At 35.7% G+C, this 72,089-nt stretch overlaps 3 protein-coding genes across 6 annotated transcripts; 1 reads left to right on the top strand and 2 right to left on the bottom strand.

Annotated features, from left to right (window-relative positions):
• Window positions 1-20,831: 20,831 nt before the first annotated feature.
• Window positions 20,832-24,800, top strand: LOC117911859 (annexin D2-like). 4 transcript variants are annotated; one of them, XM_034826282.1, is made up of 3 exons: window positions 20,832-20,995; window positions 21,152-21,218; window positions 24,565-24,800. In XM_034826282.1, the coding sequence occupies exons 1-3, from the start codon at window positions 20,891-20,893 to the stop codon at window positions 24,639-24,641; spliced, it is 249 nt and encodes an 82-aa protein (XP_034682173.1). In that variant the 5' UTR covers window positions 20,832-20,890; the 3' UTR covers window positions 24,642-24,800. The 4 variants fall into 4 exon arrangements, 2 of the variants coding, with proteins under 2 accessions (XP_034682173.1, XP_034682174.1); XM_034826283.1 differs by having other exon boundaries at window positions 21,159-21,218; XR_004650938.1 differs by lacking the exon at window positions 21,152-21,218.
• Window positions 24,801-32,991: 8,191 nt separating this feature from the next.
• LOC117911056 lies at window positions 32,992-41,497 on the bottom strand. Its single transcript, XM_034825219.1, has 15 exons — window positions 41,119-41,497; window positions 40,952-41,022; window positions 36,512-36,575; window positions 35,666-36,241; window positions 35,425-35,565; window positions 35,217-35,318; window positions 34,806-35,076; window positions 34,490-34,703; window positions 34,318-34,402; window positions 34,126-34,203; window positions 33,909-34,016; window positions 33,685-33,816; window positions 33,498-33,601; window positions 33,315-33,390; window positions 32,992-33,206 (listed from the first exon to the last, which is right to left on the bottom strand). The coding sequence occupies exons 3-15, from the start codon at window positions 36,524-36,526 to the stop codon at window positions 33,117-33,119; spliced, it is 1,992 nt and encodes a 663-aa protein (XP_034681110.1). The 5' UTR covers window positions 36,527-36,575; window positions 40,952-41,022; window positions 41,119-41,497; the 3' UTR covers window positions 32,992-33,116.
• On the bottom strand, window positions 37,573-39,593 carry LOC117910949. The gene is made up of 2 exons (XM_034825125.1): window positions 39,300-39,593; window positions 37,573-39,205 (listed from the first exon to the last, which is right to left on the bottom strand). The coding sequence occupies exons 1-2, from the start codon at window positions 39,533-39,535 to the stop codon at window positions 37,573-37,575; spliced, it is 1,869 nt and encodes a 622-aa protein (XP_034681016.1). The 5' UTR covers window positions 39,536-39,593.
• Window positions 41,498-72,089: the final 30,592 nt, after the last annotated feature.

Below are 72,089 nucleotides of genomic sequence, written 5' to 3' on the forward strand. Positions count from 1 at the left end.
CAAATGAATGATGATAAATTGTTTCTTTGTATTAAATGAATCATGGAACTCGACGTCGTATTTTTTTTCAATGCCTTAGTTCATCAGGTAACTTTTCATACTCTAAGTAGTCAATTAATGGTTGTTGTCAATCTTCACTGTCAATAGTGAATACCGATGTAGTGTTTACCTCTTCTTATTGTAATATTGGCAATGGTGGTAGTACCCACTTATGGAAAAGAGGGACATGTATAGTCTTGTCCTTAAGTAATGTCATACTTGCAGCTAGATTAGTTAGAGCATCTACCATTTGGTTTTCTTTTTGTAAAATATGAACTAAAGAGATTCGCTTGAACTTTTCCATTAGTTGAGTAGAATATTGGAAGTAAGGAACCAAGTCATCACTTTTAACCTCATACAAGGCTAAAAGTTGATTGATTACCAACTTAGAATCCCCACATATCTCCAAGCTTGTGATTTTCATTTTGATTGCCATTTGTAGCCTGATAATTAAGGCTTGGTATTCAAGCACGTTGTTGGAGCATTTTTCACTAAGAACAAATGAATATGGTAGTATCTATCTTTGTGGTGAGATAAATACAACACCTAAAATTGTTCCATCATAGCGTGTTGACCCATCAAGATCATCATCCATGAAAGAAAAACGTCAACATAAAAGATCTCTTTATCAGGGAAGTCGTCTGAACTTTCCCATGCCTAGTATAGGATGATCTACTAAAAATTTTGCAAGTGCTTGTCCTTTGATTGCCTTTTGAGGGATGTAGATTATTTCATACTCAGTGAGTAGCAACCCTCATCTTGCTAATCATCCTGAAAGAACTGGCTTTGATAGCACATACTTAATGCTATTAGAGTGTGCTATTAAGTGTACCGTGTATGCCTGCATGTAATGTCTTAGCTTTTTTGTCGAGAAGATTAAAGCAAGACAAGTTTTCTCTATTGGGGAGTAATTTAGTTCTGGTCCCATTAGAGTTCATTTAAGTAATACAATGCCCTTTATTTGTTGTCCTCATTTTCTTGTGCAAGTAATGCTCCAAGAGAGCATTCTTGTGCGACGATGTAGAGTATCAATGACTTTCCTACCACAGGAGCACCTAAGATTAGTGGATTAGCTAAATACTTTTTTATACTCTCAAAGGCATTATGACAAGCTTTGTCCCCAAAAAGTGGGACATATTTCTTCATAAGTCGGTTGAAGGATTGACATCGTCCTGCAAGGTTTGAAACAAACCGCCGAATGAAAGCAAGACATCCTTGAAGACTTCTAAGTTCTTGAAGATTACTCGGCTCGGGCATATCTCAAATGGCTGCGATCTTAGATTGATCCACTTCAATGCCACAGTGTCGAACAATAAACCCTGGAAACTTACCAAAAGTAACACCAAATGCACATTTGAGCGGGTTCATTTTGAGTTGGTACCTTCTTAACCTGTCAAACACCATACAAAGATCTTGCAGGTGGTCTTCTCTCTTCCTAAAGTTGACCACCATGTCATCAACATAGCACTCGACATTCTTATGGAGCATGTCATAAAAGATTACGAGAACTCGCTATATATTTAGCACCCGAATTATAAAATAATATTAAATAATATTAGGACCCTACGAATAAACGAGTGATTGAGATTGGAGAGGGGCATCTGCCAAAACGTGGACTATGCATGAGATGGGCTGGTGGAGGACTTAGGTTGGAAAGAAAAGAGGGTGATTTTGGGTAAGGAAAGCTACTCATGGAAATGGAGGTCTCTCACTCACCCATTTGCCTTTTCATCTCCATAGTAGCCATGGATGCCAATCAATAAATGATCAGAAGCGAAAGTAATCATGGAGAAACAGCCACATGCTGCTGGAAATGGCAAGTCTTTCCTGTACTTGAAGCTCAAAGCCATAGAAATGTACTATTGACTAAAAAATGGATCCTGCAATGGGATTGGTTATTTGGTATATGTAATTAATTTTCTGTAAACAGTGGTATATTAAGGCCGTAAATAAAGTTGGTTTGAGGGAAGTGGAGAAGGCTAGAAGGAGTACTTATAATAATAAGAAGAAAATGGAGAAAATCATATGATATATTGCTACCTTCATTTTGGAGGACATGGTGTCAAGCTTCTAGATAGGGGCTTGTAGTATTATGGTTTAAAATTACAGGTCATTGATTTAGAGGGTCTTGAGGTATATTAGTCTCGTTGTCCTGACTTAGTATTGGACGAAGATAGTTAAAAAGTAAAAAAATTATAAAAATATTATGAAAATTTTAGAAAAATAAATATAATTAAATAAGATTAAAAAATTATAAAATAAAATTTTGTGATATTTAACATTATTTAAATAGTTATAAAGTCTTTGTAGAAAGCAATCATGATAATGTTAAGAATTAAATATTATTTTATGTCAAATACAATGATATTTTTACTAACAGACATATAATTCAATCATCAATTTCATTTTTAATTTTGATTAAATGATTACAACACTTTATATTTAAATATAAAAATATATTTGTAAAAAAAATTACAATAAATTATTAATTAAATGATTTTAATATGTTAATAGAATATATGATAAATTAAATGGCTTGAATATATTGTTAATAATAAATTAATACACCAAATATGCTACCATTATCATATAAAATAATACATTACTTACACTTATATAATTTATATCACACCATCAATACATAAAATAATAAATTATTATCATATAAAATAATAGATTATAAAATCTGGTAACATATTACCTTCAAATTTAAGTTAATTTTGTATGCACAAATTTTGTAAAAGTTCTACGATGTAAGCAAAACAATGACAAAAATAATATGAATAAAATATTTATCAAAATTAAAAATATTGGGGTTCAATTTCAAATATATTATTCTTTACAAAATAATATTTTTCCTTTGATTCTTCCGCTTTTACCACAACTTGAAGAACAACGATGACATTTTCTTAATCGAGGGTCACAAGTGGCTTATTCTCGAATAAACTCATTGAATGACGATTGAATGGCGAAGAACGTGTGTCGTAGTTCTTTTGTTGTTTACTGAACTTAAAGGGAGATTTGATGAAGCTTTTTATTTTGTTGTGAAACTTCTTTTCCCGTGTGAAGTCACCTCTAGATTTTCTCCTTATGATTTTTTTTTTTTGATTTTTTTTTTATTTCTTAATCTTTGAATTCCCCTCCCCCCACCCCCTTTTCTTGAAAGAAGTCACCTCATGAAAACAGGGAATTTGAATTTCGAATTCTCGAATTTCAATCACTTAATTCAAGGGATTTAGTTCCTTGATTTTAGCAACTTTTGTTCTTTGGAAGGTTTTATCAATAAGATCATAATAATAATAATATATTATTATTATTATTATAATTATTATCTTTTTGTAGTTGGAGATTAGTTTCTTTTTTCTTTTTAGAAAAATTATTATCCATTTTTTTATTTACTTATCCATTTATTTATCAATTTTGAAGACCAAATTAGTGGTAATTTAATCCACTATTTTTTTTTTATGTCCACAAATGCCCCAACTTCAAGACGCATCACATACATGTATTGTCATGTGCATGGAGTGGGTTTTGAAGATTTTTTTTTTTTTTTCAAAAAAATATTTTAATAGGAAGTTTCCTATTTTTTTTTTTTAAAATATTTCTTTCCTACTTTTTTTTTTTTTTCAAACTCTACTTCGTTTCCCTTTTGCTTTACACTTTGAATCATCTTTCAATTCGTTTTCCTTTTTGTTTTATACTTTGAATTTTTTTCCAATTTGTCTTCCTTCTATATCTTTTTTATATAAAGAGGACAATAATTGAGAAACACGACTTGAACTTTTTTAGAGAATTCTTTCAATCTTAGAAGGTCCTTCAATCTAATTTGAGTAACCCGCCTTAAATTCTTTTAGAAAATTCTTTCAATATATATATATATATATATATATATATATATATATATATATTGGGATCTCCAACCCAATTTTAAGGAACCCACTTGAATTCACCATGAGAAATCTTCATCTCTTCAAACTTGTAAGTGTTTTTTTTTTTTTTTTTTTTTTGTTATATATATACACCATGAGACTTAGGTATCACGCTGTGGAGTGACCATGCCATGGAGATAAAGTAGCATGGAGTCAGAGTGCAGCGATCACGTGGAGTTGCAATCGCATGGAGCGCATGGAGCTGCAATTATATGCATATACGCACTTTCCAGTTCCCATATATGTATATATATAATTACCCACTTTCAGTTTTCACCACAAGAGTTTCCACCCACAGGACATATGTCTATTATATATATTTATATGTTGACATATGTACCTATTTTCCATGGATGTTGACACCTAATCTCTTTATTCAATTTTTTTCATTTTTATTTTTTGTCAAGGAAGAAAAAAACTCACATTTTTCAAACATGTGTTGCCTTCATCATTTACAAAGACAAATTTGATTTTAAGTAATTTAATTAATTTTTTTAAATTACCTTAATACTTGAGGGGGAATTTTTAATAAACTTAAATATCTATAAAAAAAAATATTAATATTTAAAATTTGACCCTCATGTGATCAAGTTATAGTCCTGAAGCGAAGCAATATCGTATTTTTGGCACTTATGTGCTAAAGTCTTCACCCATGCAAATTGGCTTAACTTGAATGCATAGTGTTATTCAAGTTTTAACATTTAATTAAAACTAGAACAATACTTGGTCTCTATGCAAACAAGCTATGACCCTGATGTTACGTGGTGCTATACTTTTAGTACTTAATATGATTTAAGTGTTGAGGGCTTCACTCATACGAATTGACCTGACTTAAATGCATAGTGGTATCTAAAAACTTAGACCCCTATTTTATTCATCTCTCTGTCTACATTTTTTATTTTTATTTATTTATATATTTTTTGTAGGATGACGTTCTTCAAATGTTTCAAGGAGAAGACGGTAACCATTCTTGAGGATGATAATGAAGATTTTAAGGAAGGGACTACCTTGTCAGTGCATAAGTCACTTACTAACCTTCAATCTTTGTCAGTTTCAGTGACAAAGGATCTATTGCACATTTCTTCCTGGTCCTGAGTTGCATTTTGCAAGCTTATAAATATCAGCAATTCAAAACTCAATAAGGTGAAACTTGTTCTTGATTCTGCTACTGAATTCCTCTCACTTAACTACTACTGAATTTCACGATGAATTTGGATTGTTGGGTTCTCGTGTTCGTGATGGAGAAGCTAAATGAGGAAGCTCCTTCAAGGAACTTGGGGAATCCTTCTTTACTGAAGGATATTGGGAATGGGTAGAGGAGGTATTAGGTTGACATGAACCATTTCTTAAAGGATGCAAGCTTTATGAAGCTATTTTTCAATCCCTATTCAATTATGATCGTCATGCCTCTATGATTAGGGCCTTTTGTAAACATTGGTGTCCTACCACTAATACCTTGATAATGTCTTGTAAAGGCGTAAAACTGGACCACTTGGCATTACGACACAAAGAGCGTGTGCACTAGACTAATAAGGAATCTATTAGTGTTACCAAAGCTTTTTTATCTCATAAGTCCTCGCTTTAGCTATTTATCTTTGTGACAAGGTAACCATTGGGTGATCCAACTGTATTATCCTCATCAGTTTTCCAGGTAGTTTGGGTATCCTCAAGACCTTTCGGGGGGTTTTCTAGAGATTTTTCGCACTGGAACTTTAGAGGCAGTTTATTAATATTGGGACTCATGCACTAGTCTAGGTACCTACTCCAAAGTTACTATACTAGATTATCATAATCTTGAAGAGTTTTCAATCACAAAGGCTTATGCAAATTGATGGATCATAGTGCGCAATCCTTATAAGGAAATTCATACCACTGCTTGTATGAAACCCCCTTTTGATTCTTCTTGGAAAATACCCTCAAAATCTTTAGATAGTAGAATGCGCAAAGTTGACTCAAGTGTTTCTACTAAGGGGAGCGTTAGAGACAATGTTGAGAAGGATTTTGATGATTTACCTGATGATTCAAGAGCTTCTTCTAAGTGCTCAATGGGTGGTCATCAAACTAATACCTCCACACACTTGGAGCATGATGAAACTATTTTCAATGGTGGTAGTGGTCACTATCACAAAACTTTTAAGCAACATAACAATGCATAGGGTCTTTATATATCAGACGATGACTTTAAAGATACAAGTGAATGTCACTTCAAATGCCGAAATATTAGACCCAACCCTGTGTACTATGATGAGACTAACTTTCATTCTCTTGATGTAGATGTCTTCTTAGTTGATGACCCAACTTCTACTTAACCGATGGAACTTGATGGTGAAGAGGTAATTTTTTTTTTTTTGCATTGATACTAACAAAAATAAATATTTGTCTTAGGTGAAGGGTGACAAAAAAATTGTCAATGAAGGGAATGAGTCATTTTCTAAGGATCGATTCGAAAGTGTTGTTGCTACTAGAAAGTCAACACCCTTTACCCTGACTATACAACAACATGATCACTCTATCATCCCATTACATGTGCCTCATTCTCATTTGGGTGACAAAGGTATTACTAACATCTTAAGAGATGTTCTGATTGAATTTGAAGGTCAAGATACCACAATTGGAGATACAACATATGATGAATTGACACTTTTAGCAGTTGTAGGTTTAATTGCTGAACAACAATCTCCATGTCCTACTGTTGTGGCTCCTTCTACTTCCATTCACACATTCGACGTCGAAAAAATCATCCTTAATGCCTAACACCAAGCAACACTTATGATAGAAGAAAGCATTAAAGAGATGATTATTAAAACTTCCAATAAGTGTTTCCCATTATTGAGAAGAAAAATTGATGAGCTTTTCAATGCTATCATGAAGATTGGAGTAACCCTTCACCATTAAAGTCTCAGATTGGTAAGTACATTGAAAGTGTAGATCACCTTGATGTAGTGAAATGTACCCATTCTATGAAGATATCTTTGAAAGTACAAAGTGAATGTTTAACTATTGTTGCGTCTCAGATTGTGGATGCTTTAAACTTTGAGGGTGTACAGGCGAACCGTCGTCAATCATTAAAGGTTGACTTAGTTACTCTTGATGCTAAACAAGAAACACTTAAAAAGGAGTTGGAGCAACTAGGTATACAAAGAGAGCATCTTCATAACTCAATCTTGGAGATCGATGAGATTATAGCTAATAAAGAAAATGATGTTTTTCGCTTGAGGAAAAAACATGTCATTATCGCCCAAACCCCTATGCTTATTGATGTCGATGTCAAGACTTTAGAGACACTTCAAGAAGCCTTAATGACTCAACATGACGAGCATGCATGCTTGGTGTGGATGTGACTGTTGTACCTTCTTGTTTATTTATTAATAAAAATGAGACTTTTTTGTTTTTGTTTTTGTTTTTGTTTTTGTAGTGACTAAACTTGGGTAGATTTATCCAAGTTGCCTATGTACCCTTCAAAGAGAGAGGATCAGGTCAAACGCAGTTCCATTTTTTATTTTTATTTTTTTATGCTCTAATTTTTGCCAAGACTAAAAGAAAGATTTAATCTTGCGAGCATATGTCCTAACTTTTGCCTAAGTTGCCTTTTCAAGTTTTTAACTTAGCGGACTTTTTTTTTTGGTGTGTCATACGTAGTTTATGCTCATGTAGGCCAAGAACGTAGTGTGACTCAAGCATAACAACGCTTTAAGAATTTTCCATTGATATAACCAATTCTTAATCCGTCTTCAGCGATTATCTTATAAGCACCATTGGTGTAAACTTCTTACACCACATAAGGTTCATCCCATTTTGATGTAAATTGGCTCCTAGTCTTATGTGTGGTGATGATGGGTCTATGAATGGCAAGAACTAAATCATTGACTTGAAAGGATTGAAGGATGTATAACAATCCTTAATGAAGGGATTTGATGCTCAAGGGACAATACAACTTCTACACCATAAACGAGGGAATAAAAGATTGCTTGTGTAGGCGTTCGATATGCCCAAAGTGCTTTTCCTACTCTTTCATGCCATTCCCTCTTTGATTTATCAACAATTTTCTTCAATAAGTTGCAAAGGGCCTTATTAAATGCTTCTACAAGACCATTGGCCGATGTATTGTACATTAATGAATTGTGTTGTTTGAAATCGAACCTCTCACAGAGATTGCTCACCAATTTGTTATAGAAGGGTTTCCCATTGTCAATGATTATGTACCGTGGTACCTCATACTGATAGATAATATTACTTCGAATGAAGTTCACTATAGTTTCTTTTTTTACTTCTTTAAGTGGCACAACTTCCGCCAATTTAGAAAAATAATCCATTGCTACCAATATGTAAGCATGCCCAGCAGAGGATTTAGGAGTAATGGGTCCGACCACGTCAAGTCCCCATGCATCAAATGGCCATGACACAATTGTAGGATGAAGTGGCTTGGGGGGTTGGTGTATAAAATTTGAATGGAATTGGCATGATTAACACTTTTTTGCATATTCCATACAATCCTTAACCATAGTTGGCCAATAGTATCCCATCCTTTTGATTCGAAAATGAAGTTTTGGTCCTGATTGGTGAGTCCCATAGATCCCAGAATGAGCTTCTTCAATTGCTTGATTTGTCTCTTCTCTTCCTAGGCATTGAAGAGGTACTCCATCAAATGAGTGATGATAAAGTGTTTCTTTGTAGTAAATGAAGCGTGGAACTCGACGTCGTATTTTTGTTCGATGCCTTAGTTCATCAGGTAACTTTCCATGCTCTAAGTAGTTAATTAATGGTTGTTGTCAATCTTCACTGTCAATAGTGAATATCGATGTAGTTCTTGTTGTAATATTGGCAATGGTGGTAGTACCCACCTATGGCAAAGAGGGACGTGTACAGTCTTGTCCTTAAGCAATGTTAAACTTGCAGCTAGATTAGCTAGAGCATCTACCATTTGGTTTTCTTTTTGTGGAATATGAACTAAAGAGATTTGCTTGAACTTTTCCATTAGTTGCATAGAATATTGGAAGTAAGGAACCAAGTCATCACTTTTAACCTCATACAAGGCTAAAAGTTGACTGATTACCAACTTAGAATCCCCAGATATCTCCAAGCTTGTGATTTTCATTTTGATTGCCATTTGTGGACTGATTACTACCCAAAAAGTGCTATTTTACGCCTTTAATTCATTATGTTTTAAGCACTTTTGTGTAGTAGTTCTCCATTCTTATTCCAATTGGCATGTTAAGGACCTAGCAATGACTTCTAATCATATTTTTGGCTAGTTTTAGTGTTTTGACAGCTTTTTGGATCATTAAAGACAAGCCAAGCAAAAGAGAGAAGCAAAGAGAGAGTGAAGAAAACAGAGGACAGCAGCTGCAGTCTTCCTTCACACTTTTGGAGCACTTCCTGAAGTCTATTTTCTACATTCTATATACCATTTCAAAGCTCAGGAAGTAAAAAATCCAACGCTTAAAACTGTGTATGATTTGGAGCTGAAATGAGGAAGATATGGCCTTCGGAAGACAACTGCTCCAAGCATGTGCGAAATTCGCACAACACCTTCCTGTTGTGCGAAACTCGCACAACACCTTCTCCTTGTGCGAAATTCGCACAGCAGCCCATACAAGTGCGAATTCTCCTCTATTTTTGCCGACTCCATATGAGATCTTTTCTTATGTATTTTTGATGTAAATTCCTTTCTTATCCTTGTAACTAGCCAATCACAGGCTTTGCTTTTGTAAAGACTATAAGAGGGGTGGAAATCATCTCTCGACCATGTGTTATGTTTTACACTTAGTGAAATACAGGGCTCTCTTGTTTTCCTTTTCTCTTTACTATTTTCTTTTTCTTGGAAGCCAAACAACCTCTGAGGATGTTTTCCCAGAGGATGAGAGGCTAAACTTTTGGTTTCTTGGAGTGAAGGAAGCTAGGTGAAAAGTCCAGATGCAAGGTGGAAAACTCTCGTGCATTAAATACAGGTAGTTGGAGTTCATAAATGGCTTTTAAACCTAAATTTTTGCTTTAAATCCCTTAGAATCACTTTGAATGGCCAATACATGGTAAGCTTCGGGTCTTTGTGGATGCTTATTGCTAGATCCATATCAGTCCATTAGTTATCATGTGCGAGCCATTGGAAAGTGACTCAAGGTGAAGATCCACAGTGTCTAAAGCCATTAATGGAACTTGACTACCATTTCTATTGACTTTTTATGGATTAAATCTTCATTGTTAAACCTATACCGGTTCGGGAAACAACCATCCTTTATGTTGTTGTCCCCAATGCGAGAAGAAAAATCCGGAATTTCCACTTTGCATTCTGAACTTGATCCTAGCAACCCTTAGCTTCGGGAAACTTTCTTTCTTCCATTTTTAACTAGTTCTATATTAGTTTAGTTTCAAACACCACTTTCAAAACAAATTTTATTTTCTTTTAAACTTTAAGTTTTTGACAAAGGAACTCATCAGACTCAGTTTCTAATCTTGAGTATATCACTGGTAGAATGAAAACTCATCCTAGAGTTCGACCCTAGAACTGCTATACTATAGTAGCTTTGCTACGCTAGTATGAGGTCATAGGATTTATAAATGTTTTTTGATTAAAATACCCGACTGAGTACGAATCATGGACCGATAATTAAGGCTTGGTATTCAAGGACATTGTTGGAGCATCTCTCACTAAGAACAAATGAATATGGTAGTATCTGTCTTTGTGGTGAGACAAATACAACACCTACACCTGTTCCATCATAGCGTGCTGACCCATCGAAGAACATCATCCACGAAAGAAAAACGTCAACTTAAAAGATCTCTTTATCAGGGAGGTCGTCTAAACTTTCCCATGTTGTAGGCATAGGATGATCTGCCAAAATTTTTGCAAATGCTTCTCCTTTAATTGCCTTTTGAGGGATGTAGATTATTTCATACTCAGTGAGTAGCAACCCTCATCTTGCTCATCATCTTGAAAGAACTGGCTTTGATAGCACATACTTAATGCTATCAGCGTGTGCTATTAAGTGTACCGTGTATGCCTGCATGTAATGTCTTAGCTTTTTTGTCGAGAAGATTAAAGCAAGAAAAGTTTTCTTTATTGGGGAGTAATTTAGTTCTAGTCCCATTAGAGTTCAACTTAAGTAATACAATACCCTTTCTTTGTTCTCCTCATTTTCTTGTGCAAGTAATGCTCCAAGAGAATTCTTGTGTGGCGATGTAGAGTATCGATGACTTTCCTACCACAGGAGCACCTAAGATTGGTGGATTAGCCAAATACTTTTTTATACTCTCAAAGGCGTTATGACAAGCTTCGTCCCAAACAAATGAGACATATTTCTTCATAAGTCGGTTGAAGGATTGACATTGTCTTGCAAGGTTTGAAATAAACCGCCGAATGAAAGCAAAACATCCTTGAAGACTTCTAAGTTCTTGAAGATTACTCGGCTCCGACATATCTCAAATGGTTGCAATCTTAGATTGATCCACTTCAATGCCACGGTGTCGAACAATAAACCCTAGAAACTTACCAGAAGTAACACCAAAAGCACATTTGAGCGGGTTCATTTTGAGTTGGTACCTTCTTAACCTGTCAAACACCATACAAAAATCTCGCAGGTGATCTTCTCTCTTCCTAAACTTTACCCCCATGTCATCAACATAGCACTTGACATTCTTATGGAGGATGTCATCAAAGATTTTTAGCATGACATGTTGATATGTTGTACCTGCATTCTTTACTTTCTAGTGTTTTTAGGGCTACAGGGCAAAAATGTATGGCACTTAGCAGAATAGTCTTTGTTAGAGAGTTAATGGTATTATGTTGTTACTACTTTCTTCTTTTTCTAGTTTTCTTTACCTTGAATAAGTATAACAAGGAGCCTTTTTACAAACTTTTTCAGGCAAGATAAGCTACTAAAGCATTGCTAAGGCACTAAAAGTAAATACTAGAATAGAAATTGGTGTTGAATTTGGGCTAGTGATTAGCTTGTTGGGTATGTGGAAGTGTTTTGAGATAATAAGGTTGATAGAGAGAAACATACAATTAAATAAGAAGATAAAATTAGGGAGAATTAAAACTTTTATTGTATTCCACTATTCTCTTTTATTCAAATATTACATAATCTCCTATTTATAAATATTCAGACTAAACAAAATAAACACTCCTAAAAATAAAATATTAAAAACTTTTAGGATTTGATAACTCAAAAATAAAATATTCTTCTTAATTGTCTAGAAACTAAATCTAATTTAAGATATAGCCCTTAAAAGCATGAAATGATGTAATAAATTTAGAATTAATTATTTATTTAATGATATTTCAGTTTCATTTTTATCTATCATTATTCCATGCATTACACTTTATGAGCATTCTTGCCTACATTTTTTTGCATAATACATGACTTGGGTGCATTGGGAGTTACATAGAAAATCTAAGTCATGGGTTCCTTACAAATAGATGACTTATTCATAGTAGATTCATGGGTCTAGGCAACTCATTAAAGTAGTGCACCACCTCCTAATTAGAGGGATGATTGGTCTTGGCTATCGGGATGAGTTTCCCATGGTGAATGCACTAGTGTGTTTGGTTACAAATTAGATAAGACCTACAATGAGTCATGACTTAAGGCTATCAAGTAGTCATGACCTCACTAAGTTGCTTCATTATGTTGTCTCTCAACCTTGAGAGAGTATTGAACTTGTGTTAAAGTTACTAGTGGCTTTGAACTACGGGTAAGATCATAAACTGATCATTGTTGATGGAAGTTGATAGCAATACGTATTCTCAATAGAGACGCCATGATATCTCATAGGATTGAGACAGAGTGTCCCCTTGGATGATCCTAAGGAGTTGTGTTCATGGAAACTATGGTCATAATAGTTCTTTAAGTGGAACTTGACATAGACTCTTTGAGAGCTAAAACATGTCAGTTGAACACACAATAAGAGGATTTATAACTCAAAAATAGTAAAGGTAATCTTGAAAGGCTAATAGATTTCACCTTATTAAACTATGGACACCAGTTCATGGGGAGATTGAACGTAGTAGATAGCAGGTAACAGACTTGAGCACATAGTGTCTCGTTGTTATTTACATAGGATATTGAAGTTCAGTTGATTCTCTATAGTGGGATGTTGAATCAAATTCAAATTTGAATTTTGAGGGAGCCAATAATCTAATGGGTTCTAGTGGTCTCTGTTCTAAGCTCATATACCTTGTTGACTTGAGTTATGAGGGCCAGATTGACTTTAAGTTCACTTTTGTGCATAAGGACATTTTGGTAATTATGCAAGGTTGTACAAGGGTAAGTGAACAAGGTCTCTGGATTGGGCTAATTAATTATTTAGTAAGCTTTGTTAGGTTAATTAATCAATTAGGACCCAATTTGGGCTAGATTAAATGACACATGCCCATGTGGGCTTAAGTCACTTAAGCCTAGTTAGGAACCCCCATAAATACCCCTTAGAGGTTAAGATTTCTATCACTTTTTATTTTCCACCATCTAGAGAGAAAGAGAGGCATAACCTCCACCCTTCTTTCCTCCCTATCGAAAGTGTTCCATGAATAAAGTTGAGTCATCGGGCGGAAGATCGTGGGTTTACGAGACTTCCAACAACTTCAAGGTCATCTTTAACACTTGGAATTTAAGGTTTGGGAACATCTAAATCTAAAGGTTAGTATTTTAACCCTACATATCAATTTTTTGAAAAAATGGTATTGTTTCTGTTTCTTAGATCTAAGATGCCAACACTAATTTAATATTCAAAAAGTTCATAATTCAAGTTTACTTTCCAACTGTTAGGAAACTCAAATAGCTTTGTTCACATACCCAGGATCATTAGGATGCACGCAACTCGATCTTAAGCTCTCTAGATCTAAGTAAAACAAAAACAACATCATTTAAAACAAACAATAATATCATAGATCTAGAAAACACTCACATACTTGTGATCTAAATGTTCACAAATCGATTCTTGTCAATGTAGAAAACCCCAAATCTATATATGATCTTATAAACTCAATCATCTTTCACCCGATGGCTCCTTAAGTCTAGGTATTGAGATGATGGAGATCTCAAGGTTATAGGCTAGGGTTTTTTCTTTTTTTAACCAAAGGGAGAGGCAGTAAGATTGAAGCCCTAACCCCTAAGAGGGGTATTTATAGGTTTCCTACTAGGGTCAAGTAACTTGAGCTCACCATGTGCTTGGGTCACTTAATTTAGCCCAAAAAGGTTGCTAATTGAATAATTAACTCAACAAGACTTCAATTAATCAATTAACCCAGTTCAGAGATACCGCTCACTTACCCCTATTCAACCTTGCATAATTATCAAAATTCTCTTATGTACACAAGTGAATTAAAAACCCATCCACCCTAATAAATCACATCATCAAGGAATATGAGCATAAGCAAGGACCATTAGGACCATATGACAGTACTGGCTCCCTTAAAATCCAATTTTGAAGTTCGCTCAATATCCTATTGTAAAGAGTTAACTACAGTCTAGTTCCCTATGTATATTACAACAAGACACTAAGTGCTCAGGTTCATGACTTACTATCCACTGTATATAGTCTCCTTATGAATTGGTCTTTCATAGTCTAACAAGGTGAAAGCTACCAACTTTTCAAGACTACGTGTACTATCCTTGAGTTACATATCCTTCTATTATATGATCAAATAACATACTCTAGCTCACTAGGAACATATGTAAAATTTAACTAAAAGAATTATTATGGGCTTATAGATTTCATGATCACATGTTCCTTTAGACTACCCAAGGGGACACACTGTCTCAAAGTCCATGAGATATCATGGTGCCTCTATTAGGAATACCTATTGATATTGGTTTCCATTAATAATGATCCAATCCATAAAGAATATATGATTATTTTAGGATCTCACTATAGGTCAAAGTTATTAATAACTTTTGCATAAGCTTAATATTCTCTCAACAAATACAATATAACAACTTGGTGAAGTCATGACTACTCTATAGCCTTATCTCATGTCTTATTGTAGGTCCTATCTAATGTGTAACCATACATACTAGTTCGCTCACCATGGGAAGCTCATCCTTATGGTTAAGACCAGTCATCCATTCAATTAGAAGATGGTGTACTGTAGCCTTAAATGAATTGCCTAATTCCACGAACTGATTATGAACATATCATCTACTTGGAAGGAACTCATGACTTAGATCTTTTGTGTAACTCCTAATACACCAAAGTCATGTACAATAAAAAAGATTGTAGGTTCAAATGCTCATAAAGTATAATACATGGAATAAAGATAGATTAAAGTACTAGAATAAATTTCAAATATTTTACATGATGTCATGCTTTTAAGGGCTTTATCTTAACATTATCTCACTAGCCCTCAAAGCATTATGCTATTAATGCATACTAGATACTCATTTGAAACCTATGGTATCCCTGTGATCGTCAAAGACTTTTCTCATCAATGTCTTGGTTAAGGGATCTATTAGGTTGTCTATAGAAGTTATTTATCCTAATTGGCATGTCATCTCTCTGAACTATCTTAATTCTCTAGAACGCAAGCATATAATCCCTTGTTTTCATAAGATACTTGAGTATATGTTTGGCAACTATCTAATTCTATAGATTTGACTGATATTTACTCTTCATACCTACAATAAAGCAAATATATGATTTAGCAAGTCCTGCATCATGTACTTAACCAAATGCTTATTAGTGTAGGTGACATAACACAATTTTCCTATTCTTGCAATCCTTAAGGACCTTAATCCTAAGAATATATTATGCCCTTTCTAGATTTCATCTAAAGTTGAGTAAACAAACTGATCTTAACTTATGACAATATCCCTATATCATTCTCAATGAGTATAATATCATCCACCTATAAGATCTTAGAGCACCATCATGCTTCCCTATGCCTTCTTATACATACAAGACCCTTTGTTAAGAAAACATCTTGTTACATCATATAGATGCTAACATGAAGATAATCGTTCAAGAATGTTATCTTGATATCCTATTACCATATCTCATAAATGAGATACACTACAATGGATAAGAGCACTCTAATGGATTTGAGTATGCCTACTATTGAAAAGGTTTTCCATATTTGAAAAGAAGTTTCAAACTATTACCTTTAGCTACATCCTAGCCACATAAAACTTAACATTTCCATGTACTCCATTGTTTCTCTTGTAGGCCAATTCACACCTATGGGTTTTATCCATTTAGGTACTTCTATAGGTACCTAAACTACGTTAGAATCACAAGGACTCTAACTATCCCTTCATAGCTCCTTACCAAGTCATGAACACCAACACGCTCATTGCTTCATCATAACCTATAGGATATAAACCTCCTATTATAATGAGACACTCATGTACTATAAGTAATATAAATGATATGTCTCTATACCTCTGGATCCATAGTATATTGTGTATTGTGGGACTATCTTCTAGTTTTCTCTAGTCTATATCATTATTTACCTTATTACTTATCATATATTCTTCATCAAAATTCTAGTGTTTGTACTAACCATGACTTTTGATTACCTTGACTATAAAACAACAACCATGAAATCCTCTTAGATATCCTATAAACTAATGCCTCTTACTTTGTTTCCAACTAGTCTATCTTTACGTTCAACACAAATTCTAGACACTCTCTTTCGTCAATTTGCTAAAAACTAAGTTTACAATGTGTCTACATCTCTCTAGAAGTTAAAGTTACCAACTTAGCAATGTAGGTAAGGTATAGTTTTCAAGGATATCCCAAATGGATATGAGAAGTGATGAGAAACCAATCATCAATCTCACTATATCCATTAAAGTTTGATTTTTTTTTTTTTCATTACTTCATTATGTAATGGAGTCCTAGTTGCACACAACTGAGATATAATCCCATGCTCCTATGGAAAGAATCAAACCTACTAAACATACTACCTTGATCTAATCGAAGTGCATTGATATGCTTACCCAAAAATTATCCTATTCCACCTTAAATTCATTAAACATATTCAAGGCATAGTGTAGACCCCCATTTTGGGGACCTCATTTTCCTCACTTTTCTGCAGATCTTTTAGCCATGTGTCACTACCCCCAGCGAGCCACGTGTCGCACCCTCAGTGGTCACAGGTGAATCAGCCTTGCTTTTTGAAGTGCCAATGGAAGGATGACACGTGGAGGGGTATTCTAGAAGTTTCCTGCAGGCTGTTAGCAAGAGCGGATGAGAGAGAAACGGGGCAGGCTGCAGGCTGGTGGTGGTGCTTTTGGTGGCTTTTGCTGCAGATGTTGTTAGAGGGGCAAATCCGGGAGGAAAAAATGGATATGGGCAGAGAGGTTGCTTGAGGAAGGGGGACAGAGAGAGCTTTTAGAGGAGGAGTTTTTTTGTTTGGCTGAGGGGGGAGGTATTCGTTTTTTTGGGGAGGAGGCTACCAGAGAGAGTTTTGGGAAGGAGGAGCTTTTTGGTTTGGTTTGAGGGAGAGGGGGCTGCTAGAGAGTATATCCTGGAGCATTGTATTTTGGAGGGGGAGGAGAGTGAGACTTTTCTGGACTTTTTCTGGGAACGAGAAGGTTATATTGGCTAAGGAAAAGAGTAGGGGGGAAAACAGCAAGGTTTGATCATCTCTCATCACTATGTTCTTATTTCTCACTCCATCTTATCTTATTTTTTATGCTCACTTTGCGTTTTTTTGCTGATATCTAGACGTCTGCTTTGTTTATCTAAGGAGAAAATCTGCTTCTGATTTTTGTATGCTTGATCCTTGTTTTCTCTCATGTGAGTTGCATATTGTTGTATATGGTGTTTGAGTTTTAAGTTCATTTAAATCCTCCCACCAGTCACTTTTGCAAGTTTTTATTGATCTTCACGAAGCAGGTTTTTGGATTTAATGGCATTATTTCTCCTTCTATATTGTTGTGTTCCTTTTCTTCTTTTTGTTCTTTTTCTTTTTCTTCGCTTTTCTCTCTATTTTTGGCATCTTTTGGAGAGGTGATTCGTTGGTTCGAGGGGAAAGCAAGATAGCAAGTTGCTTGGGGGAGCATGTCTTTTCAAGGAGGGAAGATGGGTATTTTTCGTGATTGTTTCGGGGATATAGAAGTTGGAAGCGTTCCTGGCAGAGAGAGTTGAGTTTTTGAAGCCTGCTGAGGGAGGTTTTTCAGAGGGCTCTGTAAGCTCCCGAGTGGAGGAAGGAAAATGTAGAATTTTGAAAACCCAAAATAGGGTATTATACAGTGAAGCTTGGTTCTGGGTGTGTGAAGCTTGGTTCTGGGTGTGTGATTAGAAGTGGAGAAGTATAGGAAGAAGAAGAGGAGAGGCAAGGAATTGCCCTTTTCTACTCCGGTCTACGAGCTCTTTCATTTCATATTCAGTCTTCGAGTTGATTGTGAGATTCACATGAGTGCCAGCAGGCAGAGGACCCTCAGTGGAGGGGGTCAGATTGTGTTGGACTATTTGAAGCGAATGCAAGCGGAAGATCCTTCTTTCTATTATGCAGTTCAAGGTGATAATGATCATTCTGCTGGAAATATATTTTGGACTGATGCAACTTCCAGGATGAACTATAACTATTTTGGAGATGCAGTTACCTTTGACACAACATGCAGAACAAACCGATATAGGGTACCATTGACTGCATTCACAGGGCTGAATCATCATGGCCAGCCAGCTTTGTTTGGCTGTGCATTACTTTTCAATGAATCTGAATCCTCATTTGTTTGGTTCTTCCAATCTTGGCTTAATGCAATGTCTGGACGTGCCCCAGTCTCAATCACCACCGACCCAGACCGGTTCATACGGGTGGCTGTTTCTCAAGTGCTTCCTGAGACTCGTCATCACTTCTCTAAGTAGGGGATCTTTAGGGAAACACAAGAGAAATTGGCTCACATTTATCAATCGCATCCTACATTTGAACCGGAGTTTCAGAAACGCATTAATGAGACTGAGACAATCGATGAGTTTGAGTCATGTTGGGGATCGCTCCTGGGAAGATACTACCTTATGGATAATGAATGGCTTCAGTCAATGTACAATGCTCGCCAGCAGTGGGTACCAGTCTACATGCGAGATACCTTTTTTGGGGAGATGCACGCAAACAAAGGAAATGAGGGTATGAGCCCATTCTTTGATGGGTATGTGAATGCGGCAACCACCATTCAGATGTTGATCAAACAGTATGAGAAAGCTGTAGGCAAATTCCCTGGTACAAATGGCCAAGAAATCGGATGCAGTCAGGGCACCTATCATACCCATCTTGGTATCCATCAAACCCAGGCCATGTTTACCACATTTTCTCTCTCTTCGTACCACTAACTCTATGCCTACATCCCTCTCCATCTTTCCTCAATCTTTTCCTGCACCCACTTCTCTCTCCAATATTTTCATACTCACTGAACCACTCCTCATCTCCACATATCCATCACCCCACAATCTATCACGTGCAAACTCACCACCTTCACGTACCCATCCCTCACTTATGCACCCATTGGCTGCCATCCACAATCACCATATCCATCACCGGTCATGCTAATCACTTCATACCCATTTTATGCCCACCAAGCTGCATATCTCATTACCTCCTCTTATTCACCCAATCTGCCACTAAATGCACCCTTCCCATCACCCCTTCTTACCATATCTCTCACCTCAACCCATCGAAGTCATGAAACCCATCACTCACCTACCCGTTTCTCTTTCCATACCCATTTCACAAATGATATCCACCCCCTTCATACACATTGATTCTCATGCATGAAGTCTCGGCACCGCGATGGTGGGTCGGGATGAGCGATTCAGATTCGGTCAACTGGTTTTATAGCATCAGGGTATTGGAGATGTCATTTGGTGGAGATACTTAAGCTGCTATAAGACTTTGTAACAGTCTTGTTGTTATCCAAGCTGAAGAAACTGCGAGCAAAATATCGTTCATGCTTTTGATACCATGGAGCAAGTGCCCTCCATAGCCCAAGTATACTCAATTGGGTCATTGGCTTTTGTGGCGCCTGATTCTGATGAAGCTGTGGCTGAGTTGGACGCTTTGAATGAAGAGCATTTGATGAATCCCAGATAATTCAAGGTTGGACAGGGTCTCATTTAGTTGTCAGATATGCTTCTATGAAAGGTTTTACTCGATTTAATTTGCAGTTGGAGTGTGATGACGCATCATGGGTGCTTACATAAGGGTGCATTCAATGTACTGATGTAATTGATGTCGTCCTTGGGTACTTGGTAATCGAATCCTACCGAAAATGGTTTGCGGGGCGTCACTACACTGGTGAGAATGGGTTGGGATGGATGTTTTCGATCTGCCATGTATTGATTGATATGTGGGTACCCAAATCTGGTACAGCAACCATGTGAAGCAGGTACTGGCCCACCTGAAGACTCTTGTGTTCACTGTGTAAGGTGCTTGGTCTGGATTTCAAGCATACAATTGCTGAGATTCACCCCTCTATGGATGATTCCATAAGATTGAAAAACCTAAGCAATGATGTAATTGATAAGTGGGCTGCCACAATACTAAGTTGACGAGAAGTCAAGACACAGAGAATGCGTAAGTTTCCATGTTGGAGCTCTGGAGTTTAATGGATACACTGGCATCAACTGCTCTACTGCTGTTTGTGATGAAGAATGCAGCCTTCATGGAGGGGTCTGATCATGGAGTTTTCTTCTGGAAATGGAAAGAGACCGTTGGAGGGGTTGCATATAGTTGTTGATGCAGATAATGGAGCGGGGGGGATTTTTATTTGGGAGAATTGTGTTTTGGGCCCAGCTGGGCCCAAAAATTAAGAAATGGTCCATGGATGTATCAGAATTAACAGGAAGGCTATGAGATATTAACTGACCAATATGCCCTTCATTAGTTCCAAGTCAGCTGGATGTTGCCATGTCATTCTGACTGAAAAATCTCAAATAATAGCAAAAAGGGTCACCAGTCTCCTGCCCCTTTCTCTCCCTCCGTAAACACCATGGTCAACTATGAATGTCCCCCAATCGTGCAGCCGAGGATTGTGAGCAACTCAGAAAAGCCTTCGCATGTATGTTATCATCATCATTCCCAAATCGAAATGAAGGTGGGTGTGATTAAATTTTCTGAGATTTTGATTTCATGTTGGTTCCTTTGATGATGTGGTGGATGTTTGTTTACAAGGTATGAGGAAAGACGTCCGTTTTGATATGGTGTTAGGGTGTTCTTAAAAAATTTTGAACTTAATAACAGCGTGTTTTAGGGTGCAGGGTGGGGTATAAATGAGGCTTTGATCATATCCATCTTGCCTCATACGAATGAAGCACAAGGTAAGTAAATGAAAGAAACTTCCAGTTAATCCGTTGAAAAAGATCTCCTTAAAATTGGCATTTCAGCTGTTTGAAAATTCCTCACTTTATAATCTGGTTTTTGGGTTTATATTCTAGAGAATGAATGGGTATGGTGCAGAAGGTGAGCTGTGGGGACTAGTTAGTGCACTTATGATGAATAGGAAACTAAATTGAGTTTCATTTTCGCCCTTTTCACTGATTAAGGTGTACCTAGGTCGATTTCCTGCAAGTGTACAAGGCATTTACACTAAGTGTACAAGGCCAATGTACTAAATGTACAAGGGTGTACAAGGGCATGTATCTTAAGGGTTTTCAAGTGATTTTGAAGAATTTACTCATTTACTTTTTCCAATCGTCGGGGACATTCCTCACACATATTGCTTGAATGGTGCCTCATTGCACACGTTTTATGTGATGGCTACCATGTTAATTCATGCTATTAGCTCCCCTACTAATGATGCATATGAAGCGAAACAAGGCTTAACTTTTTCATCATTTTCCCTTATCCATGAGAGTGGAAGCATTGTTTTCCCACCCATATGCAGTTGGTTGGTCGTCCCTATTATGGATTTGCCCAACTGTACAAGGCATTTACACTAAGTGTACAAGGAATTTACACTAAGTGTACAAGGGTGTACAAGGCTACCTAACTTGAAGGATTTCAAACGATTTTCGAAAAATTCTTTGCTCATTTTTTTTTCAAAGGGGGACATGCCTCGTACTCCCTCCTCATTTCCCTTCCTACACATTCATTGGAATGTGCTAGCACACGTATGATGAATGGGAACCTAAATTGGGTTTCATTTTCCCCCTTTTCACTGACCCATGACATCGGCGAGTGGCTATCCCGCCCATTTACACTCATTCAGCTATAGCTATGTCGGATTTCTCCAACTGTACAAGGCATTTACACTAAATGTACAAGGCATTTACACTAAGTGTACAAGGTGTACAAGGTTACCTAACTTGAAGGATTTCAAACGATTTTCGCAAAATTCTTTGCTCATTTTTTTTTTCAAAGGGGGACATGCCTCGTACTCCCTCCTCATTTCCCTTCCTACACATTCATTGGAATGTGCTAGCACACGTATGATGAATGGGAACCTAAATTGGGTTTCATTTTCCCCCTTTTCACTGACCCATGACATCGGCGAGTGGCTATCCCGCCCATTTACACTCATTCAGCTATAGCTATGTCGGATTTCTCCAACTGTACAAGGCATTTACACTAAGTGTACAAGGTGTACAAGGCTACCTAACTTGAAGGATTTCAAACGATTTTCGCAAAATTCTTTGCTCATTTCTTTTTTTTTCTTCAAAGGGAGAATTGTGTTTTGGGGCCAGCTGGGCCCAAAAATTAACAAATGGTCCATATATGTTACAGAATTAATAGAAAGGCTATGAGATATTGAGTGACCTATATGTTATAGGAACTCCCCCAAAGAAGCAGAAGAGGATATATTCTCACCTTTTACATCTTTACATCCTTTGGTAATGGCAAGCTCCAAGAATGGTTTTGAAACTTTGCACACGGTTTGTCTTCTTATCTGTAAAAGTTGTGTTCTCACAATTCATTTACTATAGTTGGTTGATTTTCCATAAAGTGATACTGAAATTGATTAGGGTGTAGTTGATTTTTACTTTTATTGTTTTTAGTCGTTTAGGTTCAATTTAGATCGCGAAAAGTAGGAGGGAAACTCAATTGGGAGAAAAATGGAAAAGGAAGAAAAAAAAACTTAAACTTCTCTAGCATACTTTTCCAATATTATTCTTCTTTTCTATAGAGAATAAAGAATTTAAGAATGTATAAGTTCTTAAATAATTTTCATTATATTTCAATTTTTATCAATTTTCTATGGAAAACCATACTATTTTTTATTTTTTGCCATAGCACTTTCCATGATCCAAACAAAGTCTTAATGAATCTGAAACTGGAACATAAAAAATATACACTTACCTTTATTTGTCAAAAAACAAACAGGCACACATATACATGAAACCCCTTCTCGTCCTTTATCATTTTTTTTTGATAGGCAAAGAGGAAAATATTACCAGTGCTTATGTTTTGTTGAGTAATAGATTTGAAAATATGCAAATCATGCATTATTGGATTTTATTTCTTTCCGTGCTTTAATTTTCTGTCTAGTCCACCATATTATTGACTTAGTGAGGAGCTGTCAGTGGTAAAGATTCATGGAAGAGCATCAATCAGGCGTAGGAACCGAAATGAGGGTTAAGTTTTTCCTCCTTTTCCCTCATCCACGAGAATGGAAACATTGTTGCCCCACCCATATGCACTTGTTCGGTCGTCCCTTCGGTGGATTGCATAACTGTACAAGCCATTTACACTAACTGTACAAGCCAAATGTGCTAACTGTACAAGTGTGTACAACCCTATCTATATTGAAGGATTTCAACTTTTTTTAAAACAATCGTTGCTCATTTCCTTCTTTTTTTTACTAGGGGGACATCCCTCACAGTCATTCCTCATTTACCTTCGTACACATTCAAATGCCTTGTGGTAGCACACTTATGTTGCATAGGAACCTAAATTGGGTTTCATTTTCCCATTTTCAATCAGCCATTTCTTTGGAATGTGGTTAACCCCCCCATATGCACTCCTTCAGTTTTATTTAAGTGGAATTGCTCCAACTGTACAAGGCCTTTACACCAAGTGTACAATCGCAATGTACAAGGGTGTACAAGGGTGTGTATCTAAATGTATTTCAAGTGATTGTGAATAACTTAGTCATCAACATTTTCCACTCGTCGTGCACATTCCTCACACATATCGGTTGACAACACACTCCTTCCACGTATATTATTTTATTTGTACAATGTTAGTTCATTGTTTTAGCTCCCCACATTACTTAGGCGTAGGAACCGAAATGAGGGTTAAGTTTTTCCTCCTTTTCCCTCATCGCCGATAATGGAAACATTGTTGCCCCACCCATATGCACTTGTTCGGTCGTCCCTTCGGTGGATTGCATAACTGTACAATCCATTTACACTAACTGTACAAGCCAAATGGGCTAACTGTACAAGTGTGTACAACCCTACCTACATTGAAGGATTTCAACTTTTTTTGAAAACACTCGTCGATTGTTCTTAAATTATGAGTATGTTGACTTCTTCTGTTTGTAAGACGGATTTATGACTCTGCATCAATGGAAAATTATGAGCACAGTATGGAGTGACGGATAATAGGACAACTTAAACGAGTACATGAGGGTGTCGAATTGCACCCTTTCCTTTTCGTATTTAGATGAAGCAAATAAATGATCTTTTATCCTTGAACTAATTGTTTTTCCCTTTATGTGTGCAGGTGGGTTGATTGTTGAAGTGGGAGCTTTGTCACTATCAATAGAAATACTTCAAAATAAGAGGCTTAACATCAGATGAAAGATGAGAAGAGAAAAACAGAGAAGTCTAGATGATCAAGATAGTTTATTTTATAGGAAGCCAATCTATGTTAAGAGTTGGATAATAAGATACCAACCTTCTTTTAAATTTTTACATTGTAACTATTTTCATCAAATAGTATCATATACGTTTCGGGACATGTAATTATGGATTTCATTCCAATTAAACTTCCAATGTATTGAACTTAAATTTTGGTTATTTCGCATTTTATCAGCACATGTTTCTTGTTTTTAAATTTTGTTTTTCCTCCGTTTATACTGGTTGTTGGCCCATTGAAGCTGAAAACCCATAGGAAGTGTAAAAATGAAAAAGAAAGGTTACCAGTCGACCGGTCTAGGATAACCGGTCGACCGGTTGGTGTCCTTTATGTGAGTATCTTGCCCGTAGTGCAACCGGTCTATGGTAACCGGTCGACCGGTTCCATACCATGTCCACCAAGTATGCCAACTGACTAATAAAAGAGTTCCAAAATATGCAAATTTGTTAATTTTTTAAATAGTTCTTAATTCAAATAGTTTTATCAGTTATAAAACTATTTTTGGAACTCACTTTTCATGAGAGAATGAAATATTTTAAAAGAGTGCCCATTGTTTAAGATTATTCGAGAAAAAAATGAGTTAAAAAAATAAAGCATTTTCAAGGGAGCAGGTGGAGGAAAGATTGTCATTTCTTCAATTGTTTGTACAAGCTATTGTATATATGTCCTTAAAATAAAATATTTGATAAATTTTGAAAAATCCGCATACATGAAGAGTAATTGAAACCTTAACCTTTCCTTCAGGTGATACAAGTGAATAGGAGTACTAATTTGCTTGAGTTGTTCCTGTACCTTCATCCCACACATGTTACTTGTTTTTCAGATATATTATGAAAATGAGACTCTTCATCTTATATTTCAAAGTTTGCTTGATATACAAATAGAGATTAAGCAGCACCAAGCAACCAAAAAAAAAAAAAAACAAGTTTGATCTATAAATTAAGCAATGACCTATGATAAAGATTCTAGCACATTTGAGTTACAACCAGTCAATCTGCCACAGAAATACCATTGGTGATAATGAGTTGATATTTGTTACAAGGATAATCAAAGGATAATCAAACCCTGTTACCAGAAAGCACCTGTTAAAGAAGAACAGGGATTAAAGAACTCATACAAGGCTTATTCCATACCTATCTCTCTGCATACTTCTAAGGCTTGAACTCATCACTAAGTACAAGACCTCTAAATGCAGGAGCTTTCCATTCATTCACTATCAGACGTCAAAATAATCTATAACACCCCTAGCTCAACTAAAGTTCTAATACATGCTAGACCCTCTTTTGGCTAGGACATTGGCCTATGTCATCATTTCTTATTTTTCTTCTCCAACCAGAAAGCACTCAAAAGTCTTTAAATAACGTTGATGTCATTATCATTTCTTAGACTAGATTTTCCTGCTCAAAATTCACATTGTCTCCCTAGTTAAGCTTTGAGGAGATGCTGAATTTCTGTTCCATCATTTTTTCCGTACCAGAAAATCAGGTATCACTCTGAGCAATTGATTTCTGTGGGTTCAAATTCATGCTTTACTATCTTAATGCATTGTTGGTACAATGGCCAATAGCTGCCAATTGAGCCGAATTGTGCCTTAGACAGAGACAACAATACATGTCAATATGGATCCTATAAAAATGACCTTTCATATTTTATTATGAACTTGAATCCTTTACAGATACTAACAAGTAATGGGCTCAGCAAAAGTTTCCTTTCAGATGTTGATGAGCTCTTCCTACGTATATTATGTTGGATTTTTTTCCCTATATCTTTTCTCTCATTCACTTCCTTTCCTAAATGCTTATGTTTCAGTCAGCTCCAGTGTGAAATTAGAGCAAAGACAAAACCTAATACGAATAAATTCAAAGAGATCTTTCCAACTCTGTAATTGGCTCCAATTTTCATGTATTGCACCAAACGCCCTAACCTGTTTGCATGAATAAGGTTTGAAATTAATTCATTGTAAAGTAAGGAATTGAAAATATATTAGAATCATGGACACAGGATAGACCAAAAATTAAGCAGCTGATACAAAAGAAAATATTTTGATGACCACACCATCATTTCCCTCCAAATATAGTAAATATGAATAAAAAATAAAAGGACAACTAATAGCTTCTGAAGTTAAGACAAAATATAATTTCATTGAAATATATCTCTTTTCTCATTTCTGTGAACTACTCGGAATATACGTATGCTAATACAAAATATATATGTCCCAGTTTTGCAACATAAACAAAATAACGACGTGGTCTCAATGCAGTCAAGGTGCATGGGGTGGCGGTGGGAACACGGCGCGGATGTACGCCATCATCTCCTCATGCTGACGCTCTAGGCGATCAAGCCTCTGTAGGATATGCTCATGCGTAGCCTGCTGCTGATCCATGCGCTCCTCAATACGAGTCCCAATTGAGCTAATCTGGGCAGCCAATTCCATCCAAGGGGCATGCTCAGGGGCGTCAGGAGCCTGGCCAGGTGATGTATGGGTGTAATGAGGCTCAGTAAATGATGGCTGACTAGATGGTCCAGCTGTGTAATCCGTCTCAGTCGTCATCGGCTCTGACATAGTCGGGTCAAAGTGGCGACCCTCAGACTGGCGTGTAGGGATATCAAACGCAGGCTCTCTATGGTCAAACTCGGTCTGAGGGTGTACCCCACCCTCCATCTCCCGAATCTCCTCCTCTTCGTCTACTGCTGGATGCACATCCCCCTCTGCCTGTGGCTGTGGTACTGGTCGGTCCGCCCTCCTAATCCATGACCCATCTGGGGCCTTCTCCAACTTCATCCGCGCCATCGACTGCTCATCATAGGTGTCATAACTGCTGGGCGCCTCGACCTCCTGCTCCTTGCTCAAATCCACCCCCGCATCCTTGAACACTCGTGTCATGAAGCGGCCGTATGGGAGAATGCGTTTGGCCGTCTCGCAGCATGCCATCATGTGCATCATCATGACATACCCGACATCAATACGTCTCCCCGTCATAATGGAATCAATCAGGAATGCCTCCAGGTAGGAAACCTCATCTCGATGACCGCCACGTGGTAGGAGGATGTACGCTATCATGTGATGAAGGACTCGGCAGGTCACTGTGAGGCTATGTGCCGATGGTTTGCCCAACCCCGGGGCAGCTGCCAGGCCGCACATCCTCTGAATCGCCTCTCTCGGATCGAAACCCGGCACCGTCGGCCAGACCTTGGCATCATATACTCGGAGTCCACCAGGAGGAATGTCCAAAATGCGGCAGATGCTCTCCGGGTCCAGATGGATCTGAACCCCTCTAACGGTCGAAGTGATCGGGCCTCCATGTCCATACGTCACGCGTGAATAGAATGCCCTGACTAATGTCGGAAAAATGGGCTCTGAAATACTGACTAAGGGCAGCCACCCCATGCGTGCAAAGAGGCTCTCAAACCCGAAATGCTGTAGATGGGCGAAATTAATATTTCTCCCTGCAACCACCTTCCTCTGGACGAAATGCTGCTTGTACCTCTGGTATTCGTCGAGCGTAGTGAAAAGGCCGGTGTCGAACCTCGCCTTTCGGCGAGCCTCCGCCTGACCGTCCTGAGAAGCCTGAGCAGGGCGCTTGCCCTGTGCCTTCGAGGCACCCTTGTCTCTCCTAGGCGCCATGAAACACTACAATAGAAGAGAGCACTGTACTACAGGAACAAAGGGCCACACCTATGTCAAAACAAGGCCAATGAAAGAGCCGTGGCGCGCGGGAAGAGAAGACAAACGGCCTGTGACGCGCGATGAAGGAGGACCACTGCCAAACCTCACGCCCTAGCTCCGAAATGTGAACCCGCACCCCTCAAAACTCACTCCGAAGGCTTGCAACAGCTGGAAGGGCGTCGAAAGTGGGTCTCTGGAAGCTCAATCGGCGGATCCCTTCCACTGGCAGAGGATATCACTGAAGAAATTAACCGCGGGAAGGTTTTTTAAACGTCACCCCGGCCGACCGGATATGAACCGGTTGACACAGTAACATGTTCCAGGGTGTTTTGCACTTTTTAATATAATGCATTCATTTTTTTAAGATTTCATTCATTCGAAAAAAAAAATATACATTTAGGAAACCTGTTTAATTCCTTTGTGTTTGGAAGTTTTTTTAAAATTTAAATAATTCTTATCATATATCATCTAATTCTTATCATAAATTTAAATTAAAACTTTGATGAAAAGAAAATAAATAGAAAAAAATTAAAGTGAAAGAAAAATAAAAAATAAACTGAGTATATAAATATTTCGATATTTTTTTGTTGGTAGTTAAATATAGATATAAATAATTTTTTTGGGATAAATAATTTGATTGATATGAATTTTTAAAAATAATTTTAAAATAATTTGAATTATGAGTTTTTAGATAAAGATAAAAGGCTTCTTTGCGTGGATCAGGTCAAACAGTGTCTTTAGATCCAAAAACCCATATTGTGGTCCCTGAAGAGAGATATGGATTGCATGCAATTGATGTCTTGGATCCTGAAATGGTAAGCATGTCTTCACATTTTTTTAATCATTATTATTAGTATTGCATTTTAGCAAGGGTCCCAACTTTAAAGGCCTAAGGTGCTTTTACCATTATCCTTTCAACATCTGTGCCTTCCCTTTTTTTCCTATGAATTTCTATGGGATACTTGATGATAAACTACAGTAGGTGGCTGTTGATAAATATGATGCAGCAGATCACTTACGGACTGGAATTAAATATGTCAAATGGCATCAGATTGTGTCCTCATTTATGCTGGTGGTGATCACTAATGGGAATTGTTCCATCCTTAGAAATTTTATTAGTTCAATCCCATAGCTTGGTCCATTATGGTAGTTTTAGTCAGCATCCAGACTGTAATAGAAAGGGCTCTCGGACTGACTCCAAAAATTCTATTGATCAAACTGTATGAAGCAGTCCAAGTTGGGGAAATGTAAACCTTTTATGTTTACCACAATTTTACTGCCAATTGCCCATAAGACTAACAATGTCCATCAACAGTGTTGTACTTCTTGATAAATTTCCAATGACATGAGAATCGCATCAATTCAATATCATGACCATTCTCATGAAACTGTGGTAGGAACAAGTATATCTTCTATGATTGCTCCGGTCTTCACAGTGACACACCTGGGCATGAAATTTATGAATTTAGTTTGATTTATATGTGTTTTAGTTAGCTTGTTCTTGTTCTTTATCTTTGTATTACTATTATTTGTATTATTAGAAAAGTTTTTGTTATCTGATTGTATTCTATTTTTGCTTTTAGTAGATTCACTATATTATTATTACTATTATATTATTATTATTATACTATCACTATTATTTTATTGTTACATTTGCACCATTCCTTTACATCTTTATTACTGTGTATTATTATTATTGTTTTTATTATCAAAAGGGTTTTAGTTATCTTATTGCATTCTATTTTGTCTTTTAATAGGCACACCGTATTATTATTACTATCATTATTGTTTTTGTTGCTATTGTTGCTATTGTTGTTATCATTATCAGAAGAGTTTTAATTATCTTATTCTATTTTGTCTATTTATAGTCACACTTTATTTTTATTCACTTTATTTTTATTCTTACATGTGCTGCCTTCCTGCACATCTTTATTACTATTATTATCAAAACAGTTTTAGTTATCGTATTGCATTATATATTGTCTTTTAATAGGCACACTTTTATTTTTATTTTTACTTTTACAGATACGTTCTTTGTACTGTGTTCCTTCACACCTTTAAGGTTGAAACCAGTAATGTTGATATAGCAGCATCTAGTTATTAACCATATAGTTAGGATTATAAAATTCCATTTTGAGTCAGCAGACACATGGTCAATAATTTTTACAAAAAATTTTAAAATTTGATGGAATTATTTTAAAATAATTTTAAATAATTTCAAAAATAAATAATTTTAAAAATAATTTTTTAAAAAAAATTATAAACTCCAAAGCTTGGACAATATTTTTTGTCCCTTGCTGGGCCTTAAACCTAAAATCTCCCACATCCCCACCTCAACCCTTGCCAAATTCAATTTAGTAAATAACATTTTAATGCATAAATTCATTATAAAATCCACAACAATAAATTTTTAAACTTTTAGTTATAGTTCTTAGACCCAACCAATCATATAAATTTGTATATATTGTTGACATGAATTTGCTTATGGGTCCACTTCAAAGTTCTAACTTTCTAAGCTCATCATTTTTGTCTTCCTTAAAGGAAAGAGACAACAAAGACTTAAGAAAGAAAAATCAATATATTAAACAAAAGTTTTCATTCACTAACATATTCAAAATCAACACTAAATTCTTTAAAAGAATAAATTCATTTACAAGCTTCCATAGGTGTCTTTGACAACAAGTGCATAATTTCCATTATAGATTATTTTACCTCTTTTCCCTCTTATCATCAATTTCTAACTTTATGGCATATTTTAAACAATTAATATTATATCGTGTATCAGATATGCATTGTAAGATACAAGTAAGATAAAATACATATCATTTTACATTATATCTTACCCTTATATCAGATTTTTTTTTCATTGATAGGTTACCCCTATATCATATCATGACTCATGAGCTGTAAGTCTTTAACAACTATACATAACAATGTTTTTTTTTATATATATACACAATACATTCATCATACAAAGGGAGCTAAAAATGGTGATGAAGATGCTGAAAAAGAAGATAAAATGTTAAAAGGAGACATGATACTTTTGTTTAAATAACACGATGAACATGTGACAGATACAGTTAAATGAGATGATACAACCACTGAACAAAAATCAGGATCCAGAAAGCATAAAGGTATTGGTCCACTTCTGATGAATGCCCACCTTCTCTCATGTATTTATAAATTCATATGCACCTAAAACATTATGGAGGGAACCTGAAGTCGGATGTGAATAAAGCTTCCCATCTACTAATACGATAAATAAACTAATTCATAAGTAAGACAAACCACAATACTGATTCATAAATATTGTAAAACAAGAAAAGATGAAATAATTTAAGCACAGCACTATGAATTACCTTCCTTCCAGGCCTCAGAAGTCTCAATGCAACTTCAGCAGCAGTGTTTGCTGCTGCAATAACATCAGCTGCTCTACCTGTCACTGGCCCATCTTGGAGAACATGAGTATGGGCTACTACTGCAATAAACCCATCTATGTGACATCCCATATCGCTGCAACCAACCCGGAAAAACCAGAAAGGACTTTATTTTCCATTCTACAGGTTTTTTTCTCTACCTTGAACAGTTACAAGCACAAGAAACTTACATCTTTAATTTTATTTCTGAAATGGTCGACCGGTCGAGTGGACGGGGTCGACCGGTCGAGCTCCGGACGAGGGTGCCATTTTGCATTCTCTCTCATCCAGTAGCATGTCCAATTCCGCATGGAACCGGTCGAGTGGACGGGTCGACCGGTCGAGCTCCGGACGAGGGTGCCATTTTGCACTCTCTCTCATCCAGTGGCATGTCAAATTCATCATGGAACCGGTCGACCGGATATGGTCGACCGGTCGATATACCGGACGAGGGTGCCACTTTGCATTCTCTCTCATCCAGTAGCATGTCCAATTCCTCATTAGACCGGTCGAGTGGTTTGGTCGACCGGTCGAGCTCCGGACGAGGGTGCCATTTTGCACTCTCTCTCATCCAGTAGCATGTAAAATTCATCATGGAACCGGTCGAGTGGATCTGGTCGACCGGTCGAGCTGGTGCCATTTTTATTTTATTTTATTTTAATCAATTATTATTTTATATTTAACAAATTTCATAATACCAAATTTTTTATAAATAGTGAGTGGTTATTTGGTAAAATTTAATACTTATTACTTAATGATTTAAATTGATTTTAAGTTAAATTATATTTAAGTTGTTGACTTAAAACTTAAATAATCATTTTAGAATATGTAAAAATGTAATTGTCATTATGAAATAAAAATATTGAAAATTAAATATCTTTAAGTATAAACTAATTAATCTAATATAATTACAAACTAAAAAAGGTTTAAAGTTATTTTTATTATTTTCGTATTTTGCTAAAATAATATATCATATAACTAAAAATAAATACTAATGTGTAGTTTTGGATTGTGAAGAACTGTCTACATTTCTAATCCATGTTGATACTTCACCATCACCCATACCAACTTCAATCTCAAGTTCGACAAGAGCTATAATAGAAATGGTACGTCAATAATCACAAAGAGAAAAGAAAACAAGAAAAAAAAACAAAAAACAAAATAAGAACCTTTATTAGATGTTTTGAGAGAGTGAGGGAAAATGCGACTTCATCATAACCTTCATTAAATATATAAACCATAATATTCACAATACAATGGGAGGAGTTAGTTTTTCCTGTAGAATGTACACTCATCTTTACAAATCATCGTCACATCCTATTGAAAAGTGTAACTCAAACTGCCATAAATCGATGCCGATGTGCATTCTGTGATGAAAGCAATAATCTGCCCAGTAGCTTCAATCTATACTTCTTAATCTTGGCCTGCACTCATTCATGTTTAAAAGACATATAAGGAAAGGTTAAATAAGTTGCCGATGCAATGCAATTTTTATATAAATGATGTCATAGCGAAAGCCTATATGTACATACCACATCGATGGATTTGGAGAGTCCCCCATTGGACCAGTTGTCCATGAATTTCATAATAAAAACGCCGCAGTCATTGCTAACACAAAGAGTAATGTGTAAGAACTTAATATGCGTGACATGGGAAGTATAATATGTGGAAAATGCTATGAAATCAAATTAAACATAATTGTGGTAAACACTAACTCATTTGGTTGGCATGGTACGTCTGGCATGACAAAACTGTACATGTTCAAGTCTACAGCAACCATTTCTTTCTTGTTGGCAACAAGCCATAGAACAACCTTGGCCTTAAACAAGCAAAGTAATTGACATTCAAACTTACAATATGATGTACAATGCAACAAATATTGGGGAGTAGAAGGTACATTACCAAATTTTGTTGTATTCCACTCATACAACTCCTTTTTCTTCCAGGCCGAGAATCCAAGAGCTGGATTCGTTTGTTATGTAGGTCATAGACATAAAGTGTCCAATGGTTTTTGAAAAGGACCGGTAAGTAGACCTGCATGATGCCACATACAATGGATTAGAACATATAATGGGTGAAGGAGATCAGAAGTGAAGAAACATAAAACATTGGAATGCAAGTCTGACCTGAGTAACATTCTGATACGAACCATCAAAGGCATACATATATGGATCGAAACGCGCAATAATTGCATCGTGCGTCAAATGTTTTGCGTTGGAACGCATCACCATTTCCTGTATATGAGATGAAAGTACTTAATGCATGGAAACATGTGTAAACGTGTGGACATGTTATCAGAACAAGGGAAATTCAGGTGTAGTGGCAATTAAAAGCATTCATTACAGCTATGTAGGGGGAGAGAAATAGTTTTGTCCTTGATTGATCGTCGAATTGCAACATTCGGCAAAATGCATCAACGACCTAAAAGAAGAAATGATTAAAATGTAATCAATATTCAGATTGACTAATGAGAAGATGTTACATCACATTAAAATTAAAAAAAATGCAAACTAGTGGACAAATTGAAATATTAACATCATTGCCAATCCAACAGTCTCCCTGGAAAGACGCGAGGTTGCCTCTGGTTAAACTTGTGTCATGCATTGCAACAAGCTCCTCGCTGCCAACAAAACCATATATGTTAGGGTAATACGATTTGTTGCATGTGGAAACACTTGAACTTGGCGTAGTATATGATGTAACATGCCTTGGGTCCAAGTCCCCATTAAATACAGTTGCAGCTGCCTCTTTTAGGTCCATCTTGATGGCAGAATGGCGGGTTTGTGCCTGCGCTATGAATGGTGACAATAGATTCGGAGCCATCCGACGCACTCTCCGTTGCCTCCCAATGCTATGGGATCGGGGGGCCACAGTCATAGAACGCAAAGGTAAGGGGTCTATGATGACTACTTCGTCATCGGCTGTTTGTTTGGAGTATAAACAGATTAGTTAACTGAACCCCAGTACAATTTGACATATTTTGTACGCACTAATGCAGTAATGAATGTGGCCCAAAATGTTACCAATAATAGGTGGATGCCGAATAGGAGTGTCTGGTACTTCTTCGGTGCAATGGAATGGCATGTCATATGGGGCAGAGGGTGAATCATGCGCGGCCTCGGGAAAGTCATCCGCTGCATAGCCTGAGTGACCAGCAGGAGGGGAATGTACACTTCTTTCTCTTCGCGCATCCAATCTATGGATCAGACCACGCATGATGCCAAGCTGCTGCTGAATGCCCTTTTGATAAGAATGTATTGCGCGTTCGGCAGCATAGTACTTTTCCAAGATTTCCTGTCACATGTTAACGAATTGGCATAGGCAAATTTATAAGAAAATTGATTAGAAGTTATTAACAATATAGCAATGATAACCAAATTGTAATGTGATTCAGATGGATTGAATGCGTAAAGTAACAAGTAGTTTTAGCGTACATCACTACTTGTCGGTACTTGACTACTTGTCGGTACTTGACTACTTGTCGGTCGACTGTCATCCTCGACATGTGTACGAGGCGGTGACGATTCATCAAACGCCTACATTATGAGAACATCACGCATGGTAAGAACATAGAAACATTGGAGGTATTCAAAATGCATGTAAATCAATATATAACAAACTTCATGCCGAATAAATGACTACCTGGCCATGTCCAAAACTCCCAAACTCACTGATCTCAGCAGATAAGCGCTCCTTTAGCAACTCATCTGACCATGCTGAGAGTAGGGGCGCTGTCATCGGAACAGGAACGGAAGGAATTTTGAATTTAATTACGTAATGGAGCTGCACAATGGAAATAAACATATGTATAATTCTTACTTGTTGGTACTGATGTAAACAAATTCAAATTTACCAATTAATGAATGTTAAAGAAGGCCAATACCTGGAGGAAAAGAATGCAACCATGAACCCAGACGCTGTTCCCTTGCTTAAATCGTCTTATACCCTCCACAAGCTGGTCAAGAACAAATTGGCCCCAATTAACATCATTTCTGAAACCATCTTCATGGATGGTATGCCACAAGTTTCGGCATCCATCAATCCTTGAGGTGGGGGCTAATAGCGTCGCACAAGTGTAGTAAATGAAGCATCTACGAAACTCCTCCCCAATAGGTAAGTTGAGGAGTCTCTCCTCACATGTGTTGAGGGTACCGAACGGATGACCAGACGGGGTAGTAGCAATCTGTAGAATCCGTCCAGTCGTCGGGAGGCCAAAGACAAGGCCGACATCAGCAGCTGTCAGATCATACCTTTTGTCGGATGTAATGTCAATGCGTCTGAACCCAACGTTAAAATGGGCAATCAGCCATATACAGATGTTATGCCGTATCTCCTTGCAATTTAAGTGAAGAAGACCTCCAAACTGAAGGTCTCGAACCACGTCCAATTTATCAGCAGGGAGCCTGTTGCATAGTTTTAGAAACCTTGAAGATGAACACCGTGTAGACAATCTGGTGGACTGCATTGAAATGGTTGGAGGGCATTAGTAGTTTACACATGAATTATATATAAGAAAAAATTAACATCAATAGGAATATGTAAACGTAGTGAATAAAGCAATAAAATTGAATGAACAAACAAACATATTCATGTGGATTCATAATTTACAATTGGATGTTTATGTAATTCAATCTTTAACATAAAAAAAAACTATAGGTCGTAAGTTGATCAAAATATGAAATATCCGAAATAAGTTATCAATATTTAAAAACAAGAAAGAATGCATCACCTCAGTAGTGGCCATAGAAGAATGAAATGATTGTTGTAAGCTTCAACCTTGGAATAACGGGCACCTGGAAATGGGTGTTATAGCAGTTATTGATGACCTGGGGAAACTAATAATAAAGGGAAAGGTCAATTGACTATTTCGACAATTAATATGTTTGATTAATTTGGTAATGGTGTTCCATAATCATAGTTGTAAGGAAAAAATAAATTAAATACATAACAATATGACATTTTAGGAAAACGCTTACAGTTTGGAAGCAAACACGTGTATGATCGATTATCCAACCAGCAACCATATAAATTAGTAGATAATAACCATATGGACAACGTGTGTAACAAGTATATCTAATTCAAGACAAATTGAAAGACAATTTTTATGACGTCTTAGAAATTGATGGGACATTGAAATAGGTGCAACAAGAACATAATGCGATAAGAGGACTAATTCACAACTTGGAAATAAATATAGGGGAAGTCTCGCTTTATTGAAAAAAAAAATTTGTCACCCCTATACGTAAAATAATGTAACAGAAATTGTCATCCTTAATGAGGCTCCAAATAAGAAATGCTCGATAATGTAGACACATAGATGGAATTAAATAACAACTAAAAAGAAACCACATTGAAAGTGCACTTTCAATTAAGTTGGTTACTGAAAGCAACTCTAAATAAGAAAAATTCCAACAAAAGTGCATGGTGCCTATAAATAGGGCAATACATAAAAACGAGAATCAACAACCCCATACCATATACCATACAACAGAATATATGGAATGATACAGAAAGAGGAAATTGTACAACCAAATAAAAGCAAATGTCACGGCAACGGATTATTACATTTAGAGCGGTTGTGACCTATTCCATTGCATCGAGAGCAATGAATTGCTCTCTTATGAGAAAACTGTGATTCAATGCGCCTTTGTCGGGGTCTTCCTGGAGGACGTCTCACATGAGGGGGTTGGAAAGCAGGAAAGGTGTTGCCCGCGCAATCTTGCAAACTCCCATCGTCACAAAGTTTCGGCATGTTGTGTGTTGGTAATGGTTGAAACTGACCCGAGTAAATCAAATCTTGCATGGAGACATGAAAACATGGTCAATATAGTCATACACGTCGTGTCTCAGTGTGCGGATGACAGCACATACGTGTGCACATGGCAAACCGGACATTTGCCATGTCATGCAAGTACACGTACGTTGATTCATATCGACAACCAAATAAACCTCTCCAGTAAACACCTTAAACGTCCCTCCCAAATAGGGTAGCACACTAATCGGACCAGACCTCACGATATTTGACATTAACTTCTCTTCAGTTTTCGGTCCGACCACGCTCTTCCACTTTTGTGTAGCACGCATATGGGTGTCCAACATGGCTACAAGTTTATCCATGTGCATTAACAATAAAGTATAAATTGTTTGGTGACGCTCTTCTCTTAACCACGCATTGAACGCCTCTGCAATGTTAGTTGTCATTATATCCCATCGCTTTTTAACAAACTTTGACATTGCCCAATGTTCGGGATTGTTTTCCGCAACCCATTTTGCTAGGTTCTCATTGAAGCGCACAAGTTTTTCAAATGCCTCATTGTAGTCTATTTCCAACCTAGCATACGCAATGCTGTCCAAAAGTAGCAAAGCATCTTCTTTCCCTTTCTTTCCTCGAATGTTTTGCTTATTGAAGAAGCTAGAAAAGTTTTCCTTAACATGGCGATAACAATATGCATGATTTCCTGTCCCAAACAACTCCGAAACACTACGCAAGATTCCCTGATGTCTATCTGATATAATAACAACTTCTTTACCATCTAATACCCCCTTTAATTTATCCAAAAACCAATACCAGTCCTCATAATTTTCTGAACTTACCACACCAAGGGCTAGCGGGAACATTCCATCATCTGCATCATATGCAATGGCAGACAAAAGAGCTCCCTTATATGGACCGCTTAGGTGGCAAGAATCAATAGCCAATACAGGTCGACACCCCATGATGAACCCTTGAATTGAAAATGCATGGGCAATGAACAATTGCATGAAATGACCTTCTTGGGAAGTGTACTCCGCAATTGTGCCCGGGTTTATTTCTCTTAGCCTATGGCATAACCAAGGGAGAAACGTGTAAGAGTCGCGTGGTACTCCATATATGCGCTCTTTTGCCTTCTCTTTAAGGTGCCATGCTTGGTTATATGTCAATTGAACCCCATGATCACGTTCAAAATCCTTACAAATTTGACGGGGAAGATAGTCTGGAGTGGTTCTAAACACATCTTCAACAACAACCGCACCTCTCTTTGAAGAAACCTTCACCTTAGATGAACACTCATCCTGAGCTATATGATTATGATTCACTTGGTAAGTATGAACTCGCAAGATGACATTTCCCTCGACAGCGTGAGCTGTTATCTTCCAAGGACAACCATCAACTGAACACTTGACAGACATATGCGTAGGGGAATTTTTCTTGTACTTGTATTCAAACCTCCCACCTAATGACATCTGGTAAATTGCATTGCGAAACTCCTCGGCATTTTTAAATGTATGTCCCGACCCTAATATTGCCTCACGAAAACGAATCGATTCCAAAGGGATGTACTCAGTATCTGCACAACGCGACGCAAAACCTCTTGATAGCATCATAGTTTGAGGAATTGGATCGCATGATGCATTAGAGGACGGGAACGTGATAGGTGGATCTCTGCATTGACATATATTAACATAATTAGACTACGTGATGCGTAAAATTGATATTCACAACATTTTAAATAAACATTGATGTTAAAGTCCATTACCGAAATGCCAACTGTGAATTCGGGATATTTGCTTCAATGGCTTCCACAGAGGGTAAGTCTACTAGGTATACATTTGCAAAGTCATCACTGTGGGAAACCACGTTATCCAAATCATCCTCATCTTCTAAATCTTGGATGACTCTGGGATTGAACTTCAGCGTGTAGTGCATCTTCATCACGTCAAGGGAAATGTCGAATTTCTCTATGATTTTTTTGGTGAATTCTTCAAATGCCATTCCTTTATATATGTGAATACCTTTGCTTCTTCCACCCAAGTATTCCCATTGCCCATCATTTTTTGGACAAGTTTGCCACCCACGAAAATGTAACAATATATCCTATTACTTGCGTCCATTAACCTATACAAACATAGCACAAATATCATATTATAGACCAAACAATTATGCGTCTTATAGAAAATGGCCTTCATATTTTCTCTCATCTGCCCTTTTGCTTTGAACTTCACACTATTACTAGTCGCCATGTCCAGATTATCATGCATCATTTATGCATATACTTTTCCAAATGTTACTTCACTTATTCTATTTTTAACTGGTTGGTCGACTCTTTCTCTGTTTTTTGCAGATTGCTATGACCCTCTAGATCCCAATAGGAACATCACAATTACTTTTCAGACTTATAAATGGACAGATCATGCCAATGTCATTAGTGTTTTGGCTCATACTTAATAGACAACTTCAAATTTAACTTAATTTCAATTTGGTTCAATTGTATGCTGAAAATAATATTGAGTTGCATGCGTTTGATATTTAGCAATTGTGAATAGTAAACATGGAAAGAGGTATTTGGCCACTACAATGATTGTTGGAAACCATTCTGGATTTCAAGGACAAATCCCTTAATTGGTTTCTTATGTATTGACTCCCTTAATTTTGGATTTCAAAATTAGAATTAAGGCTCGTTAAACTGCCTTTGAACTGATCTGTTTCTTTATTTCGCATTTATATTCATGTTAGCTACAGATTTCATGAAGTTCGAAATGATAATCTATCTACACATACTAGGTATCCCACAATATCTCATACTATAGGGTTCAAAGAACTTGGGTTTTTTTCGAAAATAGGTAACAGGCGAACTAGCATACTAAACTAGACTGCCACACGAGGAAGTAAATATAATGCTCAATGATATAATTTGAACGAAAGGACGAAAAATATGTTTGCAACAAGAAAATCTATTTGCATTTACTTATCATATATTAGAATAAAATTGCACCTATAAAACTAACTTTTCAATTCAATATGCAATGCTAAACCAAACAAAAATAAGTGAACCAAGTAAAATGCAAGGAAAATCAAAATATTTTTTTATGTCGTCTTCATCATCACAATTATCATGAATGGCAATCGAGGGTTCTCATATTGATGGAGAAACAAGTGAATCATGGTGAGATCACAGTTTAATAAAAAGAAGTGATTTTTCCATGTCAAGGCTATCAATCATATAAATCGAACACAAACATAATCATCTAAACAAAAACTTTTTGATACCAACATGCAGATGCAATTAGCCATGAGGATCCTCACTATTTCAAACTGTAAGCCATGTCTTAAAAACGCCATAACCCACGCCATGTCTTAGAGCCACTTACGGGGTTTAAGCTTTAAGCTTACAAAAAAATACTACTTTACCTGATGGTCAGAGAAGCTCCCTCCTCAATGCTCAGCACGGGACGACACCCACGGTGGGGATTAATGGCACACTGAAATCGCCAGATAAATTAGGGCAATGTATTTGGGCTGAAATGAAATGGTCGGGATAGCCGAAATGAATCATAAACTGAAATTGTTGAACCTACTATCAACTACTTCGCCACGGAACCCAAATCCGGTGGTGATCGTCGAGACCAATGGATTGACAGAGACGAAAAACTCCACCGTCTACACCTAAAATCGGATGGTCGGCAAACTCCAGATGAAGATGAAGAGATGATTAGGGCATTCTTTGGGCGGGAACGAGGGAGACACTCAGGAATGTGAAAACGCCTCTCAATTTTGGGGAAAACGATTTGCAAATCCAACGTGGATTTTGTTTTTTTTTTTACATTAGCCAGCCAAAGGGCATTTTCGGCTTATTATAAATTGTATAGCCTTCTTCTCAATTTTGAGACTTTGTCTGGGTGTTGGGCTTAATTCTGATACATCCATGGACCATTTCTTAATTTTTGGGCCCAGCTGGGCCCAAAACACAATTCTCCCTTTTTATTTTTTATTCTTGCTGAAAAGGTGCTTGAACCTTTTGGAGTTATTATCACTGGAAGTCGGTCCTTGAAGTCATCACCCAGACTGTCCTAGCAAACCAGGCTGCTCTAGGAATTATCTTTGATACAGATGTTGACAGATTTGCTTCTGTAGATTCCACTGGTCGCGAGTTAAATAGGAATCGTCTAATTGATTTAATGTCCGTCATTGTTCTTGAGAAACAGCCCGGAACAACCAGAGTCACAGAAAGTGTAACTTCAGATAACCTGACTACATATCTTGAAAAGAAACTTGGAGGAAAGCACCACCGGTTCAAAATGGGCTATAAAAATGTCATTGATGAAGCTATTCGCTTGAATTCTGTTGGTGAGGAGTTACATCTGGCTATTGAGACTCGTGGCCATGGAGCTCTCAAGGAGAATCACTGACTTGATGATGGTGTATACTACATGGTCAAGCCCTTAAACAAACTTGCTTCAGCTAGAGCGTTTGAGATAGGTGGTGGCAGCAAAGTATTAATTGATCTAGTAGAGGAACAAATTCTCAGAGACGAATCAGCTGGCTAAGGGGTAAATTCCCAGACCGTCTTGAAGTTAGTATATTACACGGGTTCCCTTCTACCTCCACCTCAGGTTGGAGTTTGTTTCCCACTCCCGGCAAGGCGTCCTGTATGGTCTTGAATTATTTGAATCTTGACAGGAGTTTGGTTCATCAGAAGGTCTATCATAAGAGAGCTAATTACATTTAGTGGTGGCAGTGGTGTTTTTGACTCATTGATGGGTGCTGAAGATGGGAATGATGCAACTAATGAGGCTTGATCTTATGACTTCATAAGTCGGCAGTGGGCCCTATGGGTTTCTATGCTTGTACCTCAAGCCTTGTCTGCATGTTGCGAGTTTGATATAAAAATCATTGTCGCAAGTGGTCTTATCAATTGCCGAAAATCATTTTCTCAAGCAGAAAGCTGTCACGTTGACAGACATGGCACATATTAGTGGGTGGTTGCTGCTGGTGTTATTCAATCTCCTTTTGAATATGCTGATACTGTGACAACCACAACGCATAAGCCTCCACGTGGGTCACGTGGAGCAATGATGTCCTTCAGGAAGGGGGTTAAAGAGATCAACAAACAAGGGAAAGAAGTGTTGTATGACTATGAAGACAAAATCAATCAGGCTGTTGCCAAAGCAAGGATGTTTGTTTCAGGCGTCACGTCTGGGAGTGGATATTTGGATGGCATGAGCATGAATGACTTGCCAATGAACTGTTCTGGGAACACGCGACATCTGATTGTTGAGGCTGTTGAGGCCAGTTTCTACAACCAGAGTAAAGTTTCAGTGGCGACAGTAACGAGCAAGAGGAGCACCATTGTGGTTTCTTTGTTGGAGGATGAAGATCAAGATGGTTCATTCAATTCAAAGCGGGGTTATTCGAAGTGCAAATCGAGGCATAAAAACCCTAGAGAAGCGAGTAGACAGTGAGACATGGTGGGCGGGCATCTTCACTCTTCCTCTTCAGGCTTTCTCTGCAGAACCAAGCAAAAGGTCTTCATGATCTTGAAGTTCTGGGCAAAGGATGAGACAACCACCGAGGCGCTGGATGTGTTTTCTGAAATGTTTGGTGCTGGCATTTTTTTTAGACGCAGTTGCTCACAGTTCTTTGATGGATGTGCTGCGTAGGCTCGGAAGATTGGAGAAGCTCGCTGTTAGTGTCACTCAATATGCCCCATTCTCATCAGTCATCTCACACTCAAGCACTTATGCATGGCCACCTTTGACCATGTGCCACTTTCCATTTCTTCCTCCTGGTTTTAAAAATAGCTTTCTAAATCCTATTCTTTAAACGATCCTCCAATTTCTAACTTTCTTTTCTAATAAATCTCAGCTCCAAAATTTTCATCCTTAGAGCCTTAGGTATCAAAAATCCTATTTTTAATAAAACTTTGCCACCACTTTCTTTTCTGGTGAGCAATACACACATCTCCTCTGATTTTAAAATGTTTTAAAATAAGTGTGAATTTACTTTCATAATTCTTAGTGATAGAATTTGCGAAATTGATTCACCCAATAGTAAGCGGGTTTTGGTGGGGGCCCAACATCAAATAAATTTTCTTTAAAATAAAAATGAATTTTGAGTTAAGTGTCATGCGTGCCTTTGATGATTTTGTATTTGATTTAGTGACATGTGAGCTATGTTTATGCTCTTGATTTTGCACTAACCCTCTCTCTTGATAGCGCATAGTGGCTCACTGCTCAGGTACACACTCATTCTCGCTCTGGTTAGTCTATATGCATTTTCTGATACTCATATGTGCATGATTGATTCGAGTATTCATTGATTTTCACATTGATTGCCATGTCAGCTTCATCTCATTAGTAGAGACCCGACTTTAGGGACTTAGAGGGGTGCTACGGTCTTTACCGTACCTTCCCGATAAGTAATCTGACCCTCGAACCCGATTTGGTTTTTCACAGACCGCCTTTTCCAAAATAAGGAGTCACACTTAGGGTTTTTCTTTTTTATTTTGTTTACCCTTTAAAAATAAAACAAAAATAAGTGGCGACTCCAAGTCATTTTTCCTAATTAATAAAGATCAATTTTTCAAAATAAAAAGCGAACTCGTCATCGAGTGGGAAACGCATGAGCTCGAAAATGCGGGGTCCACACATAGATTTCCTATGTAATAGATATACATATCTAAACCTAGAGTATTCATCAATGGAAGTGATGAAGTACTAATACTTTCCTCATGTATGAACATTAAAGGGTTCACACATGCCAATATGCACTAACTTCAAACATTCCTTGGTCCCATATCCTTTAGTGATAAAGGGTCTCTTGGTCATTTTACCATCTATATAGGATTTTCAAAGTGAAAGATCCTTAATCACAATCTCCAAACTTAATCAGTCTTTGAATCCTATTTATATTAAGATTACCTAGGCTTTAGAAACTAAATGTTTGATTAATGCCAGGTTTATTTCTTGAGATTTGATTATTCTCATTTCTTAGCAAAGTGAGAATGAAGTCAATATATAAAGTGGCCATACCTTTCACTATCCTGCACAACAATCTTACAACTAAAGCTGAGGTAAGAACAATCCCATCATATAACCTTCTCACTTGTTGAAAACTCTGTAGATAACTACATATAGTGGGCTTGGAATCTATCCACCATAATTAGTGAAATCCACCATTATGTAATCAACAACAAAAACATGATGTGTACTTTCCTTTTTTTCCTTAGATAAACTAGGTATTTCTTTTCCAATGTCTCCAAAAGGTCACAAAGAAATCACCTGTTCATGAGCTTGTTCTCTTATTTCTTTTCTTGAACTTTTCTTATTTGGTGTTGTTGTTCTTCTTCTTGGTAAAAGAGGTTGAAGAACTTTTGACTTCCATATGAGCCACTTTCCAATCTTTGAGAATCTTCTTACCCATCCCAAAGGAATCTAGTAAGATCTCTAACACACATGAATCTTGGTATTCATAATAATCTTAAGGGCAACTTGTCTAATTAACTTGCCTTTATCACCAAATAATCCTTACCACTTTAAAACAAATATAATAAACCATGGCAATAGACATGTGTTGCTTTTGCAATGCATTATCCAAAAACCTAAGTATGAGACATTTGGTCTTTTGATCCGTCTTATGTCATCTTTGATATACCCCTCTTTGTCTTTACAAGGTTTGTTCAAAGTAAAATAATAAAATTTACCTAAATTAGCTTCTATGCAACTAATACTATATCCAAATTATTTTTAATTTATAATTAGGTTCAATTTCAAAATTAGATAAAAGATGAACAAGTTAAAGACATGATATATATTTGTAACAAATAAAATACTTCCATGTGTTTATAAAAAGAACTGAGCATTCAAGGCAAGTTGGTAATTCGTTTAGTAAATATGTAGTGCTCTCAAACTAAATGTATTTTGGTAGGTATCCTAGCATTATAAAAATCAAACCTACTTTACGCAAGTCATGACTTTTATTACTAAGGTAGAGACCTTTTCTAATTGATCAACTCACCTTAAACTTTAAAAGTTATCCCAAGGCATTGATCAACATACCTTTACGTTTAGCCCTTAGGCCATACAAGCGGGACCACTTTAGGTGATTCTACCACTTCATGTATAAGTTAAGTATGCAACTAGGCTCCTTAACATCAATGTTACCATATGAAGAGTTTCATCTTTAGGATTGGTTACTACCATTACAAACATATATAGTCTCATCTATAAAGGATAGTCCATATCCCTTGATTCCTTGGGTCACCCTATCTTTATGATGGTGATATACCCAAAATCAAGAAGTGCTTGATCTTGGAAGCTATGGGCGGCTTTCTCCCACTTAATCTTTTGAATTAATTATGAGCATTTTAAAAAACATTAGCAATTGTCTTGATGAATAAATTATCTTCTTTTAGAATTTCTAAAGATACTTAATTCTTAATTGGAAACCTAGTGTTATAAGAGAATGTCCATATGAAAATTTTAAATTTTCTATGAGAGTTTTTTATCTAAAAAAAAAAAAAAAAGAATTTTGATAAAATATCCACTCTCAAATTTTAAAATCTATTTTCATAAGAATTATCCTTGTTCACACAATTCCAATTAATATATATTTTATCAAGGAAACATTTTTTAAAGAAATTTATCTCCATCAAATTACTAATCCTTTTGGTAATAACCTTTAATGATAAATTATTTCTAATGAAAATTTCCATAATATTTATTCTCGAAATTTAAAACTCTAGGGTAATGAGGAAACTTTCAATTTATGAAATTTTGAAAATATTGAGAGCACCTTATCCATTAAAGGAACTTTTGCTTCTCATATTCAAGAATTCTTGTAGCATTTATACCTTCCTTATCTCTACACCTTTCCAATTTAATAAATATTTTTTTACATGGAAACTAATTTTCATAATAATTTACTCCATTCAATACTACCAAAAGCACATTCTTTAGTAACGTTGGAAACCCCGAATTACTTCGTTCTAATGCCTTGGATCTCATAGGTGCATGCATCTATCCCTAGGGATCTCTAGATCTAATGCAGTGGAAAAAATGGCTTTAAAAACCATATTAAGATAAAGATCTAGAGAAAAAGTGCTCATACTTGTAATCTAGATGATCCCAAATCAAAATCCATCCAATGAAGAACATGCCTAGAAAAACTGGAGAGTTTATCTCCTCATGCTACTGCCCATGTCCGTGGTCCATGCAATTCCCATGCACGCTGTCTGTGCACATTCTGTGCGCTAGAGCCTTGCATCCAAGGAAGTCTCGTACACCTAAGATCTTTCGCCCGATGACTCGAACCACAATCTTGGTACTCCAAAATTTGGGCTTTAGAAAGGAGGCGACTATGGTTCTTTCTTTCTGGAAGTGGAAGACAACTCTCGCAAAAAATTATTAGGAAACCCTAACCCTTAAAGAGGTATTTATAGGGTTGCTCATTGGGTTTAAGTCACTTAAACCCATCAAGGCTTGGGCCACTTAATCTAGTCTAAAATGGGTCCTAATTGATTAATTAACTACATCGGGTCATTTAATTAATCAATTAGCCTAAACTATAGATCTTATACATTATCACCTATGCAACCTTGCATAATTACCAGAATGCCCTTATGCACAAGAATGAACTTAGAGCTAATCCAACCCTCATAAACCATATCCTCATGGTATATGAGCTTAGAATAAGGATCACTAGGACCCATAAGAGTACTTTGGTTCCCTCATAATCAAAATATGAAATTGACTCAACATCCTACTACAAAGAGTCAACTACACTCCAATACCTTATGTATATTACAATGAGACACTAAGTGTTCAGGTTCGTGACCTACTACCACTGCATGTAGATTCCCTATGAACTAGTGTACGTAATCTAAGAAGGTAGTGTTATCACCTATCAAGATTACCTCTCAAATCCTTAAGTTACAGATCTCATTTATTATGTAATCAATTAACATACTCTAACTCTAAGGAACATATGTCAAATTCCCTTAAAGGAATTGTTGTGGCCATAGATTTCATGATCACATGTCCTTTGAATCACCTAAGGGGATACACTATCTCAATCTCATGAGATATCATGGTGCTTCTATTAAGAATACCTGATGCCACCAACCTCCATCAATACTGACCCAATTCATACGGATATATGACTACTTTAGGGTCTCACCCATAGGTCAAAGCCTTTTATTAATTTTAGCATAGACTCAATATCCTCTCAAGGTTGAGAGTCCATGCAATATAGTAGCTCAATGAATCATGACAATTGATAGTCTTGCGTCATGATTCACCGTAGGTGTCCAATGTATAACACATACACTAGTGCACTCAGCATGAGAAACTCATCCCAACAGCCAAGACAATTCATCCCTCCAATTAGAAGGTGGTGCACTACAGTCTTTACTGAATTGCCTAAATCCATGAACCAACTATGGACAACTTATCTACTTACAAGGAAATAATGATTTGTGTCTTTTGTGCAACTCCTAATGCACCCATGTCATGTACAATGTAAGAGACATGTGTTGAATGCTTAAATAAATGTTAATACACCAAAAGGATAACAAGGGGACAATTAAGTCTAACTTTGTTACATTATGTCTTGCTTTTAGGGGCTTAATCCCAACAAATAATTCCTTAATGGATAAAATATTTTCTATAAAAAACTTCAAAAAATATTTATTTTCTAAAAGAAATTAAACAATCCATTTTGGAAAGTATTTTCAAAATATTTTATACTTGCATTAAATTACTAACTTCCAAAATATTTTGGTAACCATTTTTATCATTAATTCTCTATCATGAGATTTCCCAAATCCATTATTTACTAATTTTACACTAGGACTCCTATGCTAAAAGAATCTTTATCCTTAAACTATCCATTTCCAAATTGGGTAGTTTTCTCTTTCTCTTGGGGAAAAAGCCTAAAGAACCACCATAAGTCTAGTTATCCTTCTCTCAAGGGAGAGAACCTAGAGAACCATCTATCCATAACTAAAAGAATAGGTTAAAAAGGAATAACAATTTATTTAGCAACAACCAATTTAAACAAATAACTTTGGAAAGAATCTTCTCACGAAAAAAATTATTTTCTATAAGAATATTCAAAATATTTTATTTCAGGTCATACATGTAATAAACAAAAAATCACAAAATAATAAATAAGAAAATAATAATATAAATATTTCTCCATGGCTTTTAGGGATACTGTTGTATAATTGGTAATAAATTTGAATAAAATCCAAAAAATCAATATTACCAAAAATATCTATAACTAAAAATAAGGTTTGAATATAAAAAGAAACCTTAAAATATCTCAAACGCACCAAACTGTTGTCATTGATGCTCAAGCGCTCAAATTTTCTGAATGTCTGCTAGAAGCAACTTTGACCACTAGAAGGAGCACTCGATCGCTCAAGCCGCTTAAGCGCTACAACCTGTAATTACACACTTGAAACCTTTCTCCAGTTTATTTATTTTTTTACTACTTTTCCATTAAAAAACTCTCATTGTTTTTATATTGTTTTCTATGCCATGAATATCCATGAATAATTGGAACCATCAATCATCACTTTTAGGTCACCAAACATGGATAAAAATCTAATTTTTACACTAAGGAAAAATCCTATGCTCCATTGAAATGGAATATACAATTCGTCTAAGAATAAGAAACGATTTTTGCATGTGAAAATGAAAATAATATGCTCCTAACTAGCTTAAAACCCAAATCTATAGAAAGAAAAAGATTCAATAATTCACAACCACAATTATAAATACATTCGTTCATCTTTTTAAGGCATGGGATGAATAAACATACCCTACAAAACAAATATGAGCATACCTTAGAATGAATCTAACAAGTTTTTCCCTAACCTAAGGCTCTAATACCAATTGTTGGGAAACTTGGATTGCTCCATTCCTATGTCCTAGATCATTAGGGAGCATGCAATCTGGTCTTAGTTTCTCTAGATCTAAGTACAACGGAAACAATGGCATTTAAAACAAACAATAATCACATACATGTGATCTGAATGTTCTCATAAATTTAATCGTCTTCCACCCAATAACTCCTCATTAAGTCTAGGCACCGAAATAATGGAGATCTCAAGGTCAAAGGATAAGGTTTTCTTTTTTTGTCTTGAAAGGAGAAGCAGTATTATTGAAGCCCTAACCTAAGAGGGGTATCTATAAGCTTTCTACTGGATTTAAAAGACTTGAGCCCACCATAGGCTTGGGTCACTTAATCTAGCTCAAAAAGGTTGTTTATTGATTAATTAACCCAACAATACTTTAATTAATCAACTAACCCAGTCCAAAGATACCGTTTACTTACCTCTATCCAACCTTGCGTGATTACCAAAATGCTCTTATGCACACAGGTGAACTAAAAACTCATCTAACCCTTATAAACCATGTCATAAGGAAATATGAGCTCAAGCAGGGACCACTAAGACCCATAGGACTGTACTGGCTTTCTCAGAATAAAATTTTGAAGTTAACTCAACATCCCACTAAAAAGAGTCAATTGCACTCCAATACTCTTTGTATATTACAACAAGACACCAAGTGCTCGAGTCCATGACCTATTACCCACTATATATAGTCTCCCCAAGAACTGGTCATACATAGTATAAAAATGTGAAAGTTATCAATATTTCAAGACTACCTTTAGCATCCTTGAGTTATAGCTCCTTCTATTATGTGATTAAATGACATACTTTAGCTCACAAAGGGCATAAGTCAAATTTCACTAAAGGAATTACTACGGGTCCACAAATTTCATGATCACGCATTCTTAGTGTTGGGATTGAGCCCTTAAAAGTAAGACATAATGTAACAAAGTTAGACTTGATTGTCCCATTGCTATTATCTCTTTGGTGTATTGACATTGATTTGAGCATTCAACTTACATTGTACATCAACTAGGTGAACTAGGAGTTGCATAGAGGATATAAGTCATGGGTTCCTTGTAAGTAGATAGGTTGTCCACAATCAGTTCATGGATTTGAACAATCTAATAGAGACTATAGTGCACCACCTCCTAATTGGAGGAATGACTTGTCTTGACCGTCAAGATGGGTTTCCCATGGTGAGTGCACTAGTGTATGTAATGCACACTAGACAGGGCCTCAGTGAATCATGACGTAAGACTGTCAATTGTTATGATTCACCAAGCTACTATACTGCATAAACTTTCAACCTTGAGAGGATATTGAATTTGTGCAGAAAATAGTAGTGACTTTGACCTAAGGGTGAGATTATAAGCTGATCATATATTCCCTATGGATTGGGTCACTGTTGATGGAAGCCAATAACAACAAGTATTCTCAATAGAGGCACTATCATATCTCATAGATTGAGAATATGTGTCCTCTTAGGTGATCCAAAAGACATATGATCATAAAATCTATGGTGTCATAGTAATTCCTTAAGTGGAATTTAACATATGCTCTTTATGAGTTAGAGTATATCATTTGATCACATAATAAATGGGATCTATAACTAAAGGATTGAAGATGTAATCTTGATAGGTGATAGTACTACCTTGTTAGATTATGAACACCATTTCATAAGGAGTCTGCATGCATTGGATGGTGGATCACAAACCTGAACTTTGTCTCATTATTATTTACATAAGATACTAAAGTGCAGTTGATTCTCTTTAGTGGAATTTTGAATCAACTTCAGAATTGGATTATAAGGGGGCCAGTACTCTTATGCGTCCCAGTGGTCCCCATTTTGAACTCATATACAATGATGGTGCAACTTATGAGGGTTAGATTAGCTCTAAGTTCAAACTTTTTCTTTTCTATGTGGAATTGATTTGGGAACATCCAGATCCATATATGAGTACTATATCTCTAGATCTTTATCTTAATATGGTTTCTGTAGTCATTTGTTTTCGCTACAATAGATTTAAAGATGCCTAGGGATAGATGCATGCACTCTATGAGATCCAGGGATAGAGAATGGAGTAATTTGGATATTCCTTGCACTTAGGATCACCCAAAGGGACACACTATCATAAAGTCTATTAGATATAATGGTGACTCTATTGAGAATACCTATTGCTACTGGCTTCCATTAATAGTGACCCAATCCATATGGAATATATGATCACTTTAAGATCTCATCATAGGTCAAAACCATTGTTAACTTTTGCACAAACTTAATATTCTCTCAATGTTGAGAGACAATACAATGTAACAGCTTAGTGAAGTCATGACTACTCAATAGCCTTATAACATGACTCATCGTAGGTCTTGTCCAATGTGTAACTATACATACTAATGCACTCACCATGGGAACCTCATCTCGATGGCTAAGACCAAACATCCTTCCAATTAGGAGATGGTGCACTATACCCTCAAATAAATTGCCTAAGTCCACAAACTGATTGTGAACAAATCATCCACTTGTAAGGAACCCATGACTTAGATCTTCCATACAACTCTTAATGCACACGTCATGTATAATGCGAGAGATGTTAGGTCAAAATGTTCATAAAGTATAACGCATGGAATAAGGATAAATAAAAGTGAAATTGGAATAAATTTCAAATCTATTACATCACTGTGGACCCGCATTTTTCACTTATGTTCCCACTCGATAGTGAGACTCACTTTTTATTTTGTGAAAAACTGATTTTATAAATATTAGAGTCGATTTTTTTTTAAGGGAAAACAAAATAAGAAATAAAACCCTAAAAAAATGAATCCTTGTTTTGGAAAAGCATGTCTTTGAAAACCCGAGTCCAAGTTCGAGGGTCAGGTTACCTGTCGGGAAAGTACCATAATTGTAGCATCCCTCTAAACCCTAAAAATGGTCTCTACTAAGTAAGTTGAAGTAATTATGAAAATTAATAGGTAAATCAGTGGATACCATGGGTCAAAGTAGATATCAAAACATGCACACTCAATGAGCAATAATCACAAAAAGTGGAGAACATACCTTCATGGCTTGTTAAGCGCTTCCATAAAACAAAAGAATTACTTCACAGGCAACAATGTCATAACATATACAATATGCATTCCACCCAAGATCAATAAGCAAGGACATATCAACACAAAGATCAAACAAATCAAAGCCAACTAATCATAGGAAGTAAGCATAGATGCTAATGTACATAAAAAAAAGTAAGCGAAGGAAGTGTACCTTGATAGCATTTAAAAGCACTTTTATAAAAATGAGGTTAATTCACAAATAATAATAATGAGATTAAAGAATAATTAAAAACTAAACTCATATATATATATATATATATATATATATATATATAGATAGATAGATAGGTATAGATATATATACGTAGCATGTCTCAAATCAAGGAAGGTTCACAAACTTGTTTAAAAGTGACCAAATTATCAAAAGCAAATGAATTGTCATTAACAAGTTAGAATATTAGTTTTCACAAAATAGATTCCAAATAAATACCAAGAAAGGTTATCTCACCATAATAAAAATTGAGTAAGATCTTTAAAAAGATTAGATCACTGTCCAAAATTCCAAATTAATTAATTATATTCCAATTAATATCAAATTTATTCACAAACGGGTCACTTAATAGAAAAATCAAAAAATGATTAGAACATAAAAGTCTACAAATTAAATCTAAAACAAATATTTAAAACTTTTATCATGAAAATTTTCATAGAACATCTCCTATATGTCTAGTTTATCATCCAAGTGGCCAAATTAATTAATTAAATCCCATTTAGTACCAGATTTCATAATGATCATAATAGGTCCAAAATAGAGCATCTTTCCAAGACACGCAAAAATTGATTTTTTTTAATTAACTTATAAATGTCCTAAAATCCTTTAAAAATTCACATAACTAGCTTAATATGTCTATTTTATATGGAAAATAACTACAAGGCAAGATCACATACATAACATGTTTAAAGTTAAATAAACATCTCACAGCTCTAGAAAAGTACCTATGCAGTAGGTGCAAGAAGAAGAAAAAATCATATCTCTCATTTCATAAATTATTTATTAATATTTTATATATCAAAAATTAAATTTAAAAATTTTATATTAAAAGAAAATTCAAAGAAATTAAAGAGAACATTTAATAATTTAATTTTGCAAAATAAGACTGAGTGTCAAAAACAAAGTGAAACTTGAACCTTCTGAAAGATTGATTTATATCTTCTAATTGGAAAACCATATTTGACCCAAGTAAGATTCTAAATCAAGTTCAAGGAGTCTAGAATGTCATAGAATAATTATAAAATTTTTAATGAAAAACTAATGCAAAAGTACAGTGAACTATCCACAATTTCAATGAAAAACTATGTTTTGGAAAAACTTTGTTTGTAGGGATCTATTAAATCTCATTTTAATTTCCACAAATTTATCCATAAAGACTCCATTGATTGGAGCTATGAAATTCAATTCATATATATTCAAAACCAAAATTCAATTTAAAACCTTTTCAAATATGCATACCAAATAAAATAAGTAGCATTGTCTTTTAGAAAATAAATTTTTTGTTACCTAATTGTTTTAAGATTAATTTAAATATAGATTTTGAGAATTCATTTTGTTTTAGGAGCAACGAAACATTTATTTATTTTAATCATTAAAACACATGGGAATCGGGAACTACTAGAAAGCACCTAAAGACAAGTGTGTGTGTGTGTGTGTGTGTGTGTGTGAGCGCGCGCGTGTGTGCACTAGAATTAGGTTAACCAATGTATGAATTACAACTTATTGTATGAACTAAATTTGCAGCCATTTAAGTGGTTTATTGTGTCCTATTTTGATTTCAAAATCCAATATCGAAAGACTCCTAAACAAAGGTTTAAATAAATCTAATATAAAATCATCTATTTAAATGTTATATGTGTATCAAAGCATAGATTAAAAGTGTTCTAAACATAAGCTAATTGTAATTTAACACATGGAACAAATTTGCAGCCGTAGATGATTAATTATGTCTGAATTAAATGCTAAAATAAATGCCTAAAGAGCCCTAAGTGAGTGTCCAATTATATCATACAATTTCCTATTTAAGTGACATGCATGTATATGAACAATGAAAGGTGGATTCACAAGAATTAACTAAATGAAAATACACAAAATCAAATCCTCATAAATAAAAATGATGATTTCAAAACCAATTGTCATAAGATTATCAAACGGCTTTATTAGGCAAAAATCTAGGTTAAATCAAACCTAAATTCAATTCTAAACCATAAAACAACAAAGATTAAACACACATCGACCTAAATAATGGATTCTAGCAACACTCATGTGTGGCCCAGTTCATCCACACCTAAACCTAATCTAGGATATTCCAAAATTAATGGAAAATGGTAAAGAAGATAAAAGAACATGGAGAAGATAATAATAGAATAAAAAATTAAAGCAATTTTTCTGCAACTTACCTCTAAAACTTCTTCGAATATGATGTTATCTTCAAGCTCTTCAAGTTGCTGGTGTGAAACTCCACTATGCAGCTACTATATTTTTAACACGCTGCTGCATCTCCATCAAATTGCATTATTCAGGGTTGCAACATATTAATTCTTCATTAACAACAATATGATTCTCCTCACGGATGAATCATTCTACCATGAATCATTATCTTGATTTATTCAACCATGGGAGTCACTTTTCTATGTACTAACTCATAGCTCTTTAAGATATCAATTCATTCCCATACATTCGACATCCATGGCTGCCATTGTCATGCATCATTTCACTTTCTAATTCAGCCATAAATTCACCTCATTACACACCACCGAAACCCACATGATTGCATTGAAATTCAACCACCAAAAATCTCCATTAAATGACCATTTTATTCACTTATTTCAATTGAATAGTTCAGCCACAAACTTCATTAGAATTTCACCATGCTTTCTCCATTAAATCCACATAGAATGCACCATTAGACTTTCATAAAAAAATTCAGCAACTGATCTCATCATATGCCGCAACCAAATTCCAATTTCAAGGCCACCGAATTCATGGAATTCACATGCATTTTTCCATTAAAAAATTCAGCAACTCAAGCTTTTAATAGGCACCAAAATTTCCTTATTTCAATTAGAATTTCTTTCTTCAAAGCACTACCTAACATGGTTGCATCTCCATTGCTTTCCACAAAGCATTATATGGCCATGAATCTTTCAATTTCCCCTTTGATTTTTAATTTAAATGCAAGTCATTCCACTAGCATACCCTAGCATCCTTTATTCATGAATTCATTTTCACTTTTAAGTTCAACAAACATCCACCACAATTCAACATGGCTACACTTCTAATTTTCCATTAATTCATCACAACTTGAATCATACTCCACTAACTTCCATTTTTTAAACTTAATCAAACACATATTCTCATGATCTCCACAACACTAACTATGGCTTTCTCCACACAATTCATTTTTCAAATTGGCAAACATAAAAGTTACAACTCTCATGGATCTTCATCACGACATCGGCCAATTTTCACATTTATTTATATTTTTTAATTCAATCACAAACACAACCACTTACAGTTGTAGCTCCTCGGATCTTCAAGAACTAGTGCGTAGATGAGATGAGAAGCTCTTCCAGTACATTTAAAAAAAAAAATTGATGGTAATGCATAATGATCATGATAGAGATGTGCATTAATCTGAAAGTGAAGATGTGATGCGCCAAAGGAGATGCAGAGCTACTAAACTGCCTGTGCACTAGTCCCGAGATGAAGAGGCGGTGCAACAATGGAGCTGCTAAGCTTCCCAAAGTAATTGTGCATTGATTCAATGATGAAGATGCAAAGCGACAATGGAAAAGATGTCGACAACGGTCTGAAGGTGCAGAGAAATCCGTCAAAGTGATGAAACCTGTAATGACCGGGTATTTTTTGGCCACGCTGGAAATTCTAATTTGAAAAGTATACTTTTGAGTGGTGGTTGAAAAGTAAAAAAGAAAAATGTTTGGAGAACAAGTGTTAATTTTGGATTGGTGAAATTCGAATTATTTTATTGGTCAATTAGGCGAGTTGAAAATTTTGTGTCACATCAGCCTTATGGTAGAAAATTTCTTAGGATTTTAGAAATTGAAAATTTTCGGAAACGAAAAAAAAAACAAAAACGAAAACGAAAAGTGAATTAATTAAAATTAGTTAGAATTAATTAAGTAAAAAATTAAATTAAATTGCTTAATAATAAAATTGATAAAATTAAATTTTTGGGTTGGTGTTTAATAACTTAATTTATGTGTTGTTAAAAAAAATTAAAAAAAAATGAAGTGAATTGAAATGAGAAATGAAAATAAACAAAGTAAATGGAATAAATAAAAGAAAAGAAATAAAAAGGGTTGGTTGGTGGTTGAAATAAAGAAAAAGAAAAGAAAAGAAAGGAGTTGAAAAAGTGGCAAAAAGGAGAGAGAGAGCCACAATGATTGTGGGAGAAGTCTTGCCATTGGAACTTTGGTCGACCATTTGGATGACCGACCGACGTCCGTTTCGCCTAAAAATTTGAGGAGATATTCTACTCGATGAGAGGAACGATTCTACGATGGCCGATCGTGATTTTAATTATCGGATTCTTAGATCTATGGTGGGAATCTAACCCTAAAACTTCAATAAAATGTGTTTTTCCTTAGAAAAAAAATTGTAAATCTTGTCATTATGAGTTAAGTATGTAATATTAGTGCTGTAGGAATTTTTTGGATGATTTGGAATTTTTTGTAATTTCGGAAATTTCTTTTTGGTTGATAAATAATTGTTTTGGGTTGTTAAAAATTATTGAAATTGTTGGGAAATTCCGAAATTGTGGTATAATTCCAAATTTATTGATATGTGAATTTTTGAGAATTTGTAAGAATATTTTCGGAAATTTTAATGTGGAAATTTTTTTATTTTTGAATATTGGAAATTATTAGAATTGTTGGAAAATTCCGAAATTGTGGTATAATTTCAAATTTATTGATATGCAAATTTTTGAGAATTTGTTGGAATATTTTCAGTAATTTTATTGTGGAAAATTTATTTTATTGGATTATTGGGAATGTTGGAATTGTTGGAATTGTTGGGAGATTTTGGGATTTGTGGCATGATTGTAATTCCAATGATATTGGTGATATATGAATGAGAGTAATTAACCTCATGACATTTATTTGCATCATGGTTGTGTGAAGAAAGGACAAAAAATTGTGAAAAGTGTATGAAAAGGAAAAAAGAAAGAAAAAAATGAAATAGTGATGAAAAGTAAAAGCCAGTGTGAGGCGAATTAAGAAGGGAGAGAGATCCCCAAGGTGAAAGACCCAAAAGTTTACTCCGGGAAGACTCTGAATGGGGAGTGTATTTGGGTGCAGACGCATATCCTTCGATGAAATCCCGAGAATAACAGTGCATTGTATGACTGTGTCACACGTTCATATGCATTTCATTTAATTATTGAATATTGTGGAATTATGTATAATTATAAAGATTAATGTATGTGGCTTGATCAATGTTGTTGAAATGCTTCTTTGTGTTCTTTGGAACTTAGTTATCCCCATTATCCCTTGGGTGTTAGGCACCCTACTGAGCAATGTGGAATGCTCACCCCTTCTTTTTTACATCTTTTTAGATGTAGATATCACTCCTGAGGATCCACAGGTGGGGCAGGGAGGACTTCAGGATCCTCCTGGAACGACCTAGTGGAGCGTATTGTATTTATTGTGTTTATGGTATTGGGACTTGTTTTAGTAAACTGTGAACTATGGATTTGTAATGAGACCCTAATTTGATTAAGTCGTTTAACAATGAACTTTTTATTTTTGGACTGTAATGATAATTAATATATCTTGTTGCTTTTAAGTAGTGTTTGGGATATTGTTAGTTGGTGAGAACTCTAGTGTGACGTATGTGTAAAAAAAAATAAAAATTAAGTGTTTTGGTTGACTACCAGCATGGAATAGAATGAACCCTTAGGGTCAAACCTTTGACCTGGGGCCATGGGCCAAATTTTGGGTTGCCCAGAATTTGGGTCGTGACAAAACTGGTGTTCTAATTGTAGTTATAGAGATGCGATGCTACTGAATTTGACAAAGATATCGGAACTATATGCGTGTGATGCACTAATGAAGAGAAAGAGAATATTGGCACGTATTGCAAGTCGTCAATGACTATGATGTAGTGTCAATCTGGAAATGAAGATGACGAACACTGATCTCCATGAGAGGATCCCCAAATCCTCTGAGTCAGATTGTATGATGATCATGAATAGAAAGACTCCAAAATCCTCTCTATTTTCCCTAACTCTAGAAGAAAAGTGCTCGGTTGTTATCCTCTCCCTAACCGAAAACGAAACCTTCAAGAATCCTAAAACATTCCCCTGTCATGCTTCTTTTGTCCTCCAAAGATTACCAATTGGTAACCTTTTCTCCTCCTTGCTACTCACAACTTGACTCCTGTTCCACTGCAACATGATCCGATGCAGTCTCTCCTTTCATAGTGATTTTTTTTTTCTCTAGGTTGGTGGTGTGGTCTTTCCCCAAAAATCGAGATGGTGCTCTCCTTTCAAAACCCAAAACTCATCTCTCTATTTCTTTCTTTTCCCACCAAAAGTCTTCATAAAAGATGAAAACTAAAAAAACTTCCCCCGAAAACATCTCTTCTCCCAATATAGAAACTGAAGCATTTTTTACTTCTAATGTCCTCCACATGATCTCACCACCTCTAATTGACTAGTTTATAGAATCTTCTAAACATAACTGCCACATCACCCCCTTCAAAATGCACACCCCTCTTACCTCTTCTTTGTCCATCTCCACATGATTTCCATGCTTCCTATCTTCTAGAATTTTTCATTCCCTCAAACTTCCGCCACTCTTATTCTCCTAGACAAATTCATGCAAAAAAAAAAAAAAAAAAAACCTCATCTCTAATGTGATGACTTCACACGTTTAAAACATTTTAATCCACCATGCCCATCTAGGGCCTTCCTTTAATAATCTCCATGTTCACATATTCTCCTCAAAATCTCATAAAGAATCCATGCATCCATTAAAAAGTGATCACATGGAAAAAAAAAACAAAAACAAAAAAAATAAATAAAACAAAACTAAACTAAACTAATTAAAAAGAAATATAAATAAATAAAATAATCTTATGTCAACCAAAAATTAAAGTTCAAATTCATGAAACTAAAATCAAAATGTTAGTCACATGCAATCAAACATCGAAAATGTCAATCTCATGCAAATCAAGATCAAAATATCAAAACTCACCTAATCCTAAAACCAAGCAATGGAAAAACAAACCTAAACATAAATGCACTAAAAATCAATCAAAGTCAAGCCAAACAAAAGGCCTAAGCTAAAAAAAAAAAAATTAAAAATTAAACAAAATTAATAATAATAATAATAAATAAATAAATAAACTAGAGGTCACTAATCATCACATTAAGGATCTCCAGAAAATCCCTCAAGGAATCTCTAAAGAAAATTTAAAGGCGATGATTGAAAGAGTCATAGTAGACCACTAAAAAGAGCTCAAAAATAGCTTAGAAAAAAACCATAACACGACAAGGCAATAGAGGATGTAGGAAGGCAACTCTTGATGGAATGTGTCAAATGGACAAAATAGAGGGTCTACAATCACATCATGCTTTTAAGGACTCTATCTTAACATTACATATTTTATGTTGATATATATGATATCGTTCTTACATCCACAAACAAAGGAAAGGATATGCAAAGTGATTCAAAATGGTGTTGAAATTGGTACCAATCTAGTGCTCAAGGGGAGTAACATTGTAGTACCTACCTTTTCATTTCTTTCATGCTTAATTTGGTATTTTTACTTATTGCACTTTCCGCATAATTATATATATAGTAGGCATGATGGGAGGAACATTGTCCTAATTTACTTTTATTAATTTTTTCATGAATGACAATTAATAGGTTCCAGGATATGGGCTTGGCAACTTTATTGGTCCCACCATCCTTTTTTATGTTGTCTTCGATATGAAGAGCCCATTTGACAGTGATTTTAGAAAGTGTTTTTAACCTTTTTAAAACTTAATTTTTATCATTCAAGTATTAGGAATGCTAAAAACGTTTTCTAGAATTACTACCAAACTCACTCAAAGTCTTTCGAGGTATTTTATCTCTTTTTCTTAAACTCCATGTATATTTGATTGGAATTAAGCTTCATAATGAATTAACCTTCTTAGAAAAAATGAGAAATTTTTTTCATGTTTGGAAAATGAAGAATAAATTAAATGAGTTTTATAAAATTAATTTATTAGCTTTAAAAAAAAATTTTAACTTTTCCTTATATTTTTCTCAAAATTTCCACAAACACAATGTAGAAATAAACTTAAACTTAGAAAATTCTATCTTGGTTTGTGCACAGAGAGTCGTAAAAATTATTGTGCTTTTGAGAGTGTATTTGGCAATGATTTTAAAAAGTGTTTCTAATCTTTCTAGTACTTGAAAGATAAATAATTTTATGTGTTAAAAATAATATAAGTGCTTCCTAAAATCACTTTAAAACGGATTTTAAGAATGTGTTTGACAATATTTTTAGTTAAAATATTTTTTGTAAAATTTGTTTCTCTAAAAGTATTTTTAGGAGAATCACCTATCAAGTGTTTTTTCGGAAAACACTATAAGATTGTGTTTGGGAGTAATTCTCAAAAGTGTTTCTAGTCTTTCTAATGCTTGAAAGATAAAAAAATTTAATATTCAAAAAGTTAAAAATACTTTCTAGAATCACTACCAAAAGTACTCTAAGTGATTTTTTAGATTTTTAAAAGTGTTTGCAGAATTTTGTCACACACCTAATTTTTTTTTTTTTTTTAAATACATTTTAAGCTAAAAACGCTTCTTAAAATCACTACAATATGGACTCAGTATCATACTATTTTACACTCAAGTTACTCATGTATTACAGTCTATGATGAAAATATTAGTAATCACGGATATATTGGTGAGAAAATAAAGGTTATGCTTAATTAAGAAAAACACCCAAAAGAGGGGGGTGAATTGGGTTTTTAAAAAACTTTTCCAACACAACAATTTCAAGCACAATATAAACAAAAATAAAGAGATAGAGTTAGAGAATTCAAACTCAGGTTTTATAGTGGTTTGGCACTTCCTTGCCTACGTCCACTCTCCTCAATCTCCTAACCGAGTGAGGGTTCCATTAACTTGAAGCTTCAACCAAGATTCCAATCTTCTTACACTTGGATTCCGGCTCCAATGGGCTCTTACCCAATCTCTTCAAGATTCAAACCTCTTGAAGGCTTTAACACTCAGTTTTTACAAGAATGAATCCCTCAACCTAGCTCAAAGATAGCTCAAATTCAAAACAAAACTAGGATGACTCACAAGGGTGCACTAAAGGATATGCAAGTGATGATTTAATGCACTAAGAAAGAATTGAAAGCTTTTAAGCCAAGAACAGGTAGGTAGATAATTGATTGCAAGTGTTCTCTATGTCATAAATGAAGTAGAGCTTTCAATTTATAGGTTTCTAAGCTTGGGAGTCAAAAACAGCAAAAGGTAGCCTCGACCGGTCGAGCTAGGGGTTGACCGGTTCACTAGCCGTTGGAGCATTTAATGTTTTAGCAGGTTACCGTTGCCTTGACTTGAGGTCGACCGGACGTCAACCGAGAACGGGTGAACCTCAATCGGGAAGAGGAAACTATTGGATGAGAGATAGCGTTTTTGGCACTCCTCGACCGAACCTCGACCGGATGAGGGCAACCGGTCGACCGATTCCCCAACCGGTTGAGCCGGTTGGCCAAAACCTCGACCGGTTCAGCCTTTTGGCCCTGAAAACCTATCTTTTTCAATTCTTTTCTTTTCTAACACTTAGGCAATGTCTTTAGGTGAATTAATATGTCAATTTTAAAACATTTTGCCTAAGTTACATTTGATAAAATTCGGGTTTTAATGAAATCGAAGTTTTAAAGGATAAATCGAGTTTTCTAAGATGCATAAAACGGTATGAAAATCCTAAGTGCACCCATGCATTCATCTCACATTCGTTTCCTATGATCAAAAGTCTTCCCAAAATCTCGATCTTGTATCCATTTGGTCATTTGATAAATTTTCAAATTTATACTTGAGATTTTTTACCATTCAAATCAATTAGTCACTTAACCATGATTTGTTATCATCAAAACCCAATTAAGAGAACCCTTGGGCAAACAATCTCCCATTTTTTTATGATGACAAACCTCAGTTATTTAGGAGAAAAAGAAATCTCTCCCTCAAACCAATCATGGATCAATCAATCCGAAATTTATGAATTTAAAAACCGAGATAATTAAGACATGCGAATTTTCAATAGGAAACAATGTAAATCATGAAAATAGCATGTCATATATAGTAAAGTCAAATGCACAAGAAACAAAGCTAATCTAAATAGATGATATGATAATGACATGCATGTATAGGTTTCCTAGATCCTAAATATCTCTCCCCCTTTGGCAACATAAAAAAGAAACGAATGGAGTCTCGATGAAATCAAGGCTGAGGAGGTAGAAACATGGAGCAGAGGTTAGCCATCATCTCCTCATGCTGACTCTCCTGGCGACTCTCAATGCACTCAATACTCTGCTGGAGATGCTCATATATAGCCTACTGCTGGTCCATACGCTCCTCTATACACTCAAATCTCTGTTGGAGATGCTCCAACTGAGAAGTGAAGCCAATCTGATACTGATCTATGCAATCCTCCATAGAGTAGAATCAAGTATCACTGACTACTGCAAGCTCCTCCATACGAGTGCCAAGTGAACTAATCTGAGTAAATAAATCCATCCAAGGTGCATGATCAAAAGCGTGTGGTGCCTGAGATGGTATCTCTGTGTGAGGAAGCTCGGTGAATGATGACTGAGAGGATGGTCTCGTTGTGTAAGTTGGCTCAGTCATCATAGGCTCAGAGAATGTGGCCTCAAAATGAATACCCTCTGATTGGGGTGGAGGGGGAATGTCAAGCTTTGACCCTCTCTGCTCAAAGTCCCTCTAAGGGTCTAACCCACCCTCCATCTCTCGGATCTTGGCCTCCTCCTCTACTCCGGGATGCATCTGTCCCTGTCCCCGGGTCTGTGCTGGTGGTCGCTCAGCTCTCCTAATCCAAGAGCCATCGGGAGCCTTATCAAACTTCATCCGCCCCAAGGATTGCTCATCATAAGTGTCATAAATGGTAGGGGCCTCGAAGTCTGTCTCTCTGCTCAAGTCAACCCCGACATCCTTGAATACTCTAGTAAGAAAGCGGTCGTCGGGGAGTACTCAGGTTGTGTTCTCGCAACATGATATCATGTGCATCATCATCAAATACCCCATGTGAATCCATCTCCCCGTCAAAATCGAGTCTATGAGGAATGCCTCAAGATACGAGACCTCATATCTATGTCCTCCTCGTGGCAATAGGAAAGAGCAGATCATGTGATGAAGGACTCGGTTGATCACTGTCAGACTATGTGTCGACCTGGGCATCTGCAAGGCCGCACACCCTCTTAATAGCCTCTCTAGGCTCAAAATCTGGCACAGTAGGCCACGCCTTGGACTCATGCACTCGGAGTCCAACTGAAGGGATGTCGAAAATGCGGCAAATGCCCTTCGGGCTCAGTCTGATCTCAACACCTCTAATGGTGGAAGTGATCAGTCCACCAAGTCCATAGGTCACTCGTGAATAGAATGCATGCACCAGAGTTGGGAAAATTGGCTCGAAAATCGTCACTACTGGCAGTCATCCCATCCGTCCGAAAAGTCCCTCAAACCCGAAATACTGAAGTTGGGAGAAATTAATACTTTTCCCTAGAACGAGTTTCCTCTGAGTGAATTTTTGCTTGTATCTCTGATACTCTTCGACAGAACTAAAGATGACCGTGTCATACCTCGCCTTTCGGCAAGCCATCGTCTGATTAGACTAAGATGGCTCAGCAAGGCGCTTGTCCTGAGCCCTAGAGGCTGTCGTCTTTCTCCTAGGTGCCATAAAAAAAAAACCAGAAATGAGGGAGACGGAGTTGGTAAAGAGAGAATCACACACACCCGAAAGCCCTAGGCACGCGGAAATGTCCTAAAGCTAGCTGTGATGCGAGGACTGAGGAGAAACCATCCTAAATCGAAAGCCTTAGGTCCCAAATATGAAGCCCTAGCCTCTGATCATCCCAAAAACCACTCCAAGCTTGCAATCGGTCCAAGATCTTACCCAAACTGGTCTCTAGAAGCGGAAATGTGAAGAACCTTGAAGAAATGCAAGAGAATAGTGAAGAAAATGAAATGTGGGAGGCTCTTTAAATTCCCAGCCCTAACGAACCGGTCGACCAGTCCATGATCTTATCAACCGCTTGGTCAACGGTCAACGTGGTCAACACTCCAATTTTTTGTGTTTTTTCTTGTCTCGTGATCCTCCTCCTACCCTTTTAAGTTGCAATCTCCAATTTTTTATGTCCAATGCTAAGGAAATTTTGATTTTTGGTCAAAATTTGACCATTTCCTTAATTATATGTCTATATGATGCATATGACATTAAAATCATGCAATTATAAGGTAAATTCATTAAACAATCATTAAATCATAAGGAAATCACCCCTAGTTGTCTTCGAATATCAACAAATTGTTCTTCACTTAGAGGTTTTGTAAATATATCGGCAAGTTGATCTTTTATGCTTACAAATTCAAGTGTAATGTCACCCTTTTGTGCATGGTCTCTAAGAAAATGGTGTCTAATCTCTATGTGCTTAGTCCTAGAGTGTTGCATAGAATTTTTTGAAATGTTTATAGCACTAGTGTTATCACATTTAATAGGAACATGCTCAAAAAACAAATTGAAATCACTAAATGTTTGTTTCATCCAAATGATTTGTGCACAACACAAACCGACTGTTATGTATTCAGCTTCCGTCGTTGACAAATCTTCCGAATTTTGTTTCTTACTATGCCATTAGTGTTTTTTCTTTCAACTTTATAACCGGCAAAGTCGGCATCTGAGAATCCAATTAATTCAAAGTTATCACCCTTAGGATACTCATTGTCTCTTTCAAATATCTAAGAATTCATTTTACGGCACTTAAGTGAAATTCTTTAGGACAAGATTGAAATCTAGCATACAAGCATACACTATACATGATGTCAGGTCTACTAGTGGTCAAATATAGCAAAGAACCTATCATGCCTCTATACATAGTTGAGTTGATGGACTTACCTTTCTCATCCTTGTCAAGCTTCATGGATGACTCATTGGAGTCTTCATTGTTTTGGCTTCTTCCATGTTGAACCTTTTGAGAAGATTTCTTATATAATTTGCTTGATTAATGAAGGTTCCTTCCTTTAGTTGCTTGATTTGAAGTCCAAGGAAGAAGTTAAGTTCTCCCATTATGCTCATTTCGAACTCACTATGCATGCATTTAGAAAATTCTTCACAAAGATAGACATTAGTATATCATCAACGTATATTTGCACTAAGAGCATGTCATTTTCTTTGGTTTTTATGAAAAGAGTTGTGTCAATTTTTCCCATTTTAAAACCCTTTTTCAAAAGAAATTTACTCAATCTTTCATACCATGCTCTAGGTGCTTGTTTCAAACCATAAAGTGTCTTTTTAAGTTTAAAAACATGATTAGGAAAGTTAAAACTTTGAAAACTGGGTGGTTGTTCAACATATACTTTTCATTTATACAGTCATTTAAGAAAGCACTTTTCACATCCATTTGATATAAAACAAAGTCTTTAAAACATGAAAATCCAAGTAGCATCCTAATGGCTTCCAATCTAGCTACGGAAGCAAAGGTTTCTTCATAATCTATCCCTTCCTCTTTATTAAAACCTTGGGCTACCAACTTGCTTTATTTTTAACAATTATACTATTTTCATCCATTTTATTTCTAAAGACCCATCTAGTTCCAATAACACTTTGATTTGAAGGTTTTGGCACTAATTCCCATACTTCACTTCTTTCAAATTGATTTAACTCTTCTTGCATAGCAATCATCCAATTTTCATCAACTAGAGCATCATTTATATTTTTAGGTTCAATTTGAGAGATAAAAGCAAGATTATTGCAAATATTTCTAAGAGATGATCTAGTTCTTGCCCCACTAGATGGATTACCTATAATTTGATCTTGTGGGTGGTTGATGACAAACTTCCAATCTTTAGGAAGGTCTTGGCTTGATTCACCTTGCACTTGTTGAGGAGGGGGTAGTGCTAATGATGATTCTTCTTTCTTGGGATCCTCTCCAATTTCTTCTTGTTGCCTTCTATCTTCAATTTGTAATTTTCCCATGGAGGTCTCCAAGCCTAAATCATCATCAAAACTCTCTCTTTCTTGGAGAGAATTGTTAGATTCATAAAAAATAACATGGATGGACTTCTTTACAACCATGGTTCTTTTGTTAAAAACTTTAAAGACTTTACTTGAAGTTGAGTAACCAAGAAAAATTCCAACATCCGATTTTGCATCAAATTTTCCAAGATTGTCTTTGGCATTTAATATAAAGCATTTGCACCCAAAGACTTTGAAATAGCTAATGTTGAGTTTCTTGTTTTTCCAAAACTCATAAGGAGTTTTCTTAAGAACAGGCCTCAATAATATTCTATTTAAAACATAACAAGAAGTGTTAACCGCTTCGGCCCAAAAATATTTTGGTAAATTGTTTTCATTTAGCATGGTTCTAGCTATTTCTTGAAGAGTTCTATTTTTCCTTTCAACTACCCTATTTTGTTGAGGAGTTATAGGAGCCGAAAAATTGTGGTTAATATCATGCTCATTGTAATAATCTTCAAAATCAATATTTTCAAATTCTCTCCCATTGTCACTTCTTATACAAGTAATTGTAAAACCTTTTTCATTTTTAACCTTGTTACAAAACTTTGAAAACTCATAAAAGGCTTCATTATTTTGACTTAAAAACAAGACCCAAGTGTATCTAGAGAAGTCATCCACAATAACATATGCATAAGATTTTCCTCCAAGGCTTAGTGTCCTAAAGTGACCAAATAAATCCATATGCAACGACTCAAGAGGCCTAGTTGTTGAAATGAATTTTTTTTTAAAAGGAATTTTTTATTTGCTTTCCCATTTGACAAACTTCACAAACTCTGTCTTTTTGAAAATTTATTTTGGGAAGGCCTCTAACAAGTTCATCTTTGTTGAGTTGGGAAATAAGGTTCATGTTAGCATGTCTCAACCTCCTATTCCACAACCAACTTTGATCATGCATGCTTGAAAAGCATCTATCATGGCCATCATATTTTGAAATATTTATAGCATAAACATTATCACATCTATGGCCCATGAAGATGGTTTTATCTTTTTGAATATCTTTGATGATGCAATGAGATGCTTCAAAAATTACTTTAAAACCTTTGTCACAAAGTTGACTAATGCTTAAAATATTATGTTTTAAACCATCCACTAATAAAACACTTTCAATAAGAGAGGATGTGTCATTACCAATGTTGCCTTGACCAATGATCCTTCATTTTGCATTGTCTCCAAAGGTAACGTATCCTCCATTTCTCTTTGTAAGGAAAGCAAACTTGGATTCATCCCCGGTCATGTGTCTTGAGCATCCACTATCCAAGAACCACTTATCCGTCTTTGAACCCTACAAAATAAAATTCAAGTTGATTTAGGTACCCATATCTTTTTGGGTCCTTGAGGGTTAGTGACCTTGGATTTCTCAATCCAAACCTTTTTAACGTTAGCATTTGAATTCTTTTGAGATCCATTTCTTAAGGGACATGTGCTACTAATGTGCCCTCCTCTTCCACAAAAGTTGCAAGTAGTAGAAGGACTTGCACTTGTGGATTCTTTTACAAAATAGTTTTTAAAATACTTTTGATTCTTTAAGGATTTGAATCCTAGCCCTTGTTTGTCAAAAACACATTTTTGACTAGCTAAGATCATTTCAAAAGATTTTTGTCCACAAGAAAAAATTGAAAGAAAGGAGGTCAACCATTCCTTTTTCTTTTTCAAAATCTCATTTTCACTTCTCAAAATCTCATTTTCTTTTTCAAGATGAGTTTTAGATATTTCAACAATTGAAAATTTTTCTTTCACTTCTTCAAGCTCTTTTTCAAGTTCTTGAATTTTATTTTTAAGAGAATTATTTTTCAAACTAAGTTTTTCAAAATCCTCATATAATTCTTCAAAAACATCATGCATATCTTCATCACTAAAGTTAGAGTTTACCTCACCAAGATCATTTATTTCCATGAAGCACATGTTTGCCACTTCTTTCTCCTTTTCTTCTTCGGAGGATTCTTCACTTTCACTCCAAGTGGCCATCATTGCCTTTTTCATTCTTCTCTTGGATTCACTTTTGTAGAGAAGACAATCATATTTGATGTGTCCTATTATTTTGCATTTGAAACACACCAAATCTCTTTTCTCTTCCTATTTCTCCTTGTCACAATGAGATGAGGATTCCTTTTTAGAAAGGTCTCTTCTAGAGGTGAACTTTCTTCCTCTAAACCTTTCACTCCTCATGTATTTGTTAAGCTTTCTTGTGATGAGGGCTAAATCATCATCTTCCTCACTTGGTTTTTTTCTTCAACATATTCTTCTTCCTTGGTTGTAGCTATGAGAGTTATGCTCTTCTTCTTTTTGTCTTCACCCTCTTATAGCTTCTTTGCCAAGTTAATCTCATATGTCATCAATGACCCTATGAGCTCTTCCATGGGTAGCTTAGTCAAGTCTTTTACTTCTTGAATTGCAGTGACCTTAGTATGCCACTTTGATGGGAGTGACCTTAATATCTTCATCACCTTTTTGGTTTCTTTTTAAGTTTTTCCCAAAGCTTCAAGACCATTGACAATGTCGGTGAACCTAGTAATCATCTGAACAATAGTCTCATTTTCTTTCATTGAAAACAATTCATAGTTATGAACAAGTAAATTAATTTTTTACTCTTTCACTTGATTTGTTTCTTCATGAGTTATCTCAAGTAATCTCTAAATTTCTTTAGATGATTTACATTGACATATTCTCTTATATTCATTTCTATCCATAGCACATTGCAAAGTAAAAACAGCCTTAGCATTTAATTGAAAATTTCTTCTATCAAGCTCATTCCATTCTTGTTTGGGTTTTGGAACCAAGACTCCATCAACTAGTTTAGTAGGAAAAGTTGGGCCATCTTCAATGACGTCTTATACGTCTAAATCGGTTGATTGTAAATACCAAGTCATTCTAGTTTTCCAATAGGGATAGTCGGTTCCCGTAAAAAATGGAGCTCTATGTTTTGTAAAATTTTCAATTTGAGATGAGCTTGATGGAATAGTCATTTCCTCTTAGACGATTAAGTCTTAAGTAAGAGGTATAACTCTAATACCAATTGAGAAAATAAAGACTATACTTAATTAAGAAAAACCCCCAAAAAGGGGGGTGAATTAGGTTTTTAAAAAACTTTTCCAACACAACAATTTCAAGCATAATATAAACAAAAATAAAGAGATAGAGTTAGAGAATTCAAACTCAGGTTTTATAGTGGTTCGGCACTTCCTTACCTACATCTACTCTCCTCAATCTCCTAACCGAGTGAGGGTTCCACTAACTTGAAGCTTCAACCAAGATTCCAATCTTCTTACACTTGGATTCCGGCTCCAATGGGCTCTTACACAATCTCTTCAAGATTCAAACCTCTTGAAGGCTTTAACACTCAGTTTTTACAAGAATGAATCCCTCAACCTAGCTCAAATACAAAACAAAACTAGGATGACTCACAAGGGTGCACTAAAGGATATGCAAGTGATGATTTAATGCACTAAAAAAGAATTAAGAGCTTTTAGGCCAAGAACAGGTAGGTAGACAATTGATTGCAAGTGTTCTCTATGTCATAAATGAAGTGGAGCTCTCAATTTATAGGTTTCTAAGCTCGGGAGTCAAAAACAGCAAAAGGTAGCCTCGATCGGTTTACTAGCCGTTGGAGCATTTAATGCTTTGGCAGGTTACCGTTGCCTCGACCAAAGGTCGACCGGACCTCGACCGGGAAAGGGTGAACCTTAACCGAGAAGAGGAAGCTACTGGATGAGAGAAAGTGTTTTTGGCACTCCTCGACCAAACCTCGACCGGATGAGGGCAACCAGTTGACCGATTCCCCAACCGATTGAGCCGGTTGGTCAAAGCCTCGATCAGTTCAGCCTTTTGGCCCCGAAAACCTATCTTTTTCAATTCCTTTCTTTTCTAACACTTAAGCAAGGTCTTTAGGTGAATTAATATGTCAATTTTAAAACGTTTTGCCTAAGGTACATTTGATAAAACTTGGGTTTTAAGGAAATTGAAGTTTTAAAGGATAAACCAAGTTTTCTAAGATGCATGAAACAGTATGAAAATCCTAAGTGCACTCATGCATTCATCTTACATTCGTTGCCTATGATCAAGTCTTCCAAAAGTCTCAATCTTGTATCCATTTGGTCCTTTGATGAATTTTCGAATTTATACCTGAGAATCTTTACCATTCAAATCAATTAGTCACTTAGTCATGGTTTGTTATCATCAAAACCCGATTAGGAGAACCCTTGGGCTAACAATTGGTATTTTGATTTTACAGATATATCGATGGATGTTTTGGAAAAAAATATCGATAAGCCTAAAATTGATCAAAATTCATAAAAATATAATAAAAACCTCATAAAAATGTAATTAAATAGACATTTTAAAGTTGTTTTATTAAAGAATTTGATATATGAATAATATGATTTATCATATTTGATAATAATATTATATACAACAATAAAAAAAAATATGAATTTTATAAGTGTACATTTATTATTAAATTATATCAAATATTATTTCATAATAATATTGTGATATTTTATTATAATATGTCTAATTTAAAATATATTTAATATTAAAATTATGATCAATTTAATTAAATTGTATTAAATGATATAAAATAAATTGTGATATATGTACAATGTTTTAATATTTAATTAATTTATTAAAAATACTATGAATAAAATTATCGTGATAATTTTAATCGCTCCTTAACAACAGGAGCAAAAATTGCAAGGCAATTTTTAGGAGGTACTGTAGCACATTTGACTGTCTATTGACTCACGTTGACCATTCAATATATCGAGAAAAATCGACGATATTGACGATTTTTGGCAATTTTTCCCAAAATTTCGCCTAAATGATATTTCTTCACCTGATATCATTTCCATAACTTCTAATACGTGATATATCATCAATATATACTGAAATTTTCATCCGTGGTTACAGACATGACCATGGAGCTTGTTTATTTGCAGCATCTGGTGGAGCTGCTAGGAAATTCCGACAAAGATTGAGGATGGGCTGGTAAGCCAACCATTTTCATAACTCATCTTACTTTTTGGTGTTCATTTACCAGCATTGAGAGAAATTATTAATATTTAAATTGGACCGTGTTTCGTTCTTTGGCATTTATAAATTGGGCAATGATGTCCATAATTTTGATAATATTATTTATGTTTATTCAATTAAACACTTGCACTAAAACGTGTCAAGACTTGCGGGTATGAAATTCCAACATTCCAATCATACATAAGCAGTGTCAAATAAACATAAGTTAAATTTCCAATCTGGGCCCAATCATACGTCTATCATTT

The sequence above is a fragment of the Vitis riparia genome, chromosome 3 (assembly GCF_004353265.1).
Source record: "Vitis riparia cultivar Riparia Gloire de Montpellier isolate 1030 chromosome 3, EGFV_Vit.rip_1.0, whole genome shotgun sequence".
In the NCBI taxonomy this organism is placed as follows: Eukaryota; Viridiplantae; Streptophyta; class Magnoliopsida; order Vitales; family Vitaceae; genus Vitis; species Vitis riparia.

What these genes read in the sequence shown, in the direction of transcription:
- LOC117911056 (XM_034825219.1), bottom strand. An exon ending in TCGGCATCCACCTATTATTG is followed by an intron (nt 34,704 to 34,805) that starts GTAACATTTTGG and finishes CCAAACAAACAG; the next exon opens with CCGATGACGAAGTAGTCATC. An exon ending in AATGGGGACTTGGACCCAAG is followed by an intron (nt 34,403 to 34,489) that starts GCATGTTACATC and finishes TTTTGTTGGCAG; the next exon opens with CGAGGAGCTTGTTGCAATGC.
- LOC117911859 (XM_034826282.1), top strand. Translation starts at nt 20,891, where the DNA reads ATGGTCAACTATGAATGTCCCCCAATCGTGCAGCCGAGGATTGTGAGC. An exon ending in ATTCCCAAATCGAAATGAAG is followed by an intron (nt 20,996 to 21,151) that starts GTGGGTGTGATT and finishes AGCGTGTTTTAG; the next exon opens with GGTGCAGGGTGGGGTATAAA. An exon ending in TCATACGAATGAAGCACAAG is followed by an intron (nt 21,219 to 24,564) that starts GTAAGTAAATGA and finishes TTATGTGTGCAG; the next exon opens with GTGGGTTGATTGTTGAAGTG.
- LOC117910949 (XM_034825125.1), bottom strand. Translation starts at nt 39,535, where the DNA reads ATGGCATTTGAAGAATTCACCAAAAAAATCATAGAGAAATTCGACATT. An exon ending in AATTCACAGTTGGCATTTCG is followed by an intron (nt 39,206 to 39,299) that starts GTAATGGACTTT and finishes ATGTCAATGCAG; the next exon opens with AGATCCACCTATCACGTTCC.